This window comes from Mustela nigripes, chromosome 14 (assembly GCF_022355385.1).
Source record: "Mustela nigripes isolate SB6536 chromosome 14, MUSNIG.SB6536, whole genome shotgun sequence".
In the NCBI taxonomy this organism is placed as follows: Eukaryota; Metazoa; Chordata; class Mammalia; order Carnivora; family Mustelidae; genus Mustela; species Mustela nigripes.
Window position 1 is genome coordinate 75,077,072 of NC_081570.1, and position 72,089 is coordinate 75,149,160.

At 39.0% G+C, this 72,089-nt stretch overlaps 2 protein-coding genes across 2 annotated transcripts in view; both read right to left on the reverse strand.

Annotated features, from left to right (window-relative positions):
* Window positions 1-10,697: 10,697 nt before the first annotated feature.
* On the reverse strand, window positions 10,698-43,858 carry GTF2B (general transcription factor IIB). The gene is made up of 7 exons (XM_059377045.1): window positions 43,749-43,858; window positions 38,511-38,617; window positions 21,486-21,619; window positions 16,651-16,797; window positions 16,389-16,518; window positions 13,550-13,831; window positions 10,698-11,207 (listed from the first exon to the last, which is right to left on the reverse strand). The coding sequence occupies exons 1-7, from the start codon at window positions 43,763-43,765 to the stop codon at window positions 11,074-11,076; spliced, it is 951 nt and encodes a 316-aa protein (XP_059233028.1). The 5' UTR covers window positions 43,766-43,858; the 3' UTR covers window positions 10,698-11,073.
* A 25,130-nt stretch (window positions 43,859-68,988) lies between these two features.
* KYAT3 (kynurenine aminotransferase 3) overlaps window positions 68,989-72,089 on the reverse strand; it is a 60,648-nt gene continuing 57,547 nt past the window's right edge. The window contains exons 14-15 of the mRNA XM_059375313.1: window positions 71,408-71,482; window positions 68,989-71,248 (exon numbers count right to left, since the gene is read on the reverse strand). Of these exons, the coding sequence (XP_059231296.1) occupies window positions 71,420-71,482 (63 nt within the window). The 3' untranslated portion in view covers window positions 68,989-71,248; window positions 71,408-71,419. The remainder of the gene's footprint in view (window positions 71,249-71,407; window positions 71,483-72,089) is intronic.

The following is a 72,089-nucleotide window of genomic DNA, read 5'->3' on the forward strand; positions in this document are numbered from 1 at the left end:
GTTGGTGGGATTATGGACATTGGGGAAGGTATGTGCTATGAAGTGTGTAAACCTGATGATTCACAGACCTGCACCCCTGGGGCTATTAATATATGTTAATAAAAAAAATTAAAGAAAAGAAATGGAAAAATTCAGCTCTGGGAGACTGAGTGAGAGGTTCTTTCTTCAGTCTCATGTTTACTCCTCTAACATGCTGGTTCTCCATTAACTTACAAACCCTTCATTTGGGCTATAAATTTTCATTCTACTTCTCTTTAGAATGACATCTGAAATATTTTCTCAGTGATTAAATTCACACTTTTTTCTCCTTTTTTTCTTAGATTTTATGTACTTTTTTGATGGAGAGAGCATGCACACAGAAGCAGGGAGAGCAGCAGGCAGAGGGAGAAGAAGACTCCCCACTGAGCAGAGAGCCTGATGCAAGACTCGATCCAGGACCCTGGGATCATGATCCGAGGCGAAGGCAGACACTTAAGTGACTGGACCACCCAGGTGCCCCTAAATTTACACATTTTAATAATTACACTGTATTCTACAGAGTGCTTTAAATCATCCTAAAAGTTGCCTTTATTCCCCCCCATCCCCTTACCCCAACTTGGTTTTCTTTTAGAATTACAAACTGTCTCTTCAGTTTTAAGCTAAAGGCAATCAAAAGAGAAGAATCCAATCCATCTTTATTTCAGATCACTCATATGATACAAGGTGGGCTTTTTCAAAACCAGCCCGTTCTTTTCTTCTGAAATATTTTCAGAAATATCTTTATAGTAAGAATTTGAACTTTCTCTCTCTCTCTGTTAGTTTGTTTATGCCCAACATGGGGCTCAAACTTGTGACCAGGAGTTCAAGTCACATAGTCTTCTGACTGAGACAATTAGGCACCCTGAACTTTCTCTTTTTAACTAAAGTCACTTCCTCTGTTCTAGGAACTTGCATAGAATGGGAAAAGAAATCTGAAGAGTTTGGGGCTTTACAATTTGATCTATAAATGAATAAAGTTTTAGTCATAAATTTATAATCCTCACAAACAAATAAACTCTTTTGGTTATAATCAGCAAATTTTCTTTCTTTTTTTATTGAGATATCATTGACATATATTTGTTTCAGGTGTGCAGTATGGTGATTTGGCATTTGTATATATTGCAAGATGATTGCCAAAGTAAATATGATTAATGTCTTTCACCATACTTAGCTACAGAAACTTTTTTCTTGTGATAAGAACTTTTAAGATATTCTTGTCTTAGCAACTTTCAAATATGCAGTATAGTTGTATTAACTATAGTCACCATGCTCTACATTATATCCCCATGGCTTACTGATTTTATAGCTAGAAGTTTGTACCTTTTGATCACCTTCACCCATTTCACCACCCCCCTGCCCACCCCCTGCCAACACCACCTCTGCAACCACCAATCTGTCCCATCTATGAGCTTGGTGTATTGTTTTGTTTTTCAGATTGCACATATAACTGAGATCATACAGCATTTGTCTTTCTCTGACTTTTTCCACTTAGCACAATGCCCTCAAGGTCTATCTATGTTGTCACAAATGGCAATGTTTCCTTCTTTTTATGGCTGAATAAGGTGTTTGTGTGTATATTCCATTGGATATAATTTTTACTTTATCCATTCATCCACTGGTGGACATCGAAGTTGTGTCCATATATTGGCTATTTTAAATAGTGCTGAAATGAACATGGGGTACAGATATCTTTTTGGGTTTGTTTTGTTTTCTTCAGATAAATACGCAGAAGTGGTATTCTTGAATTATATGGTAATCCCTTTTTTTTAAATTTTTTGAGGAACCTCCATACTGTTTTCCAGAGTGGCTGCACCAGTTTGCATTCCCACCAACAGTGCACAAGGGCTCCCTTTGCCCTAAATATTTGCCAACACTTGTTACTTTCCACAGTTTCTTTTCCACAGTTTCCGTTCTAATAGATGTAAGGCTATATGTCATTGTGGCTTTGATTTGCATCTCCGTGATGCTGAGTGATGTTGAGCTTTTTCTTCATGTACCTGGTGGCCATCTGTTTGTCTTCTTTAGAAAAATGTCTACTTGGGTCCTCTCCCCATTTTTTAATTGAGTTGTTTGAGTTCTTTATATGTTGCGGATATTAATGCATTATCAGATATTTGGTTTGCAAATATTTTACCCCATTTAGTAGGTTGCCTTTTTGTTGATGAGTTTCCATTGCTATTCAGAGCTTTTTAGTTTGGTATAGTCTCCAATTGTTTATTTTTGCTTTTGTTGCCTTTGCTTTTGGTATCAAATCTAAATAAATCATTACCCAGACCAGTGTCAAGGAGTTCACCATCTATGTTTTCTTCTAGGAGTTTTATGGTTTCAGGCATTACATTCAAGTTTTTATAATTCACGTTAATTTTTGTGTAAGATATAAGACATTGGTCTAGTTTCATTTTTGCTTGTGACTGTCCAATTCTCCCAAACCATATTCTGAAGAAACCTGCCTTTCACCATTGTATATTCTTGGCTCCTTCGTTGATAAGTGATTGACATATATGCATGCATTTATTTCTGGGCTCTCTATCTGTTCCATTGATCTTTATGTCTGTTTTTATGCCCAAACCATTACTGTTACTGTAGCTTTGTAATACAGCTTGAAATCAGGGAGATGCCTTCAACTTTGTTCCTCTTTCTCAAGATTGTTTCAGTTTGAGTCTTTTCTGGTTCCACACAAATTTTAGGATTGTTTGTTCTATTTCTGTGAATAGCCAATTTCAAAGGGAAACTTGAAATTCAAAGAACTTTTTTTTACAGCTAAGTTTTATGCTATCAAAAATACAAAAAAAAAAAATGCTGCTTTGTCTAAATGGGGGGGACGTGGCCTCATTATATGTTGTTTGACCATTAGAAATGAAGATATGATGTTTATTCATTCAAAAAATATTTATTGATCCCCTATTACTGGTCACCAGGTATTAGTGCCAACTAACAAGACAATGCCTCCGTAAAGAATACAATCCAGTAGGGGCACATTTAAGTCACTTGGCAATGACAGTGTAGTGTGATCAAGCCCCCTCTAAGGTGAGGGCAAGGTGCTCTGGGAGTATCTCAGAAATCCAGGCTGAGGAGTCAGTGAGGACTTCCCAGATGTCTTGGGATTTAGCTTGAGACCTGAGTAGTATTGAGCCGAGGGAAGGGGAGGCCAGGAAGGGTTCTAAGTGAGAGGATATATTTGAGATTTCTCACAGATGAAAGAATATAACATTTCTCTTCTTTTAAAAATCAAGATTTTATTTATTTATTTGAGAGAGAGAGAGAGCGGGAGAGAGAGAGAAAAGGGAGAGAGAGAGAGATCACAAGCAGGAGGGAGGGGTAGAGGAAGAAGCATACTCACCCCTGAGCAGGAAGCCCGACACGGGACTGGATTCCCAGAACCCTGGGATCATGACCCGAGCTGAAAGCAGATGCTTAAATCACTGACCCACCCAGGCGCCCCTAAAGTTACACATTTTAATGATTACATTGTGTTCTGGCACTTCTGAGGAAGTGAAACTGGACTGTGGCTGGAGTGTACAGATAAACTGCAATGGGGTAGGTGCGTACAGATGAGGAAAGGAAGGGTCCTATGCCCAGGACTTGTACACACCATACTGGAAGGATGCTTTATCACAAGAGGAGATCTAAGTTTTGTGGGGCCAGAAAGGTATACAATTCTGGGGCCCTATTTAAGAAATCCCTGATTTGTATTTATGGCTACAAAGGTTAAGTTCAGAACCTTGAAAGACCTGTGCCCATGCATGTCAAGTTTCCTTAGTTTCCTGATAAACTGTCGTGCCTCAGAGGCCCTGAAACATCTTCAGCTGGTGGAGGTGTGATTAGATTTGCCGCGGGGAGAAAGAATCAGAGGGGGCCAGATGGAAGGCAGGAGCGCTGGCTGGGAGCCGCCTCAGCAGTTGTGACAGGTGATAAAGGCCTAAAGTCGGCTGTGGCCATTAGAAGGGAGAAAAGTAGACGAACAAGCACCGTTTATGTGGTAGAGACAAAGGACTGGGACCGATGACACTGGCCCATGAGGGGCCATGTACCAGCCACATCCCAGGCATATCTGTCCACCAATGCGATTTCCACTTAGCTTCTAAAAGCCTTTTCCAAGTAAAAAAGCCTTTCTTCCGCACTTTATGCCCCGCTCTTTTCCACACATGTGGAATGAGCCTTTTCTCCTCTCTGATGCCCTTGGGCTCCGTCCACACCTCTTACACTGTCTCATTATGTCCGTGCACAACAGTTTCGCCCACCACTTGACTCTTGTACCTCCAGAGTCTACACAGTGGACAATAAGTGGCCTGCTTGGCCCTCTACAAAGACATTTAGAATAATACCACACAGTCAGGAGTGATGGAGATCCAACCTAAGATCAGTCGTCGACATGAACTGCTGCGGGGCTCCAGCCCAACAAGGAAGGCATCCCTCTGACAAGCACCCCCCCACATCACCACTTATGCAAGCTTCATCCTTCTCCATCCAGGGAACTTTCACATACATGCTGTCACTTAAGACAAGAACCATTTTGGGGACGCCTGGGTGGCTCAGTCGGTTAAGCTGCTGCCTTCGGCTCCGGTCATGATCCCAGGGTCGCGGGATCGAGTCCCGCATCAGGCTCCTTGCTCGGAGGGGAGCCTGCTTCCCCTCAGCCTCTGCCTGCCGCACTGCGTGCTTGTGCTCACTCTCGCTCCTCTCTCTCTCTGACAAATAAATAAACTCTTAAAAAAAAAAAAAAAAGAACCATTTTGAAAATCAGCATATGGAGGTGACAAGAGGACTGGGACTAGCCATCGTTTTGCTACCGTCTAGTAGTGGGGCCTGGGACACGTGGTTTCACCTCACTAGTGATAGGTGAACATTTCACCCCACTGTTCTCATCTGTTAAACGAAGGAGTTAGAGTTGCTCCTTTATTCTTGATCTTCCCTTTCAAGCACAATCTTCAGTGTTACTTCAACACATAAGATAACCAGAGCAGAAGCAGGGTGGGGGTCCAGTTTGGGGACAGAAGAAGCCTGGGCTTTGGCCCCGACACATTTTGGCTGTGGCTTTGAGTCTATCCTTACTGGCTTCTATCTGCATATTAGAGATAGTGGGTATTCATAATGGTTTTATTATATTTTAGTAACATTTTTAAGAAGCATTTTAATCGTCCTCTAGAGCAGGGACATCAAACTGTGGAGGCCTGGGGCTTCCATGGGCGGGTGCAGACGTGGCTCCAGCACGTGCAGTTCACCCTCACGTTCACAAATTAGAACAGTGAGAGGAGCTGACTATAGCAGGTGAGATCTGTTGGCCACAGTCATGTGGGAGGGGGTTGAAATTTCGAGGTCCAACATTTGGCTTTCTGGTGTCTCATCATCATAGAGCTAGAAGGAGCCACAGAGGGAGTAAGAACATTCCAAGAAACCTCTGGCAGAGCAGCCAAGTTTCTAGTGAAGTATTCAGCATGACTGACGTGTCTTCATCTGGGAGCCTCATGGAACTCTCCCGTCCCACACCCATCTTTTGGAACAAGAGCACACCAGCCTTTCCAATACCTCTAAGAGCGTTACACATGGTCCTATCGTGGTTTTGTCACTTATGTCAGTTTAAAACAAAATATTTCTTGGCAGAATCTTAAATTTGACGTAACATCACTTCTCCTCGTTTTCTTGCTCTTATTAAGTACCTCACATACCAGTGATCTTCCTTCTTTCTCAGATGTCTGAAAACATTTATCATTTCCAATAATGGCTGTGCCAGCCACAGGCAGATGCTGATCACAGAGAGGGCATGAGAATTGTTCTGATACTGTGCAGAGGGAAAGCAAAGCTCTGTGGTCACCTTTTCCCTCTCCCTCTTTCACTCTGTGTGAGTTTCAGCCTCCTGGGTTGGCAGTCAGAAGTCTCCCCCGGCCAGAGAGATGCCAGTGAGCACAAGGAATGGAAGTTTATGTTTATGAGACCTGCTTGGCCTCTGTGGGCCTGGAACGGTACTTGTGTTGTGACACCTTGCAATTTTGAGATCCTGATGAAGGGAGTGTGTCTGTGGAAATATCCGGGAGGGGGTGAGTAGGGAGGTGTTTAGGGGGCCAGGGAATCTGTCGGTAGCTCCACAATTGGCAGATGAGATTAAAACTCCAGCAACAGGAAAAGTCAGGGCCATTGACAATTGGAAATATTGGCATGGGGCACAGAGAGGCCTCCGGGCTGGATTAGGACCAGATGGGTAATAGGCTGACCCCCTCAGCTGTTCATCTTGATAATTAAAGTAAATCTTGCACCTGTGATAGAAAATTAGCTCAGAAACCAAAACAACCCTGGGTAAAGTACATTTGTTGGTTTGAACACAAAGGCTTACTATCAAGAGGCATCTAGTTTAGGAAGCATTTAGTTCAGAGGAAGATTTAGTTAGAAACTAGAGAGCAGTTTCTAGCTATTAACTCCTTGTCACCTGAGCTGATTTACAAAGAATTCAGAAACTCACTATGAAAAGTTTTCCCCCAAAAAGCCAGATGCAAGTATTGCATTGAATGATTTTGTTAAACTGAACAGAATTGTATTTGAAGGCTACAACTAAAGTCAGCTCTGAGGCCGCCTCTTGGAAAATAAGCCTTAACAGCATAGTTTAACAGCAAACAGCACTGAATTGTGTGACCAGGAGACCAGAGCTAGTCCTCTGTCTCCTGGTAAGTAAACATGGACAGGTCTTTTGGTTTCTCCAGGTTTCTCTAATCTATAAAATGGGGAAATTGGACCAGAGTGCTTAAACTCAGATTCCATGAAACTTATGATTAAATCTTCAAACTTGTAGCAGAGATTGTCAATGAAAGTGGCTTCCAGAGAGTCTTTGTTTTAAATACTGGGATGGAAGGGACCACATTAATTAACTAAGATTTCGACTGTTTAAAGATGCTAGCATGAACGGGTTGGACCTACTTTATCTTCACAAAAATTGCCTTACATTTCTAATATTCCTAATCTGCTAAAATGTGGGCCCGATCGAAGCTGGCTTCGATTTCAGCCCTCAACAGGGTGGGTGTCCCCTGGTGTACAGGGAGATTTTCCAGACCACAAAAGACAAAAAAAACCCATGCACAATCACTGGTTTAGAATATGTCAGATCCCTTTCACTGGTTAGAAGGACCTGGCCAGGATTTAATTGCTAAGTGTTAGTAATTTTACCATACTAACATAACATCCACTCGTTGCACTTGAACACTCCACATCACGAGTGGATTTTGGGAGATAATCAGCCAGCCACAAACCTCTATTTGTAACAGCCTTGAAGCAGATGACACTAGAGGGCATGGAGGCCAAAATGTGGAATTGCCGTGGATTGTCCCCTTTTCCCGAAGTGAAAATGTTCCAGTTGTCAGATTAAATGACTCCGCCAAAGGGTCACTAACAATTCATGGACTCCAAACACACTCATATGCCTCGAGAACACCCATACTCAGAGGCTGGAGCTGGGGGAGAAGAAAAGAGAAGTGACACGACTACGACTTTATCTTTTGTCCTGGCATTTTTCCTTGAATATCTGGAATGAAGTTAAACTGATTGAAGCATGTGTGACACAGAATTTTTAAAAACTAGAATTTTATTTAAGAGATACCTACCAGAATATAGACTCCATTTCCCAAACATACCTTCTGCCCTAGATTATAAAAAATAAAAAATTTAAAATAGTTCTGCTGATCCAAGTTTTTTAAAGGTGCAGAACACAGTGCTATATACTTTCCTCTTATGACTGCCTTCGCTGCGTCCCGCAGATTTTGAACAGTTGTTTTCATTATCATTTGTTTCCATGAGTTTTTAAAATTCTTCTTTAATTTCCGGTTGACCCATTCATTCTTTAGCAGGATGCTTTTTAGCCTCCATGTATTTGAGTTCTTTCCAGCTTTCCTCTTGTGGTTGAGTTCTAGTTTCAAAGCATTGTGGTCCGAATATATGCAGGGAATGATCCCAGTCTTTGGGTACTGGTTGAGACCTGATTTGTGACTCAGGATGTGATCTGTTCTGCAGAATACTCCATGTGCACTAGAGAAGAATGTGTATTCTGTTGCTTTAGGATGGAATGTTCTGAATATATCTGTGATGTCCAACTGGTCCAGTGTGTCATTCAAAGCCCTTATTTCCTTATTGAGCTTTTGCTTAGATGATCTGTCCATTGCAGTGAGGGGGGTGAGGGGTGTGTTTTGTCCCCTACTTTGACCGTATTATTATTGATATGTTTAATTTTATTAATTGGATTGTATATTTGGCCGCTCCCATGTTAGGGGCATAGATAATTAAAACTGTTGTATCTTCTTGTTGGATAGACCCTTTGTGATATAGTGTCCTTCCTCATCTCTTATTACAGTCTTTGGTTTAAAATCTAATTTGTCTGGTCCAAGGATTGCCCCCTCAGCTTTCTTTTGATGTCCATTAGCATGTTAAATTGTTTTCCACCCCCTCACTTTAAATCCGGAGGTATCTTGGGGTCTAAAGTTTGCAGAGAGCATATTGATGGGTCTGGTTTTTTTAATCGAATCTGATAAACTGTGTCATTTGATTGGGGCATTTAGCCCATTTACATTCAGGGTAACTACTGAAAGATATGAATTTAGTGTCATTTTATTGCTTGTAAGGTGACTGTTACTGTATATTGTCTCTGTTCTTTTCTGGTCTATGTTACCTCTGGGCTCTCTTTGCTTAGAGGACACTTTTAAGTATTTCTTGTAGGACTGGTTTGGTGATCACTAATTCTTTTTGTTTGTCCTGAAAGTTTTTATATAATCTCACTATGGAATTTAAGAAACAAGGCAGAGGATCATAGGGGAAGAGAGGAAAAAATGAAACAAGACGAAACCAGAGAGGGAGACAAACCATAAGAGACTCTTCATCTCAGGAAACAAACTGAAGGTTGCCGGAGGGGAGGAAGGATGGGAGGGATGGGGTGGCTGGGCGATGGACACTGGGGAGGGTTTGTGTTGCGGTGAGTGCTGGGAATTAATGTAAGACTGATGACCTATATCCCCGAAACAAACGATACATTGTATGTTAATAGAAAAAAACGGCTTATATTCTTAAGAAAATGAAGTACAGAAAGAGGAAAAAAAATGTATAGAACACAAAAAATAGACCAAAATGGTGACATACCTAAGTGGCAAGGGCTAGGGTTTTTTTGTTTTGTTTTAAGATTTTATTTATTTGACAGAGATCACAAGTAGGCAGAGAGGCAAGGCAGAGAGAAGGGGAGAAGCAGGCTCCCTGCTGAGCAGAGAGCCCGATGTGGGGCTCGATCCCAGGACTGTGGGATCATGACCTGAGCCGAAGGCAGAGGCTTTTTTTTTTTTTTTAAGATTTTATTTATTTATTTTTTTGACTGACAGAGATCACAAGTAGGCAGAGAGGCAGGAGGAAGCAGGCTCCCCGCTGAGCAGAGAGCCCGATTCGGGGCTCGATCCCAGGACCCTGAGATCATGACATGAGCCGAAGGCAGAGGCATAACCCACTGAGCCACCCAGGTGCCCCAGGGCTAGGGTTTTTAATCCCCTTTATGCTTCTCTCCATTTTTTTAGTTACTGGATACATTTTTGTAAGCAGGGAAATGAAAATACTAAACAAATCCTATTACTATACCTGGACTGCAACTATATTTTAAAAATACAGCATAGCCGAACAGCTGGAAAGAACAAAATATCAAAATATTGGTGCTTATTTCTAAGTGGCTTGTGGGTATTTTCATGATGCATTTCCCAAATGTTTCTAATGTGCATGTACGGACTTTTGATAATAGCAAAAATAACTATTTTAAGATCTAGCTAACTGGTTGCAGCTTGCAGAGAAGTCTTTAGTGGGTGGGAACTTTTGTGGTCAGTCACTAGAAACTGGGGAGCACCAGAGGAGAGGACTGCTGTGCTCAGTCCATGCTTGGAAAGATGGAAGGGTGTGGTGCCGGGGACCAAAGATGTGCCCGTGAGGGAGACACTGACTGGCCTAAGATAGCTTCTTCTTCCTGGGTTTTGTTCTGGGTGGCATGGGTTCTGCCTGGAGTCATCACTGCTGTTCTTGTGCTTATTTCTCTAGTGTTCTCTCCCAGCTTTGAGTAGTACCGTTTGTGTCCTATGTTTTGTGCAAAGGAGAAATACCATTTGTCTTCATGGTCCAGTAGCCATCCCCCTTCCATGGTCAGCAGAAATGAGAGAAAGTCTGATCTTCTAGAGGAGAAAGTCCATTTTAGACCAGAGTGTCAATTTGTCTACTAGACCGCAATAGGAGACGTCCTTCTAATCTAGTGCTGAACTCTTGAGAGATGTGTAAGAACCGGGACACCTGCTTTAAGGCAGTGCAGTTCACACTGTAAGGTGATGTTTAGCATGGATTCAAGTCCCTTTACAAACTACCTACTTGGTAAAAGGGCAAAATTCTGTTGGTCTTTACCTTCAGTGCCTAGTCAAGATTATAGTCAAGATGTTCCTCTAAGAGTGATATGCAAAACACCTACACATCCCAATCACCTACGGGGTGATTTATATTTATATTCTATTAAATAGAATCCCTGGACATTCCTAGGCCCAATAATCTATTTTGAATATTCTTTACACACACACGCACACATATATATAAATTGCACACACCCGCTTTGATTTTCCTGGCGTCAATGGTGGTTCCCAAAGCCTGACTTTGTTATATAAATAAAATATACATGAAAAGAAACAGAAAACAAGGACCTCTACCAGCTTTATTAGCTGCAATGATATGCATTATTTGTAATTATAAATTACATTTAACATGTAATTATAACAAAAACTTTAGTTTTGAAAAACATTTTATTCAAGAATTACATAATTTCAAATATCTTCCAAAATACAGTTTCCTAGATTGCTACAAAAGAAAGCAAATTCAATAAGAAATTTAAATCATTAAATATGTTTTACTAGTATATACATACAGAATGCCAAGCAATTAATATTTAGCCCTGGAATGCGTACCATGTCTTTTGTTTTTCCTTATTAAAGAGAGGCTCAATCCAGCACTTGGTATAGGCTATGTACAACAGGCCAAGTTCAGTGTTGAGAAGAGTTTGACATTAGCTGTCTCAGTTTACAGCTGTGGTAGTTTGTCCACAGGGGTGTCAAATTTGAAGTCTGTAGGAAACAGATCTGGGGCTCGAGGATAGATTAGCCTGTAGGACTGTCTGATTGTAACATCAGCAACACCAGCAATATCTCCAATTTCTAAAAGACAAAAATCAAAATATTAATTCCAACTTATGTATACAGCTATTCCATCTTATCTCCCATCTACAACCTGCATTCCAATGTGTGAGATAGAGTAGTATAAAATCCAAACTGAAAACCCCAGGGACGTTGACTTTCAAAACCTAACAATGCAAATCCATACCAAAAGGTAGGTAGGAGGCCTACGGTTGTAACAGTAGTAATGGCAGTATCCCAATCACCTCAAAGGGCTGTCTCGGCCATATGAAGAGCTCTGCTCGTTGAGGGCCACAGCAAGAGTGCTCAGGGCACAGCACTAGGAGCGAGAACTCTTGTACTAGCTGTCCTTTTGAGAACTGACTGCTGTTCCTTCACAGAAGTCTTTCTGAGGATCATGGAAGTAATCCATGAATACATTCTTATAAACTCACTTTATTATTTCCATGTTTAAAAGTTCCCCTGTAACACCTGTAGTAAATCCTGTTCTGTTAAAAGATTCTTTTGGAATCCTATGTTAAAGACTGTCCTACCTCATTTTTCTACTTAGTACATCAGACAGTATACATCTACTTAATACAGCTGTACATTCTAGCATCGTGTAGATGTTTTCACTGTTATAGACACATAACACTGAGCACTGGGAGTTCACGTATTTCTAGTCTATTACAGAAGCCTAGGAGATCTAGTTTTACCTTTCAAAGTCATTGTCACCTTTTTCCTTTTTATTAAAAGGAGTCCCAAGGGACTGCTATGTGACAACTGTTTGATCATAAGTTCTTAATCAAAATGGATTTTTAAAACGTAGGCTTTACTGCAAACTCATTTTACCATCTTTTCACAGATCAACGCCTAAGGTTTTACGGATTTTCAGTGTGGATGTCTGCCATCAGTGTGCAATGAGCTCATTTTAAATGTCGTCTCATGTTGTGTTACATTTGTTACCTATCTGTCTTCTAGGCATGGAGACGGTGACTGTCAATTGGCTGCTGGTAAGGGAAGAAAAGGGCTTACATCTCAAAAAACCCAAAAACTTCATGTAAAACACAAAGAGCAGAAAGTGCCAAGATAAACACTTTTGTGCTGTTGATTGGCATAAAGGTAAGGACACTCGGCTTAGTTTTAACTTCTCAATTTTACCAGAAGACTCAAAATTTCCTTGAGTCTTCTCAAAATTAAGACCAAAGGAATCGATAATGGCACATTTAAGTAACTAATGGTTGGCTTCTTCTTTCTAATCACTCTTCTATATAATTTATTACTTTTATTAATACAGAAACCTGCAGCCTGAGCAGAGGTGAAAGGCTGTTCTTAATAGGGTATTATAGTCAGTGCAGCCAGTCCTCTCACTGTCTCACTTTTAAATTTAGAATGGACTGCTGTTTTTCCTTTATAGATCTTTTTGAGGATCACAAAAGTAATGAGTGAATAAATGCTTGTAAAGAAATTCACTTAGCACTTCTTTCTGTTTGCAAGTTCCCCTACAACAATAAACTCAAAAGTGGCTTTTAGAAGTTTGAAACTACTTCCTTAAGAAACTGAGTAACGTTTGAAAGGAGAAAGAGAACAGGCTTCACAGAATGTTACAACCTGATGGTCAGCATGAATTGCTAGTGTACTCACTGTAGGAGGCCATGCTGGGAAGTGGGAAACAAGTGCGGCCCCCAAACTTTCTAGATCTAAAAAGCTAAATTTTGAGGGGGAAAGAAGGACTATTCAAAATAATGTTTCAGGGTGACAAAAATAACTTCTAGAAATGAAAAATGTAGAAACTAAAATACTTAATTTGAATGGGAAAAGTGTGTCCATACAGAGTTATGCCTATAAACATTTTTATTTATGAATCACTTACAAAAATACAGTATTTTGCTGTTAAGTTTTGATTCTAGGAAACTACTTTTTTTTAAAGATTTATTTATTTGCAAGAGGGAGACAGAAAATCTCAAGCAGACTTGCCACTGAGCATGGAGTCCCACACGGGGCTCAATCTCACAACACTGAGATCATGACCTGTGTCATCCAGGTGCCCCAAGGAAGAAATTCTCTCTTAAATGTGAGTTCAGATATTTACCGGCTCTGTACTTAAAATGGAAATACAGGGGCACCTGAGTGGCTCAGTGGGTTAAAGCCTCTGCCTTCGGCTCAGGTCATGGTCCCGGGGTCCTGGGATCGAGCCCCACATTAGAAGCTCTGCTCAGTGGGGAGCCTGCTTCCTCCTCTTTCTCTCTGCCTGCCTCTCTGCCTACTTGTGATCTGTCTGTCAAATAAATAAATAAAAATCTTAAAAAAAAAAAAAAGGAAATATAATTACATACTACAGCCTTCACAATTTCATCACCATTCTTCCTGAGAAAGAGTCCTACCTTTTTGGGTCCTCTTCTCAGCTGATGCTTGTGAAGCCATGTAAATGGCTGCTGCCGCCACAGAAATCGGGCTCCTTCCAGGAACCAAGTCCAGTTCCACAGCTTTACGGGCTATATGTGTAGCTGCCATCTGCACTTGTTTAGGGAGACAAAGGTTGGAACAAAACCTGGACATGAAGTCCCCAGTTGTAATCAAATCCACGCTGGTCTCTAAAGCCTTCAAAATAAGTTTAAAACATCTACCAATTTCTTTCTTAGAAATTCGTGACACAGCACATATTTCTGAAAGGAAAAAATTAAATAAATCCATGTTAAGTCATACGGTTCATTTAAGAATACATCATTTCTGATTATAAAATACATTCTGATTGCAAAAAAGTGCAATCATGCCTTAAACAGCCTGATTAAAAAATAGGCAGAGGGATCTGAATAGAGATTTTTCCAGAGACAACATACAGATGACCAACAGGCACATGAAAAGATGTTCAACATCACTAATTATAGGAAATGCAAATCAAAACCACAATGAGATATCACCTCAAACTGGTCAGAATGGCTATTATCAAAAAGACAAGAAATAACAAGTGTTGGAGAGGGGAAAGGATGTGAGAAATGGAAACCCTCACACATTGCTGGTGGGAATGTAAATTGGCACAGCCACTATGGAAAAAGATGGAGGCTCCTCAAAAAACCAGGAATAGAAATACTTTATGATCCAGCTATTCCACTTCTGGGTATTTATAAAAAGAATACAAAGACACAGATTCAAAAGGATTTATGCGTGCCTATGTTCACTGCAGCATCGTTTACAACAGATAAGACATGGAGACAATCTAAATGTCATCAGTGGAGGGATGGATGATGAAGTGGTAGGTACATACACCAACACACACTATTCAGTCACAAAAATGAGTGAGATCTCCTCATTTGCAACAACATGCACGGACCTAGAGGGTATTATGCATAATATGTGAAATCTAAAAACAAAAACAAATGAATAAAAACAAACTCATGGACACACAGAGAACACCCTGGTGGTTATGAGAGGGGAAAGGAGTTGGGGAGTAGGCAAAATGAGTGAAGGGAGTCAACTGTACGGTGATGGATGGTCACTAGACTTTCAGTGATTGCTCTGTAGTATGTAACAGATGTCAAATTACAGTTGACCCCTGAACAACTCAGGGGCTAGGGATGCCAATTTCCAGCACAAAAATCTATGTGTAATTTCTTACTCCCCCAAAACTTAACTACCAATAGCGTACTATTGTCTGAAAGCCTTAGTGATAATAGTCAACATTTGTATTTGTATTATATACTCTCTTTTTAGAATAAAGCTAGAGACAATATTAAAATCGTAAGAGAAACTACACTTGCAGTACCACACCATACGTCAAAAAAAAATCTGCATATAAGTATATACATGCAGTTCAAATTCATGTTGTTCAAAGGTCAAAATGTGCAATATTGTGCACCCAAAATTCACCTATGGTAATATATGGGATATATGGTATATAATGTATCAATTACATCAATAAAGAACAAATCATGCCTTATAAATGAATCTCTGATCTTCTCAGTGATAGTTCCCACAGAGCTCATTTAACATTTCTCAGTTAATTTAAAAATATTTATTTTTTAAAAGAGAGAGCGAGTGTGCACAAGTAGGGGGACAGGCAGGGAGGATGGAGAGGGAGAGAGACTCTCAAGCAGACTCTGCATTGAGCACAGAGCCTGGTGCTGGACTTGATTGATCTCATAGCCTGAGATCATGACCTGAGCTGAAACAAGAGTCAGGTGCTTCACTGACTGAGGCACCCCCTCTGTTAATTTAAGTATCTATCACACTTCAAATAAGTCTTAAACAAGTTAAATGTAGGTTCTTACTATTTCAATATTAACTTCTCTAAATTTCAATTCAGACAAGTAAGTTGCTTCAAAAATTCTAAAACTTCGTTGATATTTATGTATGTATCTGTTGTAAGGAGTAGGTGTATCAAGATGAAAGAAAACACTGAAAGCTAAATACTTCTCAAGCTACATGAAGTCACATGCACGGGCAATCTCTGGGATTACAGGCTGTAACAAAATGAGATCGAATACTTGATTCTGTTGTCTAAAAATTAAACTACCACTTTCAGAACAAATTTAACAAAAGCCTTAGTTTTAAGTTGTAATAACCAAAAAGATGATGAGAATAAAGCCATGCCGCATAGTAAAATATCCACTGATAAATGAAAGGTAATGAAAGTCTTATGCAGAAAAGAACCCTGGCGGTGAAAGAGGAAGCCCCACAGCCTCTCTGAACAGCTGTTACCTATTCATCGTGACTGCGAACTGGACGGAAAATACTTGTTCTCTCAAAGTCTCCGACACTAAGTGTGAAAGTGCAAACTGTGTAACTTGAAACAAATGGCACTGATGTTTTCTAAGGCTTGACTCCTTCACAGTAGAAACCTGTGCTGGGAGTGGGAATGGTTTTCCACGTGTCAAGTGTATAGACTTAACTAGTAGGGAAGGCGCCCTCTGGCTTATGATGCCAGGCCTCAAACACCTCAAAAGAGTCAGTTCAAAAGACCTCATGAGCAAAGAACACAGAGCACACATGAACTAAAGCGATGTTACATGGGAAAATAATCTGAGAAGAATAATGGTTAAGATCATACAATGAATTTCTGTCAAGGAATAAAATAAAGAGGCATTTGGAAATGATACTAAGATGGATTACAATATGTAAGCAGGAAAACATAACAACTACATAGTGTCAAAGCTGCTTGACTTTGGTCTGTTACTTTATCACGGTTATTACATAACTTTGCAATCTTTGCAACTAAAAACTTACCTTTAAATGTCCTAGGAACCCCTTCTTGTCTACAGGCGATATAGAGACAAGCGGAGGCTATGGCATCATTAGCTCTGCCCTTCAGGCTCTTCTGTTCATACACTTGCTTGAATAAATTATTTGTTCGATCCTTCAAAGCAAAGAAACTAAGTTTAATTAACTCTAGGCCATTTAATTAGTTGCAATATCAAAATTTCATGTGTTCATTAAATTATGCTAAGTCAATGCCAGAATGGCTTAAAGGAGACAGACAAGAACTTACAACTATATTCCGAGGGAGGTTGATTCTGTCTGCCATAGTAGTGATTTCTTTGAAAGCATTCATCATTGCACGATCAGAACTGCTCATTGTTCTCCGATTTTGGTACTTAGAATTGCCAAATTCATCAAAACTTGCAGCTCCTGTACCCTATAAAACAAAGTTTTACGACTTCATGCAAAAAAGATTCTTTAAATATGAATGAACAGACATTTCTAAGAAAACAACTTCCACGATCTGACTGCATAAGCCCAAGAATTCTACCCTGTGCCTCCTCCTTATTCCTTAGTAGAACAAGTACCAGATTGAGATGGTTTAAATGAGTATCTGTGAGAGGACCCAGTAATATCAACCATCACATTAACAGACCAAAGAGAAACATCAAAGGATCATCTCCCAAAGGTGCTATAAAGGCAAGCAAATAAAACCCAAAAGCCATTTTTTGATAAAAACTCACAAAACACGGGGCGCCTGGGTGGCTCAGTGGGTTAAAGCCTCTGCCCCCGGCTCACGTCATGATCCCAGGGTCCTGGGATCGAGCCCCGCATCGGGCTGTCTGCTCAGCGGGGAGCCTGCTTCCCTCTCTCTCTGTCTGCCTCTCTGCCTACTTGTGATCTCTCTCTCTGTCAAATGAATAAATAAAATCTTAAAAAAAAAAAAAAAAAAAAAAAACCTCACAAAACACTACAAATAGGTACTTCTTCAAATTAGAAAATCTTTCTCCCACGCCCCAAGCCAGCACAGTGAATAATGAAGAAAGCAAGCATACCCTGTTTTATTGTGCGTCATTTACTGCACTTTGCAGAGATTATATTTTTGTACTGCTGTTAACAAACTGAGGGTTTATGGCAACCCCACGTTGAGCAAGTCTATTGGTGCCATTATTCACTTCAGGTCTCGGTCACATATTGGTTATTCTTGCAACATTTCCAACTTACTCTATTTCTCATGGTGACCTATGATCAGTGATCTTTGATGTTACTATTTTAATCATTTTGGGGCTCCAAAAACTACACACTTAGAAGATGGCAAGCTTAATAAATTTGCGCGTTCTGACTGCTCCACTGAGCAGCTCTTCCCCCATGTCTCTCCCTCTCCTCGGGCCTTCCTGTTTCCTAAGACTCAACAATACTGAAATTAGGCCAATTAATAACCCTTTAATGGCCTCTCTGTTTGAGTCAAAGAAATAGTCACATGCTCCTCACTTTCGTATCAAAAGCTAGAAATGATTAGGCTTAGTAAAAAAAAGGCATATCAAAATCTGAGATGGGCTGAAAGCTAGGCGACTTGTGCCAAAAAGCCAAGTTGTGAATGCCAAGGAGACGTTCTTGAAGGATATTAAAAGTGCTACTCTCCAGTGAACACACAAACGATAAGAAAGCGAAACAGCCTTCTTGCTGATATCTTGATGATATGAAAGTGTTAGTGGCCTGGATGGAAGATCAAACCAGCCACAACATTCCCTTAAGCCAGTGCCTAATCCAGTGCAAGGCCCCAACTCTCCCAATTCGTGAAAGCTGAGAGAGGTAAGGAAGCCCCAGGAGAGAGGTCGGAAGCTGGTAGAGGTTTGTTTCTGAGGTTGAAGGAAAAGAAGCCATCTCTTATAGAGCACAAGATGAAGGGCACGTGCTGACAGAGAAGCTGCCCCAAGTTCTCTAGAAGATGCAACTATGAGAATTCATGAAGGTGGCTACACTCAACAACAGATTTTCAATGTAGAAGAAACTGCCTTCTATTGGAAGAATATGCCATCTAGGACTTCCTCAGCTGGAGAGGAAAGAGAGGTCAATGCCTGGCTTCAAAGATTCAACAGCCTGTCTCTGTTGTTAGGGCCTAATGTAGCTGGTGACTTGAAGTTGAAGCCAATGCTCATGTACCAGTCTGACAACCCTAGGGTCCCTAACAATTATGCTATCTACTTTGCCTGTGCTCTAGGAATAAAACAACAAAGCCTGGATGAGAGCGCATCTGTTTATAACAGGGCTTACCAAGTATTTTAAGCCCACTATTGAGAACTACTGTTCAGAAAAGAAGATTGCTTTCAAACTATGACTGCTCACTGACAATACACCTGGACTGTCTGTGGGGAGCTCTGGCTCTGACAGAGCTGGACAATGGGATTACTGTTGTTCTCATGCCTGCTAACACAACATCCATCCTGCAGCCCGTGGATCAAAGAGTGATTTCTACTCTCAAGGCTTATTTAGGAAACATATTTCGTAAGGCTACAGGTGCCACAGCAAGTGTTTCCTCTGATGGTCTGGGGCAGAGTCCACTGAAGAACTGGAAAAGATTCACCATTCTACATGCCATTAAGAACATTCATGACTGATGGGAAGAGCTCACAATATCAACATGAACAGGAGTCTGGAAGAAATTGATTCCAGCCTCATGGGTAACTTGGCAGGCTCAGGACTCCAGTGGAGGCAGGGACAGCAGATGTGGTGGAAACAGCGAGAAGACTAGAAGCAGCAGGGGAGCCTGAACATGTGACTGGACGGCTGCGATCTCCTGATCAAACATTCATGGTGGAGGGGCTGCTTCTTACAGATGAGCAAAGACAGTAGTTTCCTGAGCTTGACTCTGCTCCTGGTGAAGATGCTGTGAAGATGGTTGGAATGACAACAGAGGATTTGGAATATTAAATAAACTTAGGTGACAAAGCAGCGGCAGGGTCAGAGAGGATGAAGTCCAATTCTGAGACAAGCTCTTCTGTGGGTAAAATGCTATCGGACAGTATCACAAGCTACAGAGAAATCACATGTGAAAGAAAGAATCAGTTGATGGGATAAACTTCAGTATTTTAAGAAACTGCCAGAGCCACCTACCATTCAGCAACCATCACATCGAAGCAATACCATTCACCAGCAAAAAGATCACAATTCACTGAAAGCTCAGAAGATGGTTAACATTTTAAAATGAGGCAAGGAGAGCAAGACAGGGGGGCACCTGGCTGGTGCAGTCAGTAGCACATGCAGCTCTTGCTCTTGTAAGTTCAAGCCCCACATGTGGCGTGTTTACTTAAGATAAAAAATAATTAAAAATTAAAAATAAAATTAAGAGAAAAATCAGAGGTACTCATTTGGGAAGGAAGCGATAAACTATTTACAGATAGTTTTTCTGAATACCTAGGATACTCAAGAAAATCACTGTAAAACTGCTATAAATAACAGAATCCATGAGAGGCAAGGTCAAACAGAAATCAATAGCCTTCATATGTCCAACTAACCAGTTCTAAGGCAATGAGAGATACTCCAAATGCAAAACAACAAAAAAGATAAGTACCTAGGAATCATCTTAAACATAAAAGATCTATTATGAAGAAAACCTCTCTAGAAGGACACATATGACTTAAGGAGATGGAAAAGCATACTATATTTTTGGACAGAAGATTTATCAGGAAGAAGTTGATTTTCTCTAAGTCAATTTGCAAATAATATCTTACCAATGCCTTGCTGAAAATAACTTTAAAAAAAACCAAAACAAACAAACAAACAAAAAAACAAAGTGACCCCTCCTAAACTTTAAATGGAAAAGATGAGTGAAGAAAATGCTTAGAAGGCAGAGCAGTGAGGAAGAGCTAAAGCTATGGGATACTAACAGTGCGGCGTGACATCTGACTTGACAGGGCCAGGATGATACAAGATAGAAAGTCTGGAAATATTCCCAAATACATATAGAAATCTAGTATATGACAAATGTAACACCTTAAAAAACTCACTTTTGCCATGTAGGATAAACCACTGTCAAAGGATACAGGAGAAAACTAGCGATAGTGGTTACTGGTTTCTGACACGGAAAGGAGGTTGCACTGGGAACTGAGTTTGGGGGTCAAGGGTGAAGAAAATTGTGTTCTTTTCATATTTGTGTTTGACTCATGTACTTCCTACTGAAAAAATTTAAACATTAAAAGAAGTCACAGATTCAATTAGTTGCAATCTCAGATTTTAAAATGTCCTCAGTATACTTTTATCCCCCAGCCTGTAAGGCTGAAGTAAATGTAGAAATCACCCAAAGATATTTCTGAATATAATACTATCAACTTGAACCAATCCTACACTGTGGTTCTCAAATTTTATGTGTACTTTATAAAGCATCAAATTTTATATGTACTTTATAGAGCATAATTAATGACCTTTTTCATAATATTTTCTTGAAAACAGACTGCAGTAGTATAGATTAAGTCCTGAAATAGCATCCCTCTATTAGTTCTTTGGAATATGGCCACCACTACTTCCAGTTCAGATAAAAGAGCAAAAAGAAGCCAGGTTGCCAGACATATTACACTGCTGCCTTATCTAACAGCAACAGCTACCATTTACTGAACACACACTACATGTATTATAAAAACTTTACCTACATTTCCACGTAACCCTCAAAATTTCTACGAAGTACTCGTATTCTCACCTAACTGATGACGAACATAAAGCTTAAGTACGTGGCTTAGGTAAGTCATAAATCCACCAATATTAGAAAATAAGCTATACTGAGCTACAATTTAGCTCGGTGGGGGGAAAAGAAAAGACATTCATAATATTCAAGGAACATATCAATATGAACACATAAAGATCACACTACATTCAATTTCTGTGCAAAATATGCTTCATGGAAACAAGGGCCTGAGATATAAAGACTCTGTTATCACAACCCGCTGATCTCCCCTTTAAGGTGGAAAAAATGTGTAAGGGAATAATCATTCACCATTGTATTACTGGTAAATCTTATTTTCTCAGGTCAAAATTCCTCATGGAAGCAGTGAGATACTTTTGCAAAGTTCCCAAACTCCCAGGTCTATGGTCAGTCCACACTTTCTATTTCCTAGAGAGAGGTTCGATTACCTTGCCAATCATAGTAGACAAATCTCCATCACTCAGAAGGGGATTCTGAGAGTCTCCAACTCGGGATGGATCTTTTGTTGCTTTATCATTGCTGAAAGTTCTCCATTCAGACCCCACATCGATGACCCGGTCACCTATAAATGTAAACACAAATCTAAATGGTCTTGTCAGGACAGGATTTAATGAACACTGTGTAATACCCAACTCAGCCCTTTTATTCTAAGAAATCTCAACACGGACATCTGGGCTCCAACTTAAGTATCACATCGCAGACATCTGTCCTGAAGCATTCCTTTAATGACTATGCAAGACCAATAACAACCCTACTTATTATTTATTTATTTATTTATTTAAAAATATTTTATTTATTTGAGAGATTGAGAGAGATCATCAACAGGAAGGAAGGGTAAAGGGAGAAGCAGACACCCCACTCAGCAGGGAGCCTGATGCAGGACTGACCCCAGGAACCTGGGATCTTCCTAAGCTGAAGATAGACACTTAATTGACTGAGCCACTTAGGAGCCCCCATAACCCTCTTTAAATATTGTCCTATAAACAGTCCTATTCTAACTCTTGGAAGAAAAAGAATTAGTCAAAATAAAGACAAATCACAAAATAAAGACATTCATATGTGATGCAAAGATAAATACGATTTAGAACCAAAATTTGCAAGAGGCATAGAAAAACAGACACACACAAACACACACACACGCCCCTGAAAACACTGCTCACAATGGTATTAATGCACACAGTTTCATATAAAGTTATTTTTATGGGAAATGCTTTGCAGAGAGCTAGGCCTAAACTTATGTTTTAGTAACTACTGAACAAAAACAATTATTTTTGGCCAAATAAGTTAAACAGAGTAAAATGTTAAGCCTAGAGCCAGTGAGAAGAAAGCCAGGTAGTCATACCAAAAGAGCAGATATGAATAGATCTGGCTGACTACTGCTTTGGAGGGGATGCTCAGTGGCTGGTAACATCTCCACAGTGACAAGAGTGACCACTGAACACTTGCACCTGTGGTAGTTGTGTGAACGTTCTCTTCTAATCCTCAGAGCCTCGAAAAGTAGATGCCATTTTTACTGCCACTTTAGAAATAAAATTAATTGGCCTAAGATCACCCAACTAGAAAGAAAATGTGCCTCAGATCCCAAAGCCTGTTGGTTCTCTACTACATCTGTAAAGCCTGAACTCTCCCACCAAAGTGTGATAAAACTGAAAGCAGGAACCAGGCCACTGCACTGCTGCCTGAACAGAAAGGAGACCAGAACAGCAGAAATCAGTTACCTCAGCAATTAAAAAAAAGTTCTCGTACTGACAGCCAAGAACATAATGGTTATGAGCATGGACTCTACCATTTGCCGTTAAGTCTTGGACAAATTATGTCATTTTTCAGCTTTAAATTTCCCCAATAACCTTACAATTTCAATATTGTAAAGATTAAATAAATACAGGTACAATACAAGTAAAGTGATTAAAAAGTTCAAAGTGAGTGCTTGATATTTAGCTATTTGCTGCTACTAAAATGAAAACAAGATGACAGAATATTCTGACATTTCCCTCCTTTTGGTGAGAGGAATAAGGAGAGGCACCGGTTATAAAACATTCGTCTCACATTACACTTTGAAAGTAGCAGAGTACTCTGCTCCAAGTATTTGATCAGAGGAACAGCAAAGAGAAAAGAAGGAAGGAAATTAATGTAGACTCTGCTAAGTCTTCTGAACCGTTTTCTATGTAGTTAATTAAAATGCTATACTCCAAGTATAATCATCATAATCTAATCCTAGTGTTATAGTTAAGAAAGCAGGTCAATGTGCAATGGAATCATTCATTCCTGATGGTTTTGGAAAACTATTTTTTTTGAACAGTCAGCTCACTTGGGAGTAACCAGATATTACTTGGATTAGCATGTGTTCTTGTCACAAGGGAACTGAGATGACAGGGAGGGTCCCCACATGCCAACCTGTATTAAGTAAGAATGGCCAAGGAAGGCTGAAGCAGGGAGAGTGGTGTATAGCGCAACCTCAGTGGATGAGAGATTGAACAGCTGGCCCAAAATAAGGACAGAAAGGTTAAAAGGATGGGACCATCACGATGGATTTCTCTGCCTCCTCCTGAGAAAAACAAACATCACTAAACTTGGGAAGTAATTCTGTAAATTCTAAAACTTACCTGAAAGTAACAAAACCTATGATTATAGACTTAAGTCTCACTGCAATATTAATTAAACAAGGTTCGTGTCTCAAAGAGACCACTTTAAAGAGACTGATTTTTCTTCCTTTTTATAAAAGAATAACAATGCTTGCTTACCAACATATATATTAGTTATATATATATGTATGTATGTATGTATATATGTATATATATATATATGTATAAGTGAAAGAAATTACCTGTATTTCAACTCTAGAGAAAACCTCTGTAAATATTTTGGAATATGTATTTTCTGCCTTTCTAATTCATGTGTAGATTTTTCCCTAAAATTAAATTACATTGTGCCTATTCCATGAAAAGCTCTATTCAACACATCTGTACCATAAACAAGAGACGATTTTTAAACAGTTTAGGTCCTTTTAATAAAGCATCTGCCAAATAAAGTGATACCCTGAACTATTGTTTTCTTTTTTAATGGTTATTTATTTATTTGAGAGAGTGAAAAGGGTGAGAGACTACATGGTGGGGGGTGTGGAACTGCAGAGGGAGAGGGGGAGGGAGGAGCAGACTCCCAGCTGAGCAGAGAGCCCAGGCCCCCAGGATCATGACCTGAGCCGAAGGCAAATGCTTAACTGACTGAGCCTCCTAGACATCTGTTTTCTTTCTTTTTTTTTTAAGATTTGTTTTAGAGAGAGAGAGAGAGAAGGTGCTTATGAGTTGGGGGAGGGGCTCAAGGGGAATGGAAAGGGGCAGAGTGGGAGGGAGAGAAAGAATCTCAGGTAGACTCTCTGGTGAGCTGGAGCCCAATGCAGTGGATCCCAGGACCCTGAGATCATGACCTGAGCTGAAATCAAGAGTTGGATGCTTAACTGACTGAGCCACCCAGGCGCCCCATGCACTATGTTTTCAAAGGGAAAAATGGGAATCTAATTTTCCTAGTCAGAGAAATAGAAACACACAAACATATGCAAGACAAAAACACTACTATGGCTTTCATATTTGGAGTTACTTGCTAAATTCTAAGTCCAAAAAAAAAAAAAATCAAATGTCATTAATAATAGTTTAAAGAACTTATTAAGAGAATAGCATAAACGAAAAGGTAGGGAAGTATGCTCTAGAAATCTAAAGATAAAGCATCTTGTCTAATACTTTATTTCATAGCATTTTCATTTTGGCCCCAAAATAACCTACCATGAGTTTCTTTTATTGGTTATTTTGTACTGCCTTTAAAAAGAAAGATGGAGGGGCGCCTGGGTGGCTCAGTGGGTTAAAGCCTCTGCCTTCGGCTCAGGTCATGATCCCAGGATCCTGGGATCGAGCCCCACATTGGGCTCTCTGCTCAGCAGGGAGCCTGCTTCCCCCTCTCTCTCTGCCTGCCTCTCTGCCTACTTGTGATCTCTGTCAAGTAAATAAATAAAATCTTAAAAAAAAAAAAAAAAGATGGATTGTGGGGAAGGTGGGTGGTGGGAAGCTGGCCTAGGATAGTATAAATAGAAAATCCAGAACTTGGTAGTGATGTCATTTTTCCACATATGTGGGAACAATCTATATGCCTCATTCAACAATTTGTGATTTGTGCTAAGAGCCATTTCCTCTTCTCATATTTTACTGCTCAAAACATAGCATTCATAAGAAATGAAATTTCTAAAATAATTCAAATAGCCTATCATGAAACTATAACTGGACCATCAGTGAAGTGCCTGAGTAATGAAATAGGGCAGACCATTCAAGAAAAACCAAAGTGCATGAAGGATTTTCATTTGAAGAAAACTTACATTAGGCAGCATCTTAAAAGTTGCTTTGGAAGAAAACTACAATACACAATCTTTTCAAGGGTAAATGCACAAGGCAGCCATAGTCAACCTCTGGCAAAGCAGCAGCCTGCCGAAAACCCATGCACACATACATACACAAAACCTCCCATATCCTTTCAGGTTCTACAAGCAAGAGAAGCATACCAACTTTTACTGGTTCCGTTCTTAATCAAACACTGATTTTTATAGAACAACCACCAGAGAGTCTATATATGAAAATCTGTAATAGCCAAAATAATACCACTACCATAATATCCAGAACAGCAGTGCTCCTCCATCTAGAGTGTGACTACTACCACTTTGATCTACACATCAGCCTCAATATGTAGTCTCTGTTCCACACAAGTACAGTTCTCAATCCACCTATCAGAGTGCTGTCTAAAGAGAATGAACTAAGACTTTTACCATATTTCAGAGAGAATAAGTTTCATCTCTGTATTGAACAATTTGAGAATAATTGCCAATTGGCACCTACCTCCTGATTTGGCATTTCCACTCTTAAATATTTACCTACAAAAATCTCATACAACAACGTTCATAGTAGCATTACTCATGTTACGAAAACCTGGAAACAACCCAATGTCCATTAACAGAATGCACACAATGAGATATCCCTTAGCAAATAAACTAATGATACATGCAGTGATATTATGAATGTATGAATCATGAATGTAAATGCATTCAAAATACTATTCTGAGCCCCCCAAAAGCCAGTGCCTAAAAAAATCATACTATATGATACTATTTATATAAAGTTCAAAAACAGACAAAATAATCTATGAATGTAGAAATCAGTACAGTGGTTGCTGCTGTTGGGGACAGAGGTGACAGACTAGAAAGAAACATAAGGGAACTCTGAGAATGGAAGAAAATAGTCTAAACATCTTGACTAGTGTAGATTACAGCAGCATATGCAGTGTCAAGACACAAACTGGACATCCGGGATCTGAGCATTATACTGCATGCAATTATACCTCAATACGTTACAAATAAAAGTTCACTCCACCAAAACACTGTTGATTTTGAACTGAGCTGCACCAAACCTATCCATTATTTTGGGGATGGCAGAAATATTATCAATCTTCTTGGACAAGGAAATACACTCTTTCTCAAGCTCTTCTTTCAGATTATATGTATGTCACATTTATGACTAGATCTAATTTTTTTCTGTTAAAAATCCCATTTTCTAACTAGTAATTGCTATAATATTTTATACGCTTATATTCAGCTACTTTTAATAGACTATTAATTTTTAAAATTTGATCTGAATATTCTAGATATAGAATCCCATCAGTAGCAAAGAACTTAATCCTCTTCCACTGCCTTAACTTCCATTTCCATTTTATATCTACAGCACTTGTCAGAACTTTGAAAACAATGCCTTTGATTTAAAACAGAAATATCTCCAATATTTCAACATTATTCATAAAAATAACAGGTGAACTGAAATAGTCATCTATTAAAGCATCATTCTACTCTAATGCAGAGTATCTTCTATTAGGAATGTGCTTAGTTCATCAAATGTCTGTCATCTTAGCAAAACATTTTTTACATTATAAAAGCTAGCCACAGTTGTTTGTGGGTTATTAGTCTTCTAGCACTTATATGTTAGGAGAAATTAAGTTATTCTGGAGTAGTAAATAATTTCAGGTCAGTGGCTTGAAACGAAGATTTCTTTCTTATACCACATGTCTATACAGGGATAGGACAGCTTTCTATACCATCCTCATTCAAGAATGACAGAATTCCTACGACTTGAGAGATGTTACGGGGGTAAAAGAAGGTGGGAAGTTATGCACTGACTTAACAGTTTCTAACAGTAACATTTCCACTCACCTGTCCTTGGCCAAAGACTGTCACGGGAATGATACTTAACTTCAAAGGGGGTGGGAAAGCATAAATGTATCATGTGGCTCAAAGGAGAAGAACCAGAAATATCAGCAAACAGTCATCAATGCTATTCTACAGGACAATCAGCAAGCAGAATTAAGCACTGTATTTTGGGATTTATGTATACATTCATAAAAAAAGATTGTACTAATACTTCCTTTTTCTGTCTTACAATAAACCAAGGAATCAGAGTTAACTTTAGTGGTTAGTTCCTCCCAAGTCTTACTAAGGACATTTTTAAAATGTTTAAAAGATATACTCCCACTAGTGTGTGGGATTCTTGATTTGCAACCCTGAGGATCTTATACCACAAATGTAACATTTTCTGTTGTACCTTTAATACTTTATCATATTCCCTTGGATCTTCAAGTAGTACCATAATGGCTATCTTGTCTTTAGCACCTTCTCATTCACTCTTTATGTTCAGCTTTCTTCTCTGCTTTACGGATTCAATTTATCTACAACAGCTTTGCTGTGTTTGTCTCTTTGTGCTCCCTTATTTCTTTCTGACAATATTTAATAGAAATATGGAAGCTTTATTTCACTGATTATAAAAAACAAGTTATTTTCTAACTTTCTTCTAGTAAACTATGTCAGAGGCAGAATTTTATTGTCTTTGTAGTTTTTACTCATAAGCCTCACACTGACTTTTCTGCTTATCCATTCTGTACTGAGGAACTATCAAATCCATGTCCAGTGGTGGCAGTTATATCAGAAAAACTTCCAATCTACGGCCACCAGGAATTCTCAGTCTCTCTGGGTACCCACAGTCACTGGCAGTTAACAGATGACCCAAATAAAATAAATTCCCAGGACTCTAGAAATTTATTAGGAAGGATACAGATTTGTAATTAAAGCAAAAATCATAGTAGCAAAAACAAGACAGAACTTTCTCACATTTACAGTCTACAGTTAATAGTCCTAGGCTACTGTGACCCAAGCTCCTCCAATCTTTTTAATAAGCCATCTTTTTTTTTTTTTTAAGATTTTATTTATTTTAGAGAGAGAGAGAACACATGCAGAGGGAGTGGCAGGCAGAGGGAGAGGGAGAAGCAGGCTCCCTGAGGAGTAGGGAGCCTGATGTGGGACCCTGGGATTATGACCTGAGCTGAAGGCAGTTGCCTAAACAACTGAGCCACTTAGTCACCCCTAAAAAGCCCTCTTTATCATGACTAGGATTTGCAGCGTAAGATGCCTGTTGGTGGTTCCTTTTACCACGTCTGTATTCTAGCCAGTGGGAAGGAGAAAAAAGGAGGTTATATCCCTTATGGCAGGATCTAAAGTTGCACATACCTGTTCTACTTACAACCCATTGGTTAGAGCACATGTTCATACCTAGCTATAAGGAAGTTTAGGCATCCAGTCTACAGCCATACCACCCTGAACTCGTCTGATCTCGGAAGCTAAGCAGGGTCAGGCCTGGTTAGTACATGGATAGGAAGTTTAGGCATCCAAATGCCCAGTTAAAACATGGGGATTCTACTACTAAACGAAGAGTGAGATAGTAGATATCAGGCAATTAAGCAGTGGCCTCTACCACTATAAGGAATAACGGGGTAGGAGAGAAAGGAGGTAAGAGAGAATGTCCTATAGAACCAAGGCACTTTGCCTTATAGTCTAAATAGTGCCCTAAGACAAATAAATATCTAACCTCCTTACCATGCAAGCTATAAACTATAAATCCAACCAGAGATATTTCGTAGTCCAATATTAAAATCAGAATGATTTATGGTAACAATCTAAACAGTGCAGGGGAAAACTGCAACATACCAAAAGCAGCCAGAAAGCCAACACTGGAGAGTGTGATCTTCTAGGCCTGACCTAGCCTCAGAATGTTTTTGGTTTTTCTTGTAAATTAATAAAGGATTTTTTTAAAAAAAAGAGTATTAAGAGGAATCACCCTAAATTTCAATTCTTTCTGCTACCTTCCTGGAAAGTGATTTAAGCATTTTGGTATTTAACCAGTGGTAGAATTCAGAAGTAGGAGTCTTAGAACAACATTCTCAAATTACTTGTTTTCAAAAGGTAGATTAATTAAAACCATTTAATTTGGTGCCTGAGTAGCTCAGTTAGTTAGGTGTCTGCCTTCAGCTCAGGTCATGATCCTGGGGTCCTAGGATCAAGTCCCACATTGGGATCCCCTCTCAGTGGAGAGTCTGCTTCTCCCTCTCCTTCTGCTGTTCCCCTGCTTGTGCTCTGTCAAATAAATAAATTTTAAAATCTTTAAAAAAATTTTTTATAAACCACTTAATTTGAAACTACAAAACTTTCCAAAACATGCCAACTATAAAAGTTCAATAATCAGGGGCACCTGGGTGGCTTAGTGGGTTAAAACCTCTGCCTTCGGCTCAGGTCCTAGGATCGAGCCCCACATTGGGCTCTCTGCTCGGCGGGGAGCATGTTTCCCCTCCTCTCTGTGTCTGCCTCTCTGCCTACTTGTGATCTCTCTCCCTCTGTCAAATGAATAAATAAAATCCTTAAAAAAAAAAAAAAAAGTTCAATAATCAGTATGCATTACTCAAGGTAACCAAGCATTGAGTTTTTTAATTTAAAAAAATTAAGATGCTTTGGAAAACTGTTTAGGTCAACACATTACATGTGTTACATCTAATGTTGAAAATGAAATGCATCATTAGCTTCCACATCTTCCTTAGTCATCTACCCCTTCCTACCATTCCTTCTTACACTATTTCAAAGAATCCTAATTTTTAGTTTAGAGTTACTGTACATTCTTAACAGAAAGCTTGCATTAAAGACAATTTTCAAGAGATATCTGGTCAACAGATACTTTAGAACACAAAAAGCTGTGCAAGTTGAGAGTATAATTACTTTTGGAAAGGAACATGCATTATAATTCCATCCCTGAGAATCCGAATACATCTCTTATTTCCTCAAATACAGGCAGGTTGGCAGCAGCAACAGCAGTATCAAAGCTAAGGAACTGCAGTTCTGATGGAAGGTACATCCTTAATCATGATAATTTTTTTTTTTTTTTAGAATTTATTTATTTATTTGACAGAGGGAAATCACAAGTAGGCCGAGAGAGGAGGGAAGCAGGCTCCCCACTGAGCAGAGAGCCCGATGTGGGGCTCGATCCCAGGACCCTGAGATCATGACCCCTAGCTGAAGGCAGAGGCTTTAACCCACTGAGCCACCCAGGCGCCCCCTTAATCATGATAATTTGAGTCATTCACATACTAACACTCTCAGGCTTCTATCCTATGGGCATGCTTCTTTTCCCCTCCACTTGGAATGACCTTCCCTCCACAAACCCTTACCCGCACTTAATGATGTTTCAGTGTAAATTCAACCGTAATTTCCCCAGGAAGTCACTGCTTCCTTCCTTTGTGTTCTCACCAAACTGGGAAGATCTGGAATAGAGCTTTCACCATGCTATGTTGTGCTAATGCACCTCCTCCTTCCACATACTAGCCAAAGAGTTGCTCAGAGCTTACTTAGAGCATTTAAGCTCTATCCCTCCCCCTGACCAGCACAGTGCCTTAACAGAAACAGGCTAGTTAAGTCCTACAGATCTGGATTTGAGTGGCTCTATCACTTACTAGATGTGAAATCTTGAGCTAATTACCTAAGTACTCCAAGCCTCAGTTTCCCTCAGAGTGGTTGTGTTAATCCAGTAAGGTTAGTAATTCTCTGATGCTTAAGGTAAAGTAGCATCTAAACGGAAAATTCAAAATTAGGTAAGAAGGCTGGCTCTGAGGGCTTACAGGAGGTACCAAAGCAAGAATCTGAAAGTGAGTATTCCTCAATTTTCTCCTTTAGGAAACACTGTAATGCAAATTTAAAGATGGTAATCTGGCAATCTTTAAAACGCTACAGTTAGAAAGCACTGCATATGGCAGACCCACTCAAATTTTGCAACTGACTTGCTATGATGAATGGCATCATAGACTTAGAATAACCTGCTTTTTCTGCAAGAAAAATACTTGTAACCCCAAAATATGTATCACTGAAATTTCATACTATACATTTTCTACATTATCTCATTTAATTTTTAACAATTCCTAACAATTCTGAGTTGTATGGTACCTGCTCCCCGTTTTGGACTTTGGGGTTGGAGGGGAGGTTGCGACTTATTTTACACATGAAGAAAGTTAAGCTTGGAAAAATTATGTTACTTGGTTATAGTTCCACAGCTCACGAATGCCACTAGTTATACTAGGAGCTATGGACACACGAGATCTCTGCCCTATAGTAATTTGCAGTCTGGAGACATGGAAAATATGGAAACCAAGGTAAAAACTCCAAAAGTACAGAAGATCTCAAAAAATGTGGTAAACTGGAACGTCAATAGTATGGATTTCTTAAGGTTTCTTAATGTTACTGATGTATGACCTGAGATAGAATTTCAAGAAATGGGGTCTGGAATCTTAAACAACTGATTCTTAATGCACATTTTTGCTTCAGATGCACTGATATAAACAATATCCAGAAAGACTTTAGGAATGAGAGGTTAAATTGGGTCATTTTCCTCATTTAAATCTAACTTTACTATTTTCTGGTATTCTCCTTGTATTCCTCTAAAGGACAATGAAAGACTTCAGTTTTAAATGGCACATAAGTAGTTTTAAGTAGAAATGATACCATTAGATCTAAATACCTTATTTGAAATCCTAATTTATAAAAGTCAAAACCAATTTTGTGTTTTAACAACTATTACAGCAGCTTACTAACCTAATACTTTGTGGACTAGAAACAACATACAAGGTCAAATTTATGAACAAAATGATAGTCTACTGCCACCTAGTGCTCAATTTTTACAGTGACAAAATCACACTTAGGATATGTGGGGAAAACCCCACAAAACAGTGCAGTAGAGCCAAGAGTTTCATTGTAGAAATGACAAAGATTTGCTTTAAAAACTAGCCTTATTTTGAGATCACTACCAATATCCTACGGATCAATTGTAAGATTAAATAGCCAGCGACAAATCATAGCACTTTCCATGTTTAAAATAAAAATCATGTAATTCAAATAAAAAATAAAATTGACTCTTCCTAGTCAGTTAGACAGTTATTACATGTTAAATAGTATTGAAAATAGTCACAAACTATTGGGAACATCCCAAGTACAGATGAAACTAAATATCACACAACGACTTAAACATGGGGAAAATATTAAAAGACACTGAATGCTTGACAAACTATTCTCCAAAGATAGCAGCAATAATCTCTCATCAACATGTTCTTCAGAAACATGACCTTATCTATCTCACACTGAGGTGGTACCTGTATCTCCACCCCTTCTAATCTAGGTGGGCCCTATGACTGGTTCTGACTAGTGTGTTAGTATGTGAAGGACTCAAATTATCATGACCAAGGATGTACCTTCCATCCCAGGACCCTGGCTTGGCAAAGAGAGCTGGCTTCTCCCTCTCCCTGTGTCGCTCCCTGCTTGTGTTCTGTCAAATAAATAAATACAATCTTATTAAAAAAAAAAAAAAAAAAAAAAGGCAAGAAAAAGAAAAAACCATCATGGGAGTGGATCCTCCAAGTCCAGCTAGTGCCATGTGGAAAGAAACAATGGCCCCAAGGAGTCCTTCCCAAATTACTGACCCATAAAATCATAACCAACATAAAATGGTTTGTATATGCCACTAAGTTCTCAGGTAGCTTGTCGTGTAATTGAAACAGAAACTGGTTCCTCAAAATTATAAACTGCTTTAAGAAAAGCCTAAAACACTGTGAGTACCAATTTTGAGACTGAGTGGCGGGCCTCAAGAAGCCCATGAATGAAGGCTTGAAGGACAGTGAGAAAAGTGTTGTTAAGAGACTGGAGAGAAGGCAGTTTATCATCATAGGAGATAAGTATTTTTCTTCATATTATGAATTATTTCACAAAAAAATATGATGGCAATGGCTCTGTTGAGAGGGGTAATATATGGCTCTGAAGAGGGCAGCTGAGCACTAGTAGCTAGTGTTGAGTTTGAAATTAAGAGGAGTTAGTGACAACAGACTGCCCCAAATTTAAGCACAAATTAAATATTAAGTATAGACTTGTTCAAAAACAATTCTAAGAGTTCCCAGTTTCTAAGGTTGTCTGATTATTTAAATCAAAGGCTATCGAAAATGCTTATTCAATAGAATGATATAATCTGGAAAGTTTCACATAAGGTAAAATGTTATGGCAAGCATATTCAAACCATGTAAACCAAGATTATTTATTAGGAAGCACATGACGAGACCTGGATTTAAATCTCTATTGAATATCAATATCTTAAATATGAAAAAGCTGCAAATTTTATGCCCTAGTGGACTGCAGAATATGTGCCCAGACTCATTTCTGCCCTGCCTCCATAGCATAAAGGCAGAACCAAGCTGGCAACAGAGAGCATATGCCTTTAAACCAGCAAGTTAATGCAAAGCTAATTAAATACAGAACACAACCTCAATTTATGATGGCTCTAAGACAGCAATATATGCGTTTGTGTATATATGTATACACGTACACGTATTTTTAAAATTTAGACTCATGGACTGTCATGTTCATTTAAGTTCTTCTCAATATAATCTGGTGTTCTCTTCAACAAAACGGCACTTTCCTAGCAGACTCCTGCCTGGCCGCCCTCGCGGAATGGATCCTTCACTTGCAGGACCCACTGCAGGTTAAATTATACACTGAACCACAAATACATGAATGAGGCTACTGTGTATTTTAAAACAGGTGTTTGTTGTTGTATTTGATGTCAGAGAAACCAATTATCACAAAAAGATATTTCTTCATATAGAAAGGAAGTGTAATCAGATTATATTTTTTAATTTTCAGGCCTCACAATTAGGCCAGTTGCTTTAATTAGCATAAAATATAGTAGCTCCAATGCTGGTGTTCAAGACTGATAAGTAAATAAAAGCAAACTGAAAGATAATTAACTTCCTTTGGTTTGATAGAAGCAGAAAAATGCAAGTAAAAATTAGGGATTCCAAGCACAAAAAAGCATGTAAGCCTTGTGGACTAGAGATCTTCCTTCTCCAGTTGGTTCATCTTACACAACCATCTTGCTAGTCTGAAGTAGAAATGAAGCTGACAGAAGGGCTGAAGCAAAATTTCTGCACCATTTTTTAAATGACTACATTTAGGACAGCAGAAATTATGTTTAGTCCTCTGTCTCAGTCTCACTCTAACATACTATCAGTTTGATCTTAATACTGTGGGAATTAGAATGCTCTCATTCAACTTACAAGCAGGCAAACATTTTCTGTGAAGGGCCAAATAGCAAATATTTTAGATTTTGTGGGTCAAGAGGCTAAACTGAAGCACTTACATAAAGAGGAAAAATCCATTAATTTTTTAATTAATGAAATTAAAAATATAATAATAGTTTGTTGTAATACGTATCTACTACTGAGAAAGAATAGAATTCTCTTTTGGGGTGAAAATACTTCACTTAATTGGAATTTGGTTAGCATTCTCTATCATCAAAATCAATTACAAATGTTCATCTGTCAATGCTGTGTTAACAGGAATTTATGTATTTCATTTTTTAAAAAGTCTTTTTCACACACAGATAAGCACTGCCAAATACTGATATTAATCTGCAAGTATATGGTTTTAATTGAGCATATTCATTGCTTGAAAGGCATTTATAGAATTTTATTACATTCTTCTGATATTTTGCCTTTTAACATGTCATTACATTGTAGATTAATCACTCCCAATTGAAGGTTAGGTGGGAGCTCCTTAATTGCAGAGTTAAATGGATTCTGAAATATGAAAATTTTCCTTTGCATCCGGGTCTGAAAAACACTGATTAAAATGTAGTTTGAGTTTGGAAAATATACCTGCTTCAGATTGGTGTGGGAATGAAGATCCTAGTTCCTGTTTAAACTTCTGACAGCAATGAAAGTATATAAAATACATTAATTTGACATTATTTGTGATTCAAATAATGTTAGTTATTGTCAAATTAATTTTCCTACAGTGCATTTTTAACATATAGGTACAATTTTTCCTTACAATTCTAGGTTAAATTAATATTAGCAAGTCTAGAGCAAAAGCTAATTTCTAAAGGCATTCAGTGTTCAGTAGCAGTGGTTCAAGGCAGTACTGCATCTAGAAAAATTTCAACTTGGCCCTGAGCTCAAAAACAATTACAAGAAAGCTTTGCTGCTGCTAAACTATCAAATTACTATGTGGTAGGCAAGTCTATTTCTGACAATGATTCACAGAAGCGATGACAGTTAAGTCCCTGAGAGTGAATGAAGTTCACTACTGATACTGTTACTGATCAGCAACATGACAGATTCAAACCTTCTCTACAATGTATCTGCTGATGAATACAGAACTACAGGCTTTAAAAATCTTATATTTTCATAATCTTTGAAATTTGTCCAAGTCTTCTTCCACATGCACTTTTACCACCATCATTTGTAACCCATCTTAGCAGACTCCCCTTCAGGTTGTACTGAATTAGCATTTTTATAACTTCTTTAAAAATAGTTTCTCCTATGCAGATGATTCAAACTCTTAAAAACTGCACTGTCACCTTGAACAAACAACTCAGTAACATCTATCTAGTATCAAGAGTCCAGGGGAAATACTTGAAATTTGCCTGGACTTTTAATTGACTATTGATGTCGCTCCCAGAGTCCTCAACTCTTCAGGCAACTGTTTTTTTTCATGGAGGCGAATCATCTTAAGTTTATTTTTTCTGGACATGTTTCTTCAGCTATGACAATCAAACACGAAATTAGTTAACTCATCATTGGTAAATAGCTTTCCCTGCATGGGCTATGAATAAGCCACTCAGAAACTTACTTTAACTGCAGCCTTATTTTTATTCTGTGATTTTTGTGAAGAAATTCTGCTGTGATGAGATTTTCTAAGTTTTCTGATCATTGTTATTACTGAGTTGGTATAGTGAGTGCTTATCTGGTAATGTCAACTGTACTCTTTTAGCAGAGCTATGGTATCACTGCATAATAAATACAGCACTTGCCATCTAATTCAGTAACAAAAAAACCCCACACTCCACTGTACCTTAGAAGCATGACTTTCGAAGTTCACTTTTTTCCTTTTTGTTTTGACACAATGGGTATGCAATGGTAACAAAATAAAATGTTGCAGTATGGAGACAGGCTTTGTACTCAGATGCTGAGGAGTTTTAACTGCATTAGTGGGATTTACAGTGCACTGGGCAGCAGTGTGATGTGATGTGATGAGCGTGCCCCACATCTGGTTTCTGTTGCAACTACTAAATCCTGCTGTCATAATGTTAAAGCAGTCATGGACAACAGATACCAAGAAGTGTGGCTGGGTCCAATAAAACTTTATGTATGGGTAACGGATACTAAATTTCAATTTGGTATTATTTTCATATGTCCCAAAACATTATTATCCTTTTGATTTTTTTCAACCTCTTTAAAATGTAAAAGCCATGCTTAGCAGGTAGGTCATATATAAAACAGGTGGTGGCTCACAGGATGCCTATCTCACCCTGAACTCATTTTACTAGGAAAGGCAATCTAGGATAGAAATTTGACTCTACGCAGACAGTGGAGCATCACAGCCACACTCAACTTCAGTTTCTCATCTCCAAAATGAATATAATATTAGTACTCTTCTCAAAGTCTTCTCTGAGGATAAACTGAGTGAATACATAAATCATTTAAAACTGTGCCCAGCATGTATAAGCTGTTAGTATTGTTTACTGAGTAGAATTCAATTAATTGTAAGTGGATTTTAATTCCTATTAGTGACTCTGTATGATTTAAAACTCCCACTGGAGGTCTGAGGCAAGCAGCCTACCTGGATGAGTATTACAGATGTCTTCCAAATAAGACAATTCCACAATATATCGCCACCAATGTTTCTGTTGTATGTCCCATAGTCCTACTAGCAATTTCATTTCTGAGTATTTCAAATGGCTAAGTATCACTCCTTTTTTAAGGTGCTAGCTGCAATCCCACCGTAAGAATAATTTTAGAACAGGCCATCTCTATTCAAAATTCGGCTACATATCTGGATAAGTGAGCAAGCAAGAACAAAATGAAAATTTTAAGAAGCAGTATTTTTGACAACAGCAATTTTATATCAGAAGTTCATAAATAAATCACTCTACATAAGTGATTGGATTCATTAACTAAAAGGCTTTGAATGAGACTCAGTATAGATACACATTGATTACTCTAAAACAGATCCTATTTAAATATCTAAAAGTGGGGCGCCTGGGTGGCTTAGTGGGTTAAAGTCTCTGCCTTCAGCTCAGGTCATGAACCCAGGGTCCTGGGATCGAGCCCCGCATCAGGCTCTCTGCTTGGCAGGGAGCCTGCTTCCCCCACCCCCTCTCTGCCTGCCTCTCTGCCTACTTGTGATCTCTGTCAAATAAACAAAATCTTTAAAAAAATAAAATAAAAAATAAAATAAAAAAATATCTAAAAGCCACAAAAATCGATTAAATTTATTCACTTAAAAAAAAAAAAGACTTATTTATTTTTACAGAGAGAGAGTGAGCAAGCAAGGGGAGGGGCAGAAGAGGGACAGGGAGGGAAAATCTCTAGCACATTCCATGCTGAGCACACAGTCTGATGTGGGGCTGGATCCCACAACCTTGAGATCATGACCTGAGCCAAAACCAAGAGTCAGATGCTTAACTGACTGGCCCACCCAGGTGCACCTTATTATTTCATAAACACAAGTGTGTCACCACCTCCCCCCACCAGTTAAGCTTCTGCCTTTGGCTCAAGTCATGATCTCGGGGTCCTGGGATCATTGAACCCTGTCTCAGGCTCTCGGCTCACTCATCAGGGAGTCTGCTTCTCTTTCTCTCTCTGTGCTAGGGCACAGGCGCATGCACTTTCTCTGTAAAGAAAATCTTTACTCTGTAAGAAAATCTTAAAAACAGAACAAAACAAAAACCTAAGGACTCAGGAGACTGAAGACTGAGGGCCTTTTCTTTTGGATTGGCGGTCTCGATTTTAAATATTCCTTAATATCCCACATTATGAAGCATATACATCTGTATACACAATAAAATATGGTATCTCTGATTTTACTCTTGTTTTTTCCCTAATTCTTTTTGTTAGTTGTATAATGAATTACCTGTAGGGGAAAAAAATCAAAATGTATTCATTAAAAGAAACTTTGGGAAATATACAAAAGCCAAGTACCCAAAATAGTGATTTCAATTAAAACCATAATAACTACTCACCAACAACGAGGCCACATTCTGGACAGATCATATCACCAGCTCTGTAATCCTCCACTAAAATCGCATCTGGATGGTTTGGACACGTGACTCTTGGAAGAGCATCCAAGCTAAATGGAATAAAATATATATATATATTTTCCCAACCAACATGTAACAAAGTAGTTTTTTGTGGGCAGGGGAAGGAGGGATAAAGGAAAATTTTGAATACTTTCTCAATACTATACATGTATAATACACAAGCTAAATCTTCAAAGTAAACATCCCAGTTAGGTAACTTTTAATTCCAGCTAGTAATTAACACAGATAGATTCCATTAGAATTCTTTTTTCTAAAAACAGTTAATGGTTGGCAGACATGGAAGGCTTCCAAAACCTAAATGGAAAGTAAGTCTTTTTTTCTCTTAACAGGCAGGCTACTAGGATCTTTAAAAATCTTAATTGGCGGGGCACCTGGGTGGCTCAGAGGGTTAAGCCTCTGCCTTCAGCTCAGGTCATGATCTCAGGGTCCTGGGATCGAGCCCCGCTTCAGGCTCTCTGCTGAGCAGGGAGCCTGCTTACCCCTCTCCGCCTGCCTCTCTGCCTACTTGTAATGTGTCTGTCTCTTTATCTCTCTGTCAAATAAATAAATAAAATCTTTAAAAAAAATCTTAATTAGCAGAGAAATGACTGGCTACCGTAACTTGTGACATTTACATATAATCATCTGTTTTGTGTGACTTATCACTTATTTCCCTGTGAGAGAATGAATTTCAAGTCTGTTTTGTTTTTGTTTTTTTCCTACTTGCTGGATATTTTAGTAATAGATTTATTTTTTTTTTTTTTTTTAAAGATTTTATTTACTTATCTGTAAGAGAGAGAGAGTGAGAGCGAGCACAGGCAGACAGAGTGGAAGGCAGAGTCAGAGGGAGAAGCAGGCTCCCTGCGGAGCAAGGAGCCCGATGCGGGACTCGATCCCAGGATGCTGGGATCATGACCTGAGCCGAAGGCAGCTGCTTAACCAACTGAGCCACCCAGGCGTCCCTAGTAATAGATTTAGAAGAGAGCACTGAACCTAACAAGTGGGAGTGTGACAGATGTGCCTCTGCTGAACTTAAGACATGAAGATTTCATTTAGTCCAAAAAATGAGTTTGCTACCATTCAAGAAATGGTTTCAAAAGCTACTTTTTAATCTATTTGTGATGGTACTAATGTGTCCAATTATTCTAATTTGAAAATGAAACAGTTTGGGGAGACACATCAATCTTAAATGACATAAAAGAATCAGTTTTTAACAAGCAAGAGGGGTGCCTGGCTGGCTCAGTGAGGAGAGCATCTGACTCTTGATCTCAGGGTTGTGGAGTTCAAGCCCCACACTGGGCATAGAGCTTATTTTAAAAAATAATAATAAATTAAAAATAAAATAAAAAGCAAAAAAGATATTTTACATAGATTTAGTAGTTATTTCTCTCACAATCATAAGTGTTTGATATCATGGAAAATAAGTCCTCTTTAAAAGTTCAGTTGAAATACTACAACACAGGTTATGTTACGGTCATCACGAATATACACCTAGGTGCGCCTGTGTGGCTCATTCGGTTAAGCTTCTGCCTTTGACTCCGGTCATAAACTCAGGGTCTTGGGATCCTCTCCCTCCTCCTGCCCCTAGGGGCTCCTGCTCTCATTCTCTCTCTCTCCTGCACCTGTGCTAACAAATAAAATTTTTTGTTCTTTTTTTTAAGATTTTATTTATTTATTTGACAGGCAGAGATTACAAGTAGGCAGAGAGGCAGGCAGAGAGAGAGGAGGAAGCAGGCTCCCCCCTAAGCAGAGAGCCCGACATGGGACTCGATCCCAGGACCCTGGGATCATGACCTGAGCCGAAGGCAGAGGCTTTAACCCACTGAGCCACCCAGGCGCCCCATAAAATTTTTTGAAAAAACAAAAACAAAACACCCCACAAATATACATTAAAAGACATCATTAACCATTCTTACAGTAAGTAAGCAGGTATTTGTGGGTTTTGGATAAATTTTCAAATGTCAGCAAATATAATTGTTAATTCTCAACAGAGCTGATTCCCACTGAAAACTAATATTCCACATCCCCAAAATGTATATATTCAAGTTAACCAAAACAGGTCTTGGATCTTTTCATTGGGAAAATGGGGGATAGAGGTTTGTTTTATAGACACACTTATTCCATAAATTCCTATTACGGAAATATTTTAATGAAGTATGATAAATTCAGTATAAATTATGAAAAACTGTTGAAATAAAGGAAAAATCTTTGCAGAATAATAGGCTTACTGCCTACTTGTAATTACAAATAGGCAGCCATATGGCACACAGCATACAAGGATACGGACTAATTTATTTTGCATTATTAAAAAAGTAGAACATCTTGTGTATGTACATAAATGATATGTAAACATCTCAATACTCTAAGTAAAAAGAGTAAGTTAGGGAATTTTTTAAAAAGATTTTATTTATTTATTTGAGAGAGAGAGAAAGTGTGAGGAAGAGGGAGTGAGAATCTGAAGCAGACTCCACACGGAGTACAGAGCCCTGGCGCAGGGCTCGATCCCACAAGGAAGGTCATGATCTGAGCCAAAACCAAGAGTCAGATGCTTAACCAATTGAACAATCCAGGCGCCCCTAGGGATTTTATACAAAATTGGGGGAAAAAATGAATTACACTTACACGCAGTAACAAAGATGACTCTCAAAATGCTGATCAAAAGAAACTAGACACAGAAGAAAAACATGGGCCATCTATAGAAACTTTAAAGTGGGCAAAACAAACCTATGGTGTTAGAAGTTGGGAGGCGGTTATCTTTGGAAAAGGGGTAATGGCTGAGGTCACGAGGAGGCTTCCAGGGTGCTAGTGGTATTTAATTTCTTGACCTGGGTGGTAGCTATGTTTATGTGCCCATTTTGTAACTGAAGTGTGCACTTAAAAGGTATGTGAAAACTTCACGAAAAAGATAAAAAGCAAGGCAGCAAACTGTTTACAACAGACTTTGGGGGAAGAAGAGAGGTTAAACATGCCTGTTAAATCCTAGAATCATTAGGAAAACACAAAAAAAACTGGTTATAATGGCTGTTTCGGGGGAGAATTAGATGGCTGAGAGCTAGAGAAGAAAAGAAACTGCTTTTCACTTTTCTTCTTTTTGCAATATTTGTATGTTACCTATCCAAAATAAAATGAATCACAATAGTCAACTTTAATCAGAAAACCCACAAGAATAATACAAAAGAGGAACCACAAAGTAGGGTTCCACAAAGTGGGGGAGGGAAGTAAGGGAGAGAAATGAAAGGGAAAGAAGAAACAACGACCAATGACATTAAAACAATTTAGAGTCCCCAAGGAGCCAGATAAACCCAAATCTCACTTTATAGCTATTATTTATTGGGTGCCTACTGTCTATCCAGTGCTACATATATATTAATCTTCAAAGCAACCTTACAAAATAATGGTTATTTCCCTACTAAACATTAAACTCAGAGAATGATTAGCCTGAAATCATAGAATAGTGGTGGAGTTTAGCTTTGAACTCACAACATTTGGCTTTCCTCTGTGAAAACACAGGCAGTTTCATAACCTAATAACTACATCTTACTCAGGGGGAAAAAAGCTAACGTCAGAAATACTAAAATTTACCTTCGTTCTCACTGGCAGAAAAACTCTAAATAGACAACTGCAATGACACATCTATTTAAGACCTGGATGTGTCCGGAAAAAATTTATTTCCAAGATTATTTTTTAACAAAGAAAATAAAGGCACACAAAGGAAAGTGTATTCTCTTGGTAAAGAATCTTTCTCTTGAACTTACTATATTTAACTGCTACAAATTTTTCTAACACACACAATTTCCTGTCCTATTATGTGGAAAAGCTGTGCCCAAATAAGACCACATTTACCTTTCAGATCTACTGCCATGAGAGAATGTAAAGTCGTATATAGGTATCTTTGGGAAGCTGGAGTTTTCCACTTACCTACAAGGTAGCCTTTCCCAATGGAGCCACACCCAGACAGAATGATTTGAGCATTCAATCATAGAATTACAATCAGTAAACAAGACTGTCATTGGCTTTAAGAGTTGTTTCCTTAAACAAGTTGTTTTAGCTAACACTGCCTCCCCGACACCTTTTTTTTTTTTTTTTTTTTTAAATAAAGTACAGTAACATAAAGCAGTAAGTCTTAGGAGTTACCACAAAAGAGCCTGGACTTCTCCAGTTTGCTATTTGGTGATAACAGCCTTCATTGGGAACTCAATTCCACAGATGATAATAAATTCAGAAAAATTATGTCAAAGGTACCTCTCAGAAGCTATAGAACTAAGTTGATACTTTTAATACATTCTGAGTTAACTAGAGGCCAACTGTGTGATAACAGGAAATAGATAAGAGATTCTACACTTAGTTCTAACACTAACCTTGGAGAAGTCAACACTGCCATGACTCAGTTTACACTGATGCAAAAATACTAATATCTACCTCATAGTAGTAATGAGAGATATAATTAGGGTCTACAAGCATTTTTCAGATCACAGGATTAAAGGCTGCCTCTAAGGGCACTGCATGCATTTCCTGTAGATAGGAGTACTTCACATGTTTAAAATATTTTAGAGAGTGACTTCCCAGCATATGTAAGTGATTTTCTGCAGGCAAAATTTTCTTCAGGAATATGCAGAAGACGTTTGTTAAATAAATAAATAAATAAATAAACCTCTTAGAAGGGAACTTATCAACTCTTCGGAAATGCCCTAGCTTCCATTTCAGAAGGCCTCCGGGATGGTAATCAGTTTCCATCAGGCTGACGTCCCTAACTTTCTAGCTGTCAGATCAATAAGGGCCTGGAACTAACCCTTTCCCGCTCTTTGGAAAAGATCGTGGGCCGGTTGAGCCACAGCTGGAAAAACAAGCGTAGAAAAAATTAACAAGAAAAAACACGGTTTAAATATCCCCAAAAGACGCGAAACCAGGGGCTGGGGACACAGGGGCCCCCGCAGGGTGATGCCTGGGCGAGAAAACAAGCCAGGACATTGGAATGGTAACGCCGACGGCTCGGTACCCCCTGCGACACCCCTGACAGCCCTGCCGCCTGGAAGTGCCTTTGTCCGGGTCGGCCAGCCAGTCAGCCGCCTCTCCCCGCACCTCCGGAGCGCTTTGCCCAACGCGGCAGCCCCGGTGGCCGCCTAACAACTCTGCCACTCTCCGCCCGCCCCTTGGTAGCCCGGCTCGGCCAGACGTACTAACCGGCTGGTAGACGCCATCTTCACGGCCACTGCGGTCCCAGCTAGAAGCCACAACAGACGCACCGGGAACAGGAAGAGACTGTGGCGACGAGACGCTACAAGACGGGCATTTATAGGCGAGCCTCCCCCCTCACGCAGTCGTAACAGGGCGCGGCTACGGGTCGGGAGAAAGGCCAAGAAAGGGAGATTCTGTACGCCACGTGCTTTGCGTTTTCTTATTTTCCTATTCCGTCTCTGTGATTTGCTGTGTTGCTGAGCGAATCAACAAAACTACTTAGGAGAATTCTCAAGGTAACTCTACAAACAGGCTACGCCAGAGATACCCTCAACTAGACTGAGCCGAAATACAAAGACAACCGGCGGGGGGGGGGGGGGGGGGCAGAGCCCGCATTCCCGAGAGTTTACTACCCTCCCACCCCCCAGCCTGAAGTCAGCTAACGCCAGTTTGAGCGCAGTCCTTACTTGCCCAGAGGGGTGATTCCGCTTAAGGAATTTGGAATAAAGAGAGAAATTCACTTAGGTCAACCAGAACAGGTGTCGATGCTGACTCTGTCAACAGCTCGCAAGCTGTTTCTTCTTAGGCACGTTCCTTCTCCTTTCGGTGCAAGGGGTAATAGTATCTGCTTTGCACACACTTTTAGAATTGGCAGGAGATGAAACAAAACCTTGGGAGAGCACTCTGCACCCCTGAGGCAGGGAGATGTGGGCGTTATCCTAATTTTTTTTCATGGCCTTTGCAAATTTGATAGCTGAAGTACAGAGAACTTAGTACAATATTTGCCTCAAAAGAGGGGCGCCAAGGTGGCTCAGTGGGTTAAAACCTTAACTGTTAGGTCTGATCGAGCCTCATATCCGGCTCTCTGCTCCGAGCCTCATACCGATTGGGCTCTCTGCTCGGCAAGAAGCCTACTTCCTCCTCTCTCTCTGCCTCCCTCTCTGTCTACTTGTAATTTCTGCCAAGTAAATAAAATCTTTTTTAAAAAAATGAAACCTCAAAAGGACCCTAGATTTATTAATTAGCCAAACTAACTTCATAATAATAATAATAATAGTAATAATAACAGTAACACGACCAAGGATCTGCTGAAAATAAACCAACCTTGACACTGGGAATCAGAGGAAAGAGGGTGCTCCAGGTTTCTATGGGGATGAAGACATAGAATATAGTAGCTGCTTTGTTCACTTGGGCTTGGGACTTAAATGCCACTGAGCCCTCATTGTTTTCTTGAAAGGTAGGAAAGCCTCGCTTCCTCAGAAAGAACAAGGGGTGTAAGAAACAGAAGTTTAGGAACTGAAATCCAGCTGGAGATGGGAGAGCTTTTTCTTTTCTTTTCTTTTTTCTTTTTCCACTCTTCCAATTTGATATTCTGTAATGTAAAAACTTGACTACTTGACTGTACTTTGGCTGGTGAGGGGGTGGGAGGTGGGGTTCTCCCTTAACATCTGGAAAACTTTCAAAAATGCCAGTTCATTTCAGCTGTGCCACCTGCAGACAGAAAAGGACTTGGGGATGCTCCACTCCATTGGGGCAGGAAGTTTTTGTAGGTAGAGCACTTTGACTTGGGAGAAAAAGGGGGAGAGGAGGAGGAGGGCAACTAAATACCTCAGGAAGATCAAGAATAAGGACTTACCACCTAATGGTTTATGGTAGGGATTCAGTAATATTTGCAGAAGAAAGAAATCAGAGAAATTGAATCCCCAGAGGAAAAGAGCCTGGGCAAACTGTTAAATTACTTCTGCCCCCACCTGGAGGGTCTCTTATCTGTCATAACCCCTCTGGAATTTCTTTTATATTAAAATAGAAACACTTTTGGTAGGCCATTCTTTTTCCTTTGTTTGTACAGCATTGGCAATTTATATAGCATCTTCGTCAACATTTATCCCATTTAATTTTTACATCTGATACGAAGATTAAAAAACACAACACAAATACACATGCATACAGAGTTGGAGTTTTATCACGTAGGAATCAATGACCCAGAGACTAGCATTTACCAAAACTTCTGGTTTGTCAGTATCATCATTTCTATTAATATAAATATGTGAATGCATTGAGTAAACTAATTCATTCGAGTCAATTATTTAAATTAATTCATCTTTTTTAACATTTATTTTAAAAGTTCACATTGCTAGTGTAAAATCAAAATTGATGTGCTAGTTATAGTTCTTCTAAAGTATAAAATGCTTTACCATACCTAATAAGTGATTTTTTACAAGTTTGTGATCCATCTAGATACATTTTTTTTAATTTATTGAGGTACTACATACTACAGAATTCACCTGTTTAGAAGTCCAAGACTTTCAGTAATTTGAAGGTTTTCTTTAAAGACTTAATTTTATTTTTGTATTGTGTTCAGTTAGCCATTGTATAACACATCATTAGTTTTTGATGTAGTGTTCAGTGATTCATTAGTTACATATAACACCCAGTGCTGATCCCAACATAAGATTTTATTTTTAAGTAATTTCTACACCCAGTGTGGAGCTTGAATCTATAACCCAGAGATCAAGAGTCACATGTTCTACTGACTGAGCTAGCCCGGCACCCCTTTAGTAGTATCATCAAGTTGTGCATACATCCTTAATCCAGTTTTAGCATATTTCCATCTTCTTGATAAGAGCACTCATGCCCAGGGGCACTGGATGGTTCAGTTAAGCATCTGCTTTCAGCTCAGGTCATGATGCCAAAGTCCTGGAACTGAGCCCCGCATCCGGTTCCCTGCTCGGTGGGGAGCCTGCTTCTCCCTCTCCTCCCTGCTTATGCTCTCTCTCTCTTGCTATGTCTGTTTCTCTCTCAAAAGATAAATAAAATCTTAAAAAAAAAAAAAAAAAGAATAGAGGACTCATGCTCATGGACAGTTAATGTGAATTCAACTTCCAGCCCAGGAGCCACTTTTCTGGGCTTTTCATGTAAATGGAATCATATAACATGTCTCTTGTGTCTGGCTTCTTTTACTTGGTATAATGTGGTGGAGGTTCATTAAATCTATCTTGTGGCCTCACTTTTGTAAACATTGATATTTAAGTGTCTTGTTATAGTGACTTTGGAGAAAGTAACATTTTCCTGACCTAAGCAAGGTTTGACAAATATTTGTTTGGGAATTAGATGACATATTCTGCTAGGCTTGGAAGACTGAAGGATTCAGTGAAATGTATGGCCAGATCTGACTTGGACTCTTGGAAATGGGATAAAATGCCTAGAATATTAGATAAGCTTCATGTGCCTTGTGACTAATGTGATTATGTATTACTTCTAGAAATGTGAGAGTTTTTTAAATTTTCCAGAATTTTTATCATGTATGAAGATGTTTGAACACACTAAAAATTAAAGGGTATGATGTAACAAATCTTCATTTACCTCTCTTCCTGATTAAACAATTATCCAGTATTTGCCACATTTGTATCATGTATCCTTTCTTCTTCTATGTCTCCCCTTGCTAAAGCACTTTATTATTTTATTTTATTTGTTTTTAAGTAGGCTCCACACCCAATATCAGGCTTGAACTTGTGACCCACGATCAAGAGTTGGGCACTCCACTGACTGAGCCAGCCAGGTGCCCCTAAAGCATTTTAAAAACAAATCCCATCTATTACCCTGGCTCATATTTTAGTGTGCCTGTCTAAAAAATAGGGACTTGTAAACCTTTTTAAATATAACATTATAATACTTCCTATATTGCCAATGATATCTCTACACACAGAGTTTTTAGTTGGTGATTGCCTTGGGTGTTGCTCTGCAGTGTTTGGTTTCACCAGGCTGAACAGTAAGACCTTGCTGAAAGTGGCCGGGAGCCAGAGAGGGACATGGAGGGCCCCTTGTAGACCTGCAAGAACTGAGGTCCTTATGCAGCAGGCCATCTGTTAGGTATCTCACATTCCACTTATGTTATCTCATTCTTGGTTATCACATCAGGCAAGATAATATTATTCTCCTTCTAAAGGCTTAGAGAGGTTGAGGAGGTAAACAGCCCAGAGTCGCGGGATAAGTTAATGGTGGAGGTAGAATTCAAAACAAGAAACGCCAGACTCTTAAACTTTTCGTTCTTCTCTGTAAGCCTTTTACTTTACATTACTGTGTAATGGATATTGTATTCTGGGGCCCCAAGTACTGTGCCCTGGGAAATACAGATTATATTTGTAGAAGCATTCAATAGCATTTTGACTTTTTAATAAAGACATAAAGTTTTCTTTTTTAAAAAATTTTATTTATTTGACAGAGAAAGAGATCACAAGTAGGCAGAGAGGCAGGCAGAGAGAGAGGGGGAAGCAGGCTCCCTGCCAAGCAGAGAACATGCTGCGGGGCTTGATCCCAGGACTCTGAGATCAATATCTGAGCCAAAGGCAGAGGCCCAACCCACTGAGCCACCCAGGAGCCCCAATGACATAAAGTTTTCTTTAAATTCAGATAAAAGTAGTAATAAAAATTAATAATCGTGAAATTAATAATAGCAACATACACTCCTAGAGTGCTTGATATGTGCCAGGTGCTATTTTAAGGCTTTGCATGTATTCACTCATTTAATCTTTCCACCAACGCTATGTGCTGGATACTATTGTTGTCCCCATTTAACAGAGAGGGAAATTGAGGCATGGGATGGTTAAGAATAGCCTGAAATCACATAGCTAGTAAATTGCAGAGCAGGAATTTGAACCCTGGCAATCGGGCATCAGAGTCCATAAAGTATCCCTCCTATTAGAAGCTCAGTGTACAGAAATTCAATTTACAGACTTTAAGATCAGGGAATGGATTCAGCAAGCAGTGTACCTGCAGCAATCATGTGGGCTTGATTTTATGGGACAGCTGTGCTCTAAAATATTCTGATCAGCTGTCTGCCTAAGGATACTTGTGTTTGTCAGACTGTGTGCTGCCTACACTGAACTGTGCCTGGCTCATCTCCCATTGCTAAAAGTACTTGCATATGTGATCCTGAATTTAACTTTTCCATTTGTTTGTTGATTTATGTGACACCTTTTATTCGCCAGTATCAGCAGCTAGCTTGTCTTTCCACTTGAGAATAAACTAGCTTTTCACTGAGAAAAGCCAGTAGCTTCTCCACACGCTGAGAAGTGGAATTTAGGCTTAAAACATTAATAATGTACAAATAGAAAATATTAACTCTCAGTTATCTCCTTACAGGATCAGGAAGGAAAAGTGTTAGAAATTAATTCACTTGTTAATTAAATGTTCATTGAGTAGTAGTTTACTTTTAAACTTCTAAATTATTCTGATAAGGGGCACCTGGGTGGCTCGCTCAGTTGAGTATTTCTGCCTTCGGCTCAGGTCGTGGTCCCAAGGTCCTAGAATTGAGTCCTGCATCAGGCTCCGTGCTCAGTGGGGAGCCTGCTTCTCCCTCTCCCTCTGCCTGCTGCTCCTCCTGCTTGTGTTTGCTCTCTCTCTTTCTATCAAATAAATAAATAAAATCTTAAAAAAAATAAATTACTCTGATAAAAACAAAATGAAACAAAACTCTAAGAGGTTCATTTTAATAGCCTAATGACTATTAAAATGAGTATTTTTCCAAAAAGATATCATTTGGCATTAAGCATGTGACATCAAAAGCTATGCTGCACTGTTTAGTGCTGTTTTATTCTGTCTTAAAATTAATATTGCTACTCCCCCCCCCCAAACCTAGTATTTCTCCCAAATAACAACTGTCTCATTTATAATAAAAAATATGGGGAAATTGAGTGATATATGAGATTACAATTTCCTAAAAATTTTTTAAAGCACATTTACTGGAGTGTAGATAAGATTCACCTCTACATTTCTCTTAGTGGTTTTCGAGTGCCCTGATGAACTATTGGGGTAAAATGAGAACGTGAAACATGTTCATGTTCATGTGACACGTTACTTCACACTTTCTTCAAGACTAAATTATAACATTAGATATTTACTGTTTGCATGAAAATCACATGCTAAAAACCTAATTGTAGAAATACCTATTTTCAAATAATCTCATGTGATTTGAACATTAAATAAAAGCTCTGAAAGTATTAGTTATAAAGGATGACCATGTGACAAGAATATAAAATTGCTCCTCTCTTTACTGTCATGCATCTCACTACTATAAATTGATTCAACCTTTTAGAAAGCAATTTGGCATTACTCCAAGAATGATTTAGATGTGAGCTAGTAAGCCCACTTCTGAGAACCAGAGTAAGGAAATCATCTAAACTATGGGACACTCTGTTCATGAAGATGTCCACTGCAATGTTATTTATAATAATATAGGATTGGAAGCCAGATAAATGTGACAAATAGGAATACTGTAGCTTTGGTAGTAATACTACAAAACAGGAAGCGATCTTTCCCTTTGAAATAGGGGAACAATATGCAGAAGGTCCCTTAAGCCTTAGTATAATTTAGGTGGTAAAACCAATGCATGCACTAAGGATCTGTTCTAAGCAATTCTTGACCACAGCCCATTCTGTTATTTTGGGTGCTTGAAAGGAAGCTGCAGTGAGCTCACTGAGGGCTGAGGCATCATAATTTTCCTCCAACCTTTGTGACTAATCTTTGGCACACAGAAGACACCCAATAAATGTTGGCTCGTGTGAGTTATTGGTTGAATGAATGAAATAATATATTTAAAATATCACTATTCTGACTGTTCTTCACCATAATTAGACCAAATTAGTGAGGTTTACCAAGAGTTTTCCCATTTATGGCTTTTCCTTTTTCTTTTTTTGCTTCCTTCGTGCTTTCTCCCTTCCACAAAACTGTCCTTTAAACCAGCTCATTCTAGCTATTTTCTGACCTTTCCTACCTAGTATTTTACTCCTTCGCATTAAGGAGATGAAAGGACCCTGCCCCACACTTGTGAAGGAAAACATTTGCCACCCACTGTTCTACCACTGATCTTAGTCAAGATGGGTAGTCTGCTCAGTGCTTCATGTTCACACATCACAAAGAGTCCTTGCTCTCATTACTGGTATTATTAGCACGTGAGTACTAACAGCGTACTTACTGCTAAACCAGGTCTCTTAATGACTGACAGTAAGTAACAATTCCCAAATAGAACTTAATAGAGGTGATATTTGGTATACGATTGGTTGTAAAGAATACTTTTCCTGGGGTGGCTTTTTTCAAGTTAAAGAAAAGCCAAAGTAAGTTTGAATGTAGCTTTTTTTTTTTTTTTTAAGATTTTATTTATTTATTTGACAGAGAGAGATCACAAGTAGGCAGAGAGGCAGGCAGAGAGAGAGAGGAGGAAGCAGGCTCCCTGCTGAGCAGAGAGCCCGATGTGGGGCTGGATCCCAGGACCCTGAGATCATGACCTGAGCCGAAGGCAGCGGCTTAATCCACTGAGCCACCCAAGCGCCCCTGAATGTAGCTTTTTAATTAAAACGACAAAGCTCACGATGGGTTAGCCATTTTCCACGGTTTTAATGACTTTATTCTATGGCATTGCATCAAGATGCAGCATAAAACCTGGATAACAAGCCCATGTTGATTTCATCTGTTCTGAACACTCCGGCCAACTTTGTAGACTCTCATCAAATGTTCGCTTCTAGCAGGTCTGTGGATTTATCACTTTCCTCTTTCAGGCCTGTTAAACTCTTGCCGTACTCTTACATTAGTGTCAATTTTGCAAATGAGGGAATGGTTATATCTTTCTGCTTTCTTTTTTGTTATGTGGAAGTTAACGTTTAAAAAAAAAAAAAAAAAAAAAAGATGCCCCAAGAACCCAAGATCATGAGTCTGATTTTGCAATAGAAATCCTGAGAGTTTTCCACCAGACTAAACGGTCACCCATCTCTACATCTAAAATACCTAGACATGTTTGATTCTTTCAAAATACTCATAAAATTGTTCCAGGGTAACATATTAGCTACACTTCAATGAGAATTAAAGTTGAGTTAATGAGAATTTAGGGATGGTTTGCTTTCAAACTACTATATGACACTGTGATAAAAATCATACTTTAAAGTACTTTTTTTTTTTTAAGATTTTATTTATTTGAGAGAGAGAGAGAGAGAGAGAGATCACAAGTAGGCAGAGAGGCAGGCAGAGAGAGAGAGGGGAGGAAGCAGGCTCCCTGCAGAGCAGAGAGCCTGATGCGGGCCTCAATCCCAGGATCCCGGGATCACGACCTGAGCAGAAGGCAGAGGCTTTAACCCACTGAGCCACCCAGGCGCCCCCATACTTTAAAGTACTTTTATTTAGAACTCGGAAGTATTTGGATCTATTAATGGAAATTGTAAATCCTGAGTATGAAATAAAAAGAGAGAAAGCTTATGTGACTTCTTAAGATCAATTGTAAAGTACTGTAGACAACTACTCCTATTTTGGGAACAAAAGGTGATGTCTAAAAAGAGCAAAGGAGGGGCACCATACCATACTGGTGGTCAGTCCCTCCCAACTCAGGACTTTGGCCAAAAGATGGCACTGTTTCCAGCTCAGTTGACACTGCCATATTGCATTTGCATAAGCACTGGGCCTGTTTAAAATATTAAACAAATTTTTAATTTGGAGATATTAAAAGCATTTAAAATTCTGAGCACAAGAAAAACTGTGTTAAAATTTTTATATATTCCAATATCTAATTTGCACATTCAGACTCGTGTAAATGTACCCATATTGTTCCCGGGCCTATTAATCTACTCATGTGTTTTTGTTTTATTTGTACATACAGATCATATTCAGTAGTCTATTAGTTATATTTCAAGTGGCAGAAATGAAATGCATTTCTTCATTAGATACCATAATTTATTTAACTATACCACCAATAATGGAGGAATTTGATATTTCCAGGTTTTTTGTATTATGAACAATGCTGTCATGAACATTCTTGTTCATATTTATGAGTGAATTTTTTTTTAAAGATTTTATTTATTTGATTTGATAGATAGAGATCACAAGTAGGCAGAGAGGCAGGCAGAGAGAGAGGGAGGAGGAAGCAGGCTCCCCGCCAAGCAGAGAGCCCGATGCGGGGCTCGATCCCAGGACCCTGAGATCATGACTGAGCTGAAGGCAGAGGCTTTAAACCACTGAGCCACCCAGGCACTCCATGAGTGAATGTTTAAAGAGCATAAAATACCTACTCTTCTGAAGCTGTTCCAAAAAATAGAAATGGATGGAAAACTTCTTCTAAGCTCATTCTATGAGGCCAGCATTACCTTGATTCCAAAACCAGACAAAGACCCACTAAAAAAGGAGAATTATAAGCAAATATCCCTAATGAACATGGATGCAAATATTTTCAATAAGATACTAGAAAAAAGAATCCAACAGTACATTAAAAGGACCATTCAGGGGTGCCTGGGTTACTCAAGGGGTTAAAGCCTCCACCTTCGGCTCAGGTCATGGTCTCAGGGTCCTGGAATTGAACCCAGCATCATTGGGCTCTCTGCTCAGCGGGGAGCCTGCTTCCTCCTCTCTCTCTGCCTGCCTCTCTGCCTACTTGTGATCTCTGTCAAATAAGTAAACAAAATCTTAAAAAAAAAAAAAAAAGGACCATTCACCACGATCTAGTGGGATTTATTCCTGGGCTTTGGGGGTGGTTCAATATTTGTAAAATAATCAACATGATATATCACATTAATAAAAGAAAGGATAAGAACCATATGATCCTCTCAATAGATGCAGAAAAAGCATTTGACAAAATACAGCATCCTTTCTTGATAAAAAACCCTCAAAAAGTAGGGATAGAAGGAACATACCTTAATATCATAAAGGCCACATATGAAAGACCCACTGTTGGTATCATCCTCAATGGGGAAAAAACTGAGAGCTTTCCCCCTAAGGTCAGGAACACTAAGGGATATCCACTCTCACCAACGCTGTTCAAAATAATACTGGAAGTCCCAGCCTCAGTAATCAGACAACATGAAGAAATAAAAGGCATCCGAATCAGCAAAGAAGTAGTCAAACTTTCACTCTTCACACATGATCTGATACTGTACATAGAAAACCCTAAAGACATATATATAGATAGATAGATATAACTATATCTATATCTCACCATGGAACTTACAATATGTTTCTCTTAATTTATCATCTAAAAAATCTATATCCTCCTCTAATATCCTCCCCTTCCATGAGGTCCTCCAGCACCTAAAGCAGAGTCCAGCATATAGTAGGCATTCAACAAAAATTGGAATTTCTGAAAATGGAATTCGGCCCTCAGCACACCACTGGTCCTTTGTTTTAATTTTGTCTTTAACCATTGGCTCTCTTTGGTCCATGTCCTTCATTTAGGAATGGTTTATTGAAGACCAAAGATTGTTTTTTTTTTTTTTTTCTCTGAAGATTTTATTTATTTATTTGACAGACAGAGATCACAAGTAGGCAGAGAGGCAGGCAGAGAGGATGCAGGCTCCCTGCTGAGCAGAGAGCTCCATTCGGAGCTTGATCCCAGGACCCTGGGATCATGACCAGAGCCAAAGGCAGAGGCTTTAACCCACTGAGCCATGATTGTTTCTAAAACTGCAGATATGACTAGCTTGTCTCAGAGCCTTCTTCCTGGCTTCTGAATCCTCTGTGCTGAGGACTCCAGCTAATTAATAAAGGACTCTGCCTGAATCTCTGGAACCCCGGTCCCAAGATATAGAACTCAAAGCTACAATTGGCTCTGGTCCCAAGATAATTAGTGGTCTGCAAACATTTTAAAGTCAGGTAGTACATATATACACATGCACACACACACACACACACACACACACACAAGCTTGAAATTATATCCACCTTCCTTTTGCCTGGCAAATACTTCTAATCAGGGTCTGCTTTTCTGTCTAAAATGATATTGAAAGGATAGCTCCATGCCTGCTCTCCAAGCATGGGAAAATAAAAATTTAAATCAGTGCAACATTTCTGGAAGGCAATTTCACAGCACCTATCAAAATGTTTTGAGCATGCCTTCTGATGTCCTGATTCTATCACTAGTATTTATGCTCTTTTTTTTCTGTTAATATTCCTTAAATTGAAATTCAAGTCAGTTAACAACAGTATAGTATTGGTTTCAGGAATAGGATTTAGTGATTCATCACCTACATGAAACACCCAGTGCTCATCCCAACAAGTGCCCTCCTTAATGCCCATCACCCATTTAGCCATCCACCCCACCTCCCCGACTCCCAGCAACCCTCAGTTTGTTCTCTTAGCTATAGTCTCTTATGGTTTGCCTCTTTCTCTGTTTTTATCTTATTTTATTTTATTTGAGAGAGAGAGTGCGCGCACAAGCAGGGGAGGGGGAAAGGCAGAAGGAGAGGGAGAAGCAGGCTCCCCACCCAATGTGGGGCTCAATCTTCGGACACTGAGATCATGACCTGAAATGAAGGCAGACTCTTAACTGACAGAGCCACACAGGCACCCCAGTTTCTAATCTTATTTAATTTTCCCTTCCCTTCTCCTATGTTCATCTGTCTTGTTTTTTAAATTCCACATGAGTGAAATAATGTATTTGTCTCTCTCTGACTGACTTTTTCACTTAACATCATACCTTCTAGTTCCATCCATGTTGTTGCAAATGGCAAGTTTCATTCTTTTATGACTGAGTAATATTCCATTGTGTGTGTGTGGGTATGTATATAATATATATATATGTATTTATATATATAAAGATGTGGTGTGTATATATATATAGTAGGCATATATATGTGTATATATATATATATATATATATATATATATATATATACACACACACACCACATCTTCTTTACCCATTCATCAGTCGATGGACATTTCAGCTCTTTCCATAATTTGGCTATTGTTGATAGTTTTGCTATAAACACTGGGCTGCAAGGGCCCTTTCGAATCAACACTTCTGTATCTTTAGGATAAATACCTAGTAGTGCAATTGCTGGGTCATAGGGTAGCTCTATTTTTAGTATCTTGAGGAACCTCCATACTGTTTTCCAGAGTGGCTGCACCAGCTTGCATTCCCACCAGCGGGGTAGAAGGGTTTCCTTTTCTCCGCATCCTCACCAACATCTGTCATTTCCTGACTTGTTAATTTTAGCCATTCTGACAGGCAGGAGGTGGTATCTCATTGTGGTTTTGATTTGTATTTCCCTGATGATGAGTGGTATCTAGCATGTTTTCATGTGTCTGTTGATCATCTGTATGTCTTCTTTGGAGAGATGTCTGTTCATGTCTTCTGCTCATCTCCCGACTGGGTTATTTGTTTTTTTGGGTGTTGAGTTTGATAAGTTTTTATAGATTTTGGATACTAGCCCTCTATCTGATTAAAAAAAAAAAAAAACCCAAAAAACAAACAAACATTTTCAAGTATCTAGAAAACTGAACAGTTTTCATGAGTTTTGTACTCTTTCACACATATGTAGGTCAACAGAACACTCCAAGAATAATTATAAAAGTGATGTTAAAATAAGTCAACTCAGAAATTCACACACAAAATGGAGTTGTGATAGAAGATACAGCTCTATGGTTTCAGCTAAAGTATGATATTTATGCTTTTAATGGCTAACTAATGAGAAGGATAAAAGAGTTTGTGAAAATAATGCTTCAGACAGGATAACCATGCTCACTGAGAAAAGGATTAAATTATTCATCTTTTAAACCATGAGACTTTGCTACAATGGAAAGTTTCACATAAGAAAAAAATGCTGTATCTAAATGTAAAGGAAAGTAGTAGCTGTGTAATATGATGAAGTTAATATTGATTAGAAAATCCAATTATTTCTACAATTTATTCTGTTACATCCCAAGATGGCTGTTTGTCAGCAGGTAAACTTCCTATTTAATTGGCATGATTGAGTAATTAGATGTATTCTCAGAGCAGCAATAAAATGAAATTCTCATGTCTCAAGAACATGGTTGAGGTTTTTGTTTTGTTTTGTTTCACCCTTGGGTTTATCCAGCTGAGACCGAGGAGACTCCTTGCTTTATTTGGGAATAATTTTTTATTTAAATATTTGGTAATTATGTAGTTATATAATTGTTTTCATGATGGGAAAAATTCACAAATTTGACAAAGATTGGTGATTATTTGCCTTTCTCTCATACTAAATCCTTCAGGCCCTCACTGTTTTTTCCTGTAGGAGCAGGAACCTTCTGATCAGCATCTCTTTCTGCCTAAAGGAATTTTCATCATGTCAGTTTACCTTCCAGAAGAAAAATTTGATCTTTGTAGATAAGAGAAAACCCTGCTATAGTAACTTAAAACAAATAGAGGCTTATTTGCTTCATGCATTATGAAGTCTGGGGCTCCAAATTGCTTCCAGGGTCCCAGTCTCTTCCCACCTTTCTGCTCTGCCATCCTTATGATGTAGGCATTCTCTCTCATGCCAGCTGCTGCATGAATGCAGTCTGGCTGCAGTATCTCCAGACCTTACTTCTACATTCCAGGCAGGAAGAAGGTAGCAAGGTGAAAAGGACAGAAAAGACAGAAAGTCTCAGAATGTCTTTGCCTTTTATCTTTTTCCACGAATGGAACCTCTTCTTGGGCACTTTCGATTAGTTGTAAGGGAAGCTGAGAAATTGGAAAGTTTAGCTTTTTAAAAGCCTCTATGTAGACGTGCTCAGAAGAGAAGGAGGATATAAATGGCTTTTGGTTAGCCCAGTTATAGTTTCTCCATACTCCCTTCCTCTCTTCCATAAAGATCTGCTGAAATTCATCGTTTCCTATGTAAATCTGTATCTCTTACTATCATATGGCATGATGTCACTGTATGACTTCTCACCTAATTTGGGGAATTTATAGACAACTTATTTTATTTTTGCTAATCTACCTGCAGTAGTCAGAATTCTCCAGAAAAAGAGAACCAATGGTTTTGTGTGTACATATGTGTGTATATATACATATATATATATATATATATAGAGAGAGAGAGAGAGAGAGAGATAATTGACTCATGTGATTATGGATGTTAGCAAGTCCAAAATCTGCAGGATGGGTCTGCAGTCCCAAGACCCAAAGACACAATGTTGCAGTTTAGGCTTGAAGTCTGTCTGCTGGCAGAACTCTCTCTTGCTCAGGGGAGGTTAGGTTTTTGTTCTCAGGCCTTTGACTGATTAGATGAGGGCCACCCACATCTTGGAGGGGAATTTGATTTACTCAAAGTTCATTGATTTAAATATTAATCTCACCTAAAAGCACCCTTACAGAAACATCCAGAATAATGTTTGATCACATATCTGGGAATCATGGCCCAGCCAAGTTGACACATAATACTGAGCATTATACCACCCAATTTTAAACACAAATGTCAAAAAATGACTTGTTTTAAAAGGCAGAGAGAGGAAAAAAAAAAAAAAAAGAAAGAAAGAAACCTCATTTAGAAACTGAAATGAACTCAGTATGACCAGACCCATGAGTTGGAAAATATGACCAGGAAAGATGAGACTGGGAAGAAGGCAAGACCATATCATGCAGGACACTGCAGGTCCTGATGAGGAGAGCAGCCCTTACATTTAGAGTGATAAAGAATCATTAAAGTGTTTTAAGTTACTTAAGATGTTTGCTCATTCATCTTCTCTCTTTATCATTCTGTCCCTTCTGTCAACCAGTATAGTTTGTGTTGAGTTGACCTCACATTGGCCGAAGATATTGAGCATAACCAATCCCCTTGGCACACCAGGCAGCTCAGGGATGGACTAGTATAACACAGTCTGACCAATGCTGGAGCTTCAGAGAGAGAAAGTGTCCCTTTCTTGTTGGATTTGGCTAGTGCGACCATATGATACTTAGAAATTCCTGCAACTAACTTGCTATCATAAGACATGGCAACTTGAAGCTAAAGCTGACTCAGAGAGGACAGAACTATAAGACAAAGCTTGTTAACAGATTATAATCTGCACCCTGGACCAAGCTGTAACTGAAACTAGACTACTCCTCAAGTGTTCAGCTAAAAAAGAAAATTCCTTTTTATTTGATTTAAACTTGCAACATGCATATGCTTCACTAATATATGTAACATGATCATATTTGCATTTTAGGAAGCTCATATTTGGTCTACAAGGATAGTGGATTGCAAGGGGCAAGCAGGGAGAACTGTTAAGAAATTGACTGGTAGTCTACTTCAGAGATGATACTGACCTGTACCAGAGGGGGTTGCAGTTGGGGGCAGAGAGATGATGGATTTAAGAGATAGTTAGGACACTATATACAGGAGTTGGGTGTGAAGAGAAAAGAGTGATTTCTCGGTCTTCTGACTTGAGCAACTGGATTGGTGGCATCATTAGTTGAGGAGACCAAACTGGGTATAGGGTTTGCCTGTGAAACATCCACAGAAGACGACAAATGGACTGTTGGGTATATGGGTCTGAAATTCAACAGAAAGGACTAGGCTGGATACACAAATTTGGGGGTCCCTAGCACATAGAGGGTAAATTAAGTTATTTAGTGTGAAAGACAAAATACCAATTGCTTCTCAGCCTTTTGGCCAAGATCAAGTGTAGAAAAGACAAAATACCAATATTTGAGGAACAGACAAAGGAGACTGAAAGGAGGCTATTCACGGATGTGCAGTGTCAACAGGAACAAGAAAGGATGGGGTTTAAGAGGGCCAGAGTGGTCTGCAGCAGTGAATACTAAGAGCTAAAGCCTGATAGGACTAAGAATCCAGAACATGGATGGAGATCTTTAGAAAACTTAGTACATATGGTGAGTGCTGTGAAGTGTGTAAACCTGGTGATTCACAGACCTGTGCCCCTGGGGCTAATAATACATTATATGTTCATAAAAAATTTTAAAAAATTAAAAAAAAAACTTAGCACAATATTGGGCAAGGAATCCAGACTATAGAGGTGTGTGTGTGTGTGTGTGTGTGTGTGTGTGTGTGTGAGAGAGAGAGAGAGAGAGAGAGAGAAAGTGGAGTTATCAAGTGAAAAAACTTTCAGGAGTTATTCCACTTTGCAGTAAAGATTTGCAAAACTTCTGGGCTAAGTCATCAGTTCTTCTTGTTGCTAATACTGACATATTTGATGCCTCTATCCACTCTCATTTCTAAATATCATGAATAAGCACAGATTCTCAGATGTATAAATCTCTAGCCTCTTCCCTAAACTCCAAGCTGACCCTCTAGCTGCTTATCCACCATCTCCGTCTGAAAGGTAATGAGCTCTTTTCTCAAACTCAAACGTGTTCAAAACTGACCTCCTGACCTTCCTCCAAGACAGCTCCTCCTGGAGTCTTCTTGCCTTAAGTGAGAACACTCAATCCTGGCCTTTGCTCAGGCCAAAAATTGGACTCTTCTTCTTCTTCTTCTTTTTAAAAAATATTCCAAGTAGAATCTATTGACATTCTGAATAAGAATCCCTACATATTTAATATTGCTCCTAATTTAGCATATAGGAGTTATTTCCCTAAAATGTTAATCACAGCTGGATTGAAGTATTTGAAAAATGTGGCAATGCTGCTTAAATAAGTCTACCACATTATAAATCTACTGGAGATTCAAAGGGATCTACCTTTACGGAATTTGAAACAAAAGAACAAGCAGCAAAATTTATTGAGGTAGTGCAGAACCTATAAAGAAAAGCAATGAAAATTGGTAAGTGCTTTAAATAGTAACTAAATTTTTTAAAATTTATTTAATTTCAGTTTCATAACAACCCACCAGAATAAGCACCAAGAAAGCCTGGTTTATTTCCTAAGACAGTAAAAAATATAAGATCCTTTGTGCCCTTAGAGTAGTTGACAAATTATTTAATATTAATATTTAAGTAGATGTAGTTGAAGCTAAGTAAAAACTAATGATAACATTGTTACAGAAAAACAGAAAATAAGTTACCGAAAAAAGACAAGCTGAGTGAAGAAGGAAGACAATATCCAGATGCAAGAGTCATCTGTAGGCACAAGCATGGGGAATATCTGTTAAAATGAGAAGATCTAGGACCACATCTGAGGGTGCTGAAGTAGAGATTACTAAACCTCAAAAGTCACCCTTAAAGGAAAAGAAAAGAAAAAAAAGGGGAGGGCGGCAGAAGAGCTAAAGTATCCAGTTTACCTTCATTCAGCACAAGGAAGAGGAAGAGAACTACTCTGAAGATGCAGAATACCTAATTCCCAGATGGAAAGTGAAGTAAATGGCTCAGAAAGACCATGTTAAAGAGAAAGCTTCATTAGTTTCCAAAGACAACAGAGGTGTACACAAATTTAAGGTTAGGATTAAATAGATAAGGCTTTCTTATTTAACTTAAATCTTTATTTTTTGATATGTCATTTTAAGAAGTCTCTGATAGAGGAAAAGAATATAGGAGATGTAAAACATGGATCTCTCTTAATGGTAAAAAGGAAGCATATGAAAAAACATAAAGAGAGACAAAAATGTGAGAAGGGCTTCTACCATTAAGAATATTGTCAAAGTAAGTCGATGATACAAATTCTATTGTTGGCAATTTACACACTTCATGGACACACTTTTGATTCCTTTTATAAACTCTGTTAAGCAAATCCTTTTGGTCCTGCCTTAAAATATCTATCCAGAATCTGGCCATTTATCACCTTCCATTGCCACCACAATGATCTTTTATGTGAATTACTGTACTAGGTCTCCTTATCTCAACCTTTGCTGACCGTGTGGTCTATTCTCAGCATAGCAGCCAGAGTGACACTCTGAAGAGATGTAAAGACTTCAAGAACCTGGAGTCCCCTCAAGAACAGATTATGAGGAATGTATTCCCAACAGCAGGAAAGAGGAATAAAAGACCGAAGCCTCTGTTTGAGAAGATCAAGCACCCATTATTCAATGAAGGGGGAAGAGCCTTGAAACTCTTAAAGGAGCACAAGGCAGCTGTGATTTAATGTGAGGAGCAACTACTTTGAGCAAAAGCTGCAATAGAGATCACCAGGAACCAGTCTAAGACATAGAGCAAGGTGCTAGGTGTGAGCGGGGCAAACCAACCAAAGCCGATCCTAATGCTTTTGTTCTGTTAGTCTTAGGTTCTTGCAGACCCTTCTGTCCAACCCCTTTTGGGTTTCACGCTGTAGCAGTGTGTCTCTAACCACAGTTAGACCTGGATATCTAATCAGGCACCTGGAAGCCTCAGATCTAGCCTTGGCTTCTAAATCCCTAGAGATGTTAGGCTAGACTTTAAAATTTTCTTTGGTCCGATATTGCACTATTCACCCACAGATTCCATGTTTAAAATCCATGCCTTCCTCCTCCCAAAGTCAACTCTTTTCATCCCAGCCAAGTGGAAAGGATGGTAACCTCTGTCCCTTGATTCACTGAAACAAAGTGTTTGCTATGAACCAGTACTAGGCCTGACTATTGGACCAAAATATGGAAGCCCTCCAGTGGTCATAGAAATTGTAGAAACCCAAATGCTGGGGTGGGCATTTGAGGTTTCAATAATCAGAGTATTAGATTCTAGTATAGAACACTCTGTCTACTGAGAACTCCAGCTTATTCTTTAAAGATCCTGTGAAGAAACCCTATGAGAACAGTGCTGATGAAATTCATTCATGTGATTAGCTGTAGGTTGTGACTTTTCATTGCTGTATGCTATTCCATTTTATTAGTATACCCCAGATATTGACTTTTGAACACTTTGGTTGTTCCCAGTTTGGCATAATTACAAACAATGCTGCAATAAACATTATTTTAAATGTTAAAAATAAGTATAAAGTGGTACCTTGGTTGTCTGGAGTGAACCATTATCCTAACACTACCCTTACACTACATTACTTCTCTGACCTCATACTTGCTACTTTGTGCCTTGGTTATTATATCCAGCCATACCAGACTCTTGGTACTCATCAAATATGCTGAATACACCCTCCAATTATAGTCTTTGCACTGGTTATTCCTTCTGGCTAGAATGTTGCTCCTGAAGATCTCCACAAGGGTCCCTCCCTCCTCTAAGTCGGCCTCCATGGTCCCTCCATGAGACCTACCTGATGAAGTGTTTAACATTCTAAATTGCTTCCCTAACACTTTCATTCTCCTCTATCCTGGTTTACTTCTTTTCTTCATACAATTTCCATGTATAAGTTTGACATTCGGTAAGATCATAGGATACAAAGTCAACACACAGAAATATTTTGTATTTCTATACACTATTAATGAAGCAGCAGAGAGAAGTTAAGAAAGCAACCCCATTGACAATTGCACCAAAAAGGATAAAAATATCTAGGAATAAAATTAAACAAGGAAGAGAAAGACCTGTACTCTGAAAACTATAAAACATTGATGAGGGGCACCTGAATGGTTCAGTTGGTTAAACATCTGTCTTCAGCTCAGGTCATGATCCCAGGGTCCTGGGATCGAGCCCCATGTCAGGCTTCCTGCTCAGTGGAGTCTGCTTCTCCCTCTCTCTCTGCCTGCTGCTCTGCCTACATGTGCTCTTTCTCTGTTTCTGTCAAATAAGTAAAATTAAAAAAAAAAATGATCCAAAGAAATTGAAGATGACACGAATGGAAATGTATTCCATGTTCATGGATTGGAAGAACAAATATCATTAAGTTGTCCATACTGCACAAAGCAATCCATAGATTTAATGTAATCCCTATAAAAATACCAACATTTTTCACAGTACTAGAACAAATAATCCTAAAATTTGTATGGAACCACACAAGTCTCCAAACAGCCAAAACAATCTTGAACAAGGAAAACAAAATTAGAGGTATCATAATATCATATTTCAAGTTATACTATTAATCTATAGTATTCAAAACAGTATGATACTGGCACAAAAACAGACACATAGATCTATGGAACAGGATAGAAAGCACAGAAACAAATCCATAATTATATGGTCAATTAATCTTCAACAAGAGAGGCAAGAATATGCAATGGGAAAAGGAAAATCTCTTCAACAAATGGTGTTCAGAAAACTGGACATCTATATGGAAAAGAATGAAACTGGACCAGTTTCTTATACCATACTTAAAAACAAACTTAAAATGGATTAAAGACCAAGGTGAGACTTGACACCATTAAAAACCCTAGAAGAGAGCACAGGCAGTAATATCTCTGATATGGCCATAGCAACATTTTTCTAGATAGGTTTCCGGAGACAGAGGAAATAAAAGCAAAAATAAACTACCTGGATACATCCAGACTGAAAGTGAAGGGATGGAGAAGCATCTTTCATGCCAATGGACCTCAAAAGAAAGCTGGGGTAGCAATTCTCATATCAGATAAATTAGATTTAAACTAATGACTGTAGTCAGAGATAAAGAAGGATCTACATCATTCTTAAAGGGTCTATCCACCAAGAAGATCTAACAATTGTAAATATTTATGCGCCCAATATAGGAGCAGCCAACTACATAAGACAACTGTTAATCAAGATAAAAGTCATATTGATATGAATACATTAATAGTAGGGTATCTTAACATGCCACTCTGAGTAACAGACAGATTGTCCAAGCAGAAAATCAATAAAGAAACATGAGCATTGAATGACACATTGGACCAGATGGACCTCATAGATATATATAGAACATTCCACCCTAAAACAACAGAATATTAATTCTTCTCGAGTGCACATGGAACTTTCTCCAGAATAGACCACATGCTGTGTCACAAATCAGGGCTCAACTGATACCAAAAGACTGAGATGATTCCCTGCATATTCTCAGACCACAATGCTTTGAAACTGGAACTCAACCACAAGAAAAAGTTTGGAAGGAACTCAAACATTTGGAAGCTAAAGACCACCCTGCTTAAGAATGTTTGGATTAACCAGGAAATGAAAGAAGAATTTAAACAATTCATGGAAACCAATAAGAATGAAGATACTTTGGTCCAAAACCTGCGAGATACAGCAAAGGCAGTCCTAAGGGGGAAATACATAGCCCTCCAAGCCTCCCTCAAAAAGTTGAAAAATTCAGGGGCGCCTGGGTGGCTCAGTGGGTTGGGCCACTTCCTTTGGCTCAGGTCATGATCTCAGGGTCCTGGGATCGAGTCCCGCATCGGGCTCTCTGCTCAGCAGGGAGCCTGCTTCCCCCCCTCTCTCTCTCTCTCTGCCTGCCTCTCCATCTGCTTGTGATCTCTCTCTGTCAAATTAATAGATAAAATCTTTAAAAAAAAAAAAGTTGAAAAATTCAGAATACACCAGCTCTCTTTATGCCTTTAGAGAACTGGAGAATCAACAACAAAGTAAGCCAACCCCATGCACAAGAAGGGAAATAATCAAGATTAGAGCAGAGATCAAAGAGATAGAAACTAGGGATACAGTACAACACATCAATGAAACTAAAAGATGGGTTTTGAAAAGAATCAATAAGATTGATAAACCATTGGCCAAACCAATCCAAAAGAAAAGAGAGAAGATCCAAATTAATAAAATTATGAATGAAAAGGGAGAGAACACGACTAACACCAAGGAAACAGAAACAACCATCAGAAATTATTATCAACAGTTATATGCCAATAAGTTAAGCAACCTAGATGAAATGGATGCATTCCTGGAAACCTATAAACTTCCAATACTGAATTAGGAAGAAACTGACAACCTGAATAGACCAGTATCTAGTAACAAGATTGAAGCAGTGATCAAAAATCTCCCAAAACACAAGAGCCCAGGACCTGATGGATTCCCTGGAGAATTCTACCAAACATTCAAAGAAAAAATAATACCCATTCTCCTGAAGTTGTTTCAAAAAATAGAAACAGAAGGAAAACTTCCAGACTCTTTTTATAAAGTCAGCATTACCCTGATCCCCAAACCAAGTAAAGACCCCTAAAGTCTGAGAATTTCAGACCAATATCCCTGATGAATATGTATGCTAAGATTCTCAACAAGATCCTAGCTAATAGGATCCAACAGTACACTAATAAGATTATCTACCATGACCAGGTGGGATTTATACATGGGATGCAAGGGTGGTTCAACATTTGCAAATCAACCAACGTGATAGAACAAATCAATAAGAAAAGAACCACATGGTCCTCTCAATTAATGGAGAGAAAGCATTAGACAAGATACAGCATCCATTCCTGATTAAAATGATTTAAAGTATAGGGACAGAGGGAACATTCCTCAACCTCATAAAATCTATCTTTGAAAAACCCACAGTGAATATCATCCTCAATGGGGAAAAGCTGACAGCCTTCCCTTTGAGATCAGGAACACCACAAGGATACCCACTCTCGCTACTATTGTTCAACATGGTACTAAAAGTCCTAGCAACAGCAACCAGACAACAAAAAGAAATAAAAGGTATTCAAATTGGCAAAGAAGAAGTCAAACTCTCTCTCTTTGCAGATGACATGATACTTTATATGGAAAAGCCAAAAGACTCCACCCCAAAACTACTAGAACTCATACAGCAATTCAGTAATGTGGCAGGACACAAAATCAATGTACAGAAAGTTGCTTTCTTATACACTGACAATGAAAAAAATAAAAAGGGAAGTTAGAGAATCAATTCCATTTACTTTAGCACCAAGAACCTTAAGATACCTGAGAATACCTTAAGATACCTTAAGATACCTGAGAATAAACCTAACCAAAGAGGTAAAGGATCTATACTCAAGGAACTACAGAACACTCATGAAAGAAATTGAAGAAGACACAAAAAGATGGAAGACCATTCCATGCTCATGGATCAGAAGAATAAACATTGTTAAAATGTCTATACTGCCTAGAGCCATCTATACTTTCAATGCCATTCCCATCAAAATTCCACCAGCATTTTTCAAAGAGTTGGAACAAACAATCCTAAAATTTGTATGGAACCAAAAGAGACCCTGAATTGCTAAGGAAATGTTGAAAAAAAAAAAAAAAACCCCAAAAAACAAAAACTGGGGACATCATGTTGTCTGATTTCAAGCTTTAAAACAAAGCTGTAACCACCAAGACAGCATGGTACTGGCACAAAAACAGACACATAGACCAGTGGAACAGAATAGAGAGCCCAGATATGGACCCGTAACTCTATGGTCAAATAATCTTCGACAAAGCAGGAAAAAATATTCAGTGGAAAAAAGACAGTCTCTTCAATAAGTGGTGCTGGGAAAATTGGACAGCTATGTGTAGAAGAATGAAACTCAACCATCCTCTTACACCATACAAAGATAAACTTGAAATGGATAAAAGACCTCAATGTGAGGCAGGAATCTGTCAAATTCCTAGAGGAGAAATATACAATAATCTCTTTGACATCAGCCGCAGCAACTTCTTTCAAGATATGTCTCCAAAGGCAAAGGAAACAAAAGTGAAAATGAACTTTGGGGGCTTCATCAAGATCAGAAGCTTCTGCACAGCAAAGGAAACAGTCAACAAAACAAAGAGGCAACCCATGGAATGGGAGAAAATACTCGCAAATGACACTACAAAGGGCTGATATCCAAGATCTATAAACAACTCCTCAAACTCCACACACACAAAACAGATAATCACGTCAAAAAATGGGCAGAAGGGGCACCTGGGTGGCTCAGTGGGTTAAGCCACTGCCTTCGGCTCAGGTCATGATCTCAGGGGTCCTGGGATCGAGTCCCGCATCGGGCTCTCTGCTCAGCGGGGAGCTTGCTTCCCTCTCTCTCTCTTTCTGCCTGCCTCTCCATCTACTTGTGATCTCTCTCTGTCAAATAAATAAATAAAATCTTTAAAAAAAAAATGGGCAGAAGACATGAACAGACAATTCTAGAAAGAAGACATACAAATGGCTAACAGACACATGAAAAAATGTTCATCATCATTAGCCATCAGGAGATTCAAATCAAAACCACATTGAGATACCACCTTACACCAGTTAGAATGGAAAAAAATTAACAAGGCAGGAAACAACAAATGTTGGAGACAATATGGAGAAAGGGGAGCCCTCTTACATCTGTTGGTTGGAATGCAAGTTGGTGCAGCCACTTTGAAAAACAATGCAGAAATTCCTTAAGAAATTAAAAACAGAGCTACCCTATGACCCTGCAACTGCCCCTACTGGGTATTTACCCCAAAGATACAGATGGAGTGAAAAGAAGGGCCACCTGTACCCCAGTGTTCATAGCAGATGGCCATTGTCGCCAAACTGTAGAAAGAACCAAGATGCCCTTCAACAAATGAATGGAAAAGAAGATATGGTCCATATATACAATTGAGTATTATGCTTCTATCAGAAATGATGAATACCCAACTTTTGTATCAACATAGACGGGACTGGAAGAGATTATGCTGAGTGAAATAAGCAGAGAGAGTCAATTATCATATGGTTTCGCTTATTTGTGGAGCATAAGGAACAACATGGAAGACACTGGGAGATGGAGAGAAGTGAATTGGCGGAAATCAGAAGGGGAGACAAACCATGAGAGACTGTGGACTCTGAGAAAAAAACTGAGAGGGTGGTGGTTGGGGGGTGGTGAACCTGGTGGTAGATGTTATGGAGGACACGTATTGCATGGAGCACTGTGTGTTACATAAACAATGAATTTTGGAACATGGGAAAAAAATTAAATTAAAAAAAAAAAAAACTACTGGGACTACATCAAAATAAAAAGCTCTGCACAACAAAAGAAACCAAAAGACAACTTCTGAATGGGAGAAGATATTTGCAAATAACATTATCTGATAAAGGGTTAGCATCCAAAATATATAAAGAACTGATGGGGCGCCTGGGTGGCTCAGTGGGTTAAGCCACTGCCTTCGGCTCAGGTCATGATCTCAGGGTCCTGCAATCAAGCCCCGCATCAGGCTCTCTGGTCAGCAGGGAGCATGCTTCCCCCGCTCTCTGCCTGCCTCTCTGCCTGCTTGTCATCTCTGTCAAATAAATAAATGAAATCTTAAAAGAAAAAAATGATACAACTCAACACCCCCAAAATGAATAATTCATTTTAAAAATGGGCAAAAGGGGCACCTGGGTGGCTCAGTAGGTTAAAGCCTCTGCCTTCGGCTCAGGTCATGATCCCAGGGTCCTGGGATTGAGTCCAGCATTGGGCTCTCAGGCTCTCAGCTCAGTGGGGAGCCTGCTTCCTCCTCTCTCTCTGCCTACTTGTGATCTCTGTCAGATAAGTAAATAAAATCTTTGAAAAAAAATTAAAAAAAATAAAAAATGGGCAAAAGACAAGAACAGACATTTGTCCAAAGACATACAGATGGCCAAAAGACAAATGAAAATATGCTCAATATCACTCATCATTAGGGAAATGGAAATCAAAAGTACAATGAGATACCAGTTCACACCTGTCAGAATGGCTAAAATCAAAAACAAAACAAGTATCAGTGAGGATGTGGAGAAAAAGGAACCTTTGTGCACTGTTGGTTGGAATGAAGACTGGTGCAGCCACTGTGGAAAACGGTATGGAGGTTTCTCAAAAAATTAAAACTAGAACTACCCTATGATCCAGTAATCACACTACTGGGCATTTATCCAAAGAATACAAAAACATTTATCTGAAAAGACATATGTTTATTGGGTATGGTTACTGCAGCACTGTTTACAATAGCCAAACTGGAAGCAACTCATGTGTCCACTGATAGATGAATGAATAAAGAAGATGAACTATGACTCGGACATAAAAAAGAATGAAATCTTGTCATTTGCAATGATATGGATGAAGCAGAGAGTATAATGCTAAGCGAAATAAGTCAGAGAAAGACAAATACTATATGATTTCAATCACATTTGGAATTTACGAAATAAAACAAATGAGAAAGGGAAAAAAGAGAGAAAAACCAAGAAACAGACTTACATTAGTGTCTGTCACATAGTATGAGTTCAATGAATATTTGTTAAAGGAAGGAACAAAGGAAGGAAGGTGAGGGGGAGGGAAGGAGGAAAGAAGGAGAAGTTTTGCCTTGAAGAGAAAGAAATAACAGGGCAGTAGATAGCATTTAGGAGAGAATTTTCTAATAGAGAAATCTGGACATGTCTCACTGCTGAGGAAGGGAACCAGAGGCTGAAAATACAAGAGAATGGACTGAGCCAAGTTATAGTGTGAGAAGAAAGGGTGGTAGGATTAGCACTGGACAAGTCCAGGACTGTGAAAAGCAGATTTAAATCCTGGCAAAAACTGCATCATGTCCCCAGCAAGAGTGGACAGGCTAAAAATTATACCTGGGATTTATACTGGGGTGCAGCAGTCAGCTCTTGCGGTCCTGGGTTTCCTTCTGCATGACTGGACCTGGTTCTGCCTTCCTATCAATCCTCCCCATTCTGCCCCAACCCTGGATGAAATGAATTAAGGATGAATGCTGGTGCAGATAGGTCATAGGCCTTTTGGTAGGATCTCAGTTGACAATGCTTGTCTGGCAGCATCTGTTTTTACATTTTGTTTCTCATAGCAGTGGGTGATGAGGTCATTATCTGTGATTTAATTGTGCTGGTCCTGGTGGGCTTTGAGATGTAGAAAGAAAGGAAGTTGGATATTTCTATGGTAGAGAACAGGAGAGTATTAAGAATTGCTGTTGTGGTAATAGGTAGAAGAAATCTCATTAGGGTGTCAAGGAAGGATTAAATCTAGTTAAGCTTAACGATATTCATTCATGGTTGTTGGTATCTGCACAATGTGTATTTTGTGACAGCAGTAGTCAGCAGCCCAGTATAAGCATTTTAATCCCAGGGTGAAGTTTTAGGGTTTTTTGACCAGTTAGGTGAGATATAACAATGGGCAAGTTACTCAAGGCAGCAAAAGTATCTTGGTTGAAGTGAAAGATGACGCAGTCTAAGCTGGGCAGGGAAAATATAAGGGGACTGACGGGAATGACATAGAGGGTTCCATGTGATTATCAAAATTCAGCTGGCATAAAAATCACCTTGGAAGGGCCAGATCCTGAAATTATTTTCAGCAGGTCTAAGGCGAAGACCAGAATCTATTCTCATGGATTGATTCTGATTCTGCTGTAAGAAGGCCATAGACTTTTTTTTTTTTTTTTTGAGAAATAGTGGATTTGAAATGAAATTATAGTGAGTTTAAAGAAGTGATATTTTGAGAGCAGATGAGAAACATCAGGAGAACACTATAGGCATAAGTGGGTACAGTGTGAGATGACTAATTTACTATCTCAAAGGTGACACAGCCTTAAATGATGAAAGGTCCAGGATGTACCCAACGGGGTGGGTGGCTTAAGTGGAGAGTGGGGTAGAGGTGAACATCGCCAAAGGTAAGGTCAAAGTTCTGAAAGCCTCCATAATCCGTGTGGACCTTGAAGCCACTCTGGAAGCTGGCAGTATTTGGTACAGAGAAGCAAAACTCTGAGCAAAGTTCAAAGGCACTGGTTAATGAAGGGGAGGGAACTACATGTGAGTAGAGAAAGAAAGGACTTGGAGTTGAGGGCATATAAGTGGCAAGAGTTTTCACACGATGGTGGAGAACTGGAACTGCTACTAACATTAGTTGAGGGTTTATTGAGGCTTTATGTATATCAATCCATTTTATCCTCACAAACTTCATCTAAAGTAGGTACTATTTTTTAAAGTAGGTTCCATGCCTGACATGGGGCTGAAATTCATGACTCTAAGATCAAGACTTGCAGGCTCTACCCACAGAGCCAGCCAGGGGTCATAAAGTAGGTGCTATATTTTATTCCCTTTTTATGATGAGGGAACTGAAGCACTGAGAGGTGACGCATCAACCAGCATCTCACAGTTCTTATCCACGATGCTACTCTGCCTGAGGTAAAGTGGTACTGGGAGGTGTTCGCATACATTTCAACTGAAAAACAAAAAAAGAAAAGCCACAGTGGGGTTAACATTTTGGAAAAGCAATGGAAATATTTCTTCATATTTCATGGGTACTGAAATATTTGTTTTTCAGTGTCCAGTAGATGGCAGCACTAAATAACAATTTCATATCAGGTCATCTAATACAAACCTTCTGCTTGGATCAAGACTTCTGTCCAGTCCATGCCTTAATTATTTCTTCAGCAGCATCCAGTGTACTGTCTTTCTGTAAATAAATGAAATAACCTCATTATATATAAAACAAATTCAAGATGAAGTACATATATAAATATAGAAAAAATATACCAAAGTCAATGGATCAGGAAAAGTCATGTAGTGATTTGGGAACCAAGTGCTCTTCAACCCCTGATAACTTGAGCAGGGCCCAGCTGGGCTCTAGCCTGTCCTTGGCCTCCACAGCACCAAATCCCAGAGTGTTCAATCCGGGATCATGCCTTCTCAGATGAGTCATTGGAAGCCTTGCCCATATAGAGCCACACCCATATAAAGCCACAACTCTGGCAAGTGCATGGACAGAAACTGGAAAATGGCATCTATAGTATCTTCCCCCACCTTGGTGGTCTAGTACACAGGTCCCGAGCTCTTTAAGGAGCCCAGAAGCAAATTAAACAAATCAATTATTTATAATGTTATATCCCATTACTGCCTAGCTGGAAAAGTGAATGAACTTCATAAGAATTCAATATTAGAGGAGCTAGAGAAGTGTGACACTGATCACTACATCATACTGTTTTGTGATACTGGCTGCCAGTCTATTGCTCCAATCCTGACACTAAAGAAATGTACAAATCAACTGGCATGTGGCCAAAAAG

What these genes read in the sequence shown, in the direction of transcription:
- GTF2B (XM_059377045.1), bottom strand. An exon ending in ACCTCCCTCGGAATATAGTT is followed by an intron (nt 16,519 to 16,650) that starts GTAAGTTCTTGT and finishes TTTGCTTTGAAG; the next exon opens with GATCGAACAAATAATTTATT. An exon ending in TGAGAAGAGGACCCAAAAAG is followed by an intron (nt 11,208 to 13,549) that starts GTAGGACTCTTT and finishes TTTGTCTTTTAG; the next exon opens with AAATTGGAGATATTGCTGGT.